The following is a 58753-nucleotide window of genomic DNA, read 5'->3' as shown; positions in this document are numbered from 1 at the left end:
GACAATGTACAAGCAACAGCCTTACTGGATATACTGGGACATACACATTTTCTCTAGTACTAGAGAATCAGGGAGGAAAGTGTAACAAGATTGACAGATATTGTTAATTATTGAAGCTAGGTAAAGGGATACAGTTTCATTACTCAACTTGTACGTATGTTTGAAAATTTTGCAAAAGAAAATTTTAATACAAAAAAATTGGTGTTACAGAAATACAAAGGATTGTAAGAAATTACTATGAAGAACTGTATGCCAAGAAATTTGAAAACCTAGGTGAAATGGACAAATTTCTAGAAAAATATAATCTTCAAAACTCAATACAGAAGCAGAAAGCCTGAACAAACCAATAGCAGCAGATGAAATTGAAGCAGTAATTAAAAAACTCCCGACACACAAAAGTCTGGTTCTGGATGGTTTCACAGAAGAATTCTACAAAGCATTTAAGAAAGAACTAACCCCTACCCTTCACAGACTATTCCAAAAAATCCAGAATGATGGAAGACTCCCAAACTCTTTTTATGAAGCCAGCATCATCCTAATCCCAAAATCAGATAAGGACACAACAAAGAAAAAAAACTTCAGGCCAATATCACTGATGAACATAGATGCTAAAATCCTCAACAAAATCTTGGCAAACTGCATCCAACAGTACATTAAAAAGATCATACACCGTGACCAAGTGGGATTCATCCCAGGGATGGAAGGATGGTTCAATATTCACAAATCAGTAAATGTAATACATCATATAAACAAAAGCAAACACAAAAATCACATGACAATATCAATAGATGCAGAAAAAGCATTTGATAAGGTACAGCACCCATTTATGATAAAAAACACTGAGCATTCCTCAACGTAATAAAGGCCATATATGAGACACCTACAGCCAACATCATATTCAATGGGCAAAAACTAAAATCTTTTCCACCAAGATCAGGAACAAGACAAGGTTGTCTACTTTCACCACTTCTTTTCAATATAGTATTGGAAGTTTTAGCCACAGTTATCAGACAAAAAAAGGAAATAAATGGCATCCAAATCAGAAAGAAGGAAACAAAACTGTCATTGTTTGCAGATGACATGACAGTGTACAGACACTTCTCCAAGGAGGACATACAGAGGATCCAAAGACAGCATGAAAAGATGCTCAATATCACTAGCTATCAGAGAGATGCAAATTAAAACCACAATAAGATACTGCTTCACACCAGTCAGAATGGCCATTATAAACAAAGCAACAAACAACAAACGTTGGAGAGGTTGTGGAGAAAAGGGGACCCTAGTGCACTGCTGGTGGGACTGCAGACTGGTACAACCACTATGGAAAACAGTATAGAATTTCCTCAGAAAACTAAAAGTGGATCTGCCTTTTGACCCAGCAATTCCACTGCTAGGATTATATCCTAAGAATCCTAAAACACAAATCCAAAAGAACCTATGCACCCCAATGTTCATAGCAGCACAATTTACAATAGCTAAGTGTTGGAAGCAACCTAGGTGCCCATCAGTAAATGAATGGATCAAAAAACTGTGGTACATTTACACAATGGAATTCTATGCAGCAGAAAGAAGGAGCTCCTACCCTTTGTGAGAGCATGGATGGAACTGGAGAGCATTATGCTAAGTGAAATAAGCCAGGCAGTGAAAGACAAATGCCATATGATCTCACCTTTAACAGGAACCTAATCAACAAAACAAAGAAACAAGCAAAATATAACCAAAGATACTGAAATAGAAAACAGGCTGACAGTGTTCAGAGGGAAGAGGGGAGGGAATTTCAGGGGAAAAGGGGAAGGGTTTACAGGAACAAGTATAAAGGACACATGGATAAAAACTAGGGGCAGGTGAAAATGGGAGGGAGATGGGGAAGGCTGAGTGGCGGGGGGGCTGGGATGGGAGTAAAAGAGAAAATTGTACTTGAACAACAATTAAAATAAAATTAAAAATAAAAAATTTAAAAAAACCCCAAATTGGTGTTATTTCATCCTTAAATATTTGAAAAAAAACCTATGAAGTCATCTGACTCTGGAGTTTTCTTTGTGGGAAATTTTTTAATTGGATTAAATTTTTTTAGAAGATATATCAGTACTCACTGTGGGTGGTGTGGCTCAGTGGATTTGAGTGCTGGCCTGCAACCCAAAGGGTCACCAGTTTGATTCCCAGTCAGGGCATGTGCCTGGGTTTCAGACCAGTTTCCCAGTAGGAGGTACACAAGAGGCAACCACATATTGATGTTTCTCTCCCTCTCTTTCTCCCTCCCATCCCCCTCTCTAAATAAATAAATAAATCTTAAAAAAATAAAAGATATATCACTATTCAGATCTATTTTTTTCTCAAGTTCATTTTGGTTAGCTGTGTTTTTCTAGAGATTTGTCCATTTCATTAATATTATCTAAGTTCTCCTATACTCCTTAGGAAGAATGCTGTTCACTGATTTTGTGTGTGTGTGTGTGTGTGTGTGTGTGTGTGTGTGAAAAATTCCCTTGGAGCATTTCTGGTGAATCAAATTCTATACTTTTTACAAATTACAAGTGTGCATATGTATATAAATGTATAAATTGTGCTTTTTCTATTCAAATATGTATATATTTTCACATTTTAAAAACTCACAAATGAGGATGTGTCTTAAAGGACTGTCAAGGGTCATAATTGATTATCGTTACCTATGTGTAGGTAAATCTGGCCATAGCTGTCAGTATGAAAGTGAATGCAGCTGGGTTTCATCTGGTTACTGAGTATGTTCAACAGGATTGTTTACCACATGTCAAGCAATGCAGTTGGAGACAGGATAAACCGCTGATTCTTTCAGAACAGATAAAAAGAAATGTCAGGGCAACACACACCTATTACTAAACCTCTGTACCATAGCTTAATTTCAGTGTTTTTTTTTATTATTAGTGATATACAAAATAAAGATATGTTTTATAAATAATGGCTTCTTAAAATTAGTGAACTATGGTGGTGTATATATATATTCAGGGTAAAGACAGAAGAATTAGGCATCTATTGCCCACTTAACAGAGGGGATACCTAAAAACAGAAGGCCTCTGTGGGTCAGAATTGGAATTATTGGTTCTAGTTCTTCATGCCTCCTTATATGTATGCCTTTTGTCATGTGACTCTGTATTCCCTCCACTAGAGATAGTGAATATTTCCCACCCTCTGACTTTGTGACTTGTTTGGCCAGTGGGATTTATTGGGCATGGCCAGACCTGTACTTGAATGCCCGGGCTTATTCTCTTGTGTTTTTGCCATCACCATGAGAAGAGTTTCCCCTGCATGACTGCTGCCCATTTGGCCTGAGTGCAGAATGAGCATATGTTGGAGAGATCTGAGTTCAACCCACAGTAAGAAGTCAAGCTTGGCCAGGCTCACAGCTTGAAGCAAAACTACCTAGTCAAGCCTGGCCTAGGTAAACCAATCCACAACTGACTCATAGACACAACTGGCTGTTGTTGGGAACTTCCCTGCCTGGTTTCAGGAGCTGTAACCCCCCATGGCTAAAGCTGAGTGACTGACCTTCGGACCATAAGCCACTAAGGAGACAAAGCTTATCTCCCTGTCAGGGGTGCTGCCTCTGCTCCTTTTACTTCACCTTGCCTGGCCCCCAATGTTTGATTGGTTAGCCATTGGCAGGTAAGATTCCTCAAGGGAGGGACAACCTAAGACAGGCATGATCATGGAGGTCCCCAGGGAAGGACTTGGGGGCTACAGAAAAGGGGTACGGACCCTCGCCCCTAGGCTTTGACATAGCCTGAGTCCTCATTCTGTCTTCAAGAAGTCTCCTAATCTCCTGGCTGCCTTACTTCCCCTGCTTGACTTAAGCCTGAAACAATGCTGGAGGTGGGTGCAGCCTTGTGCTAGAAAGGGTGGGTTCCCTAGGGCGATCAGGCCTAAGAAAGAATATGTAAAATCCTGTGAAACCTGCTTTCTTTAGAATGTTCTCAATTAAATGATAAGGGTCCAAGCAGGAAGTGAGTTTGTTTCCCAAAGTTTTATGGCCCTTTAGCTACCTGACCCCGACTCAAAATAGGCCCTCAGAGTTCTTTGTATGTTATCTATTGTTTGATCCTTACTGCCTGATAATGATTAATGAGCTTTAAGTATACACCCTGTATTCCTATGCAAATTAAATCCAATAAAAGCTTCTCAAGGCAAGGGTCGGGACACTCTCCTCTTAAGAGAGTGGTTGAGGTGCTCCAAGGCTTGCTCTTCCCTTAAGAGAGAAGCCGCGCCGTTCCTTTTCCTCCACAGGACTCAGTAGTCCATGTGAATTTGTCTTGTATCTCATTCATAACTTTGTGGACACTGCTGGCCAGTGTCCGAGTCAGGCCATACAATTTTTCATTCCGGTCATCTACTTCATCTTACCCCTTCCTACCATCCAGACTTTCAGACCATCCATACCATGACCTCATCCAGACCTGGGATCATAAAGGCTTGAGCTAAGTGGGCAGCAGAATGGCAGAGTCAAGAGACTTTTTAAATGATTCAGTAGTAAAGGGACATTTTTGAAATAGAATGAATAAAACTTGATGACTGATTATAAATGAAGACCAGGGGTGACTGATTTTGTAGTTTGGCCAGTTGTTGCTTGAAGTCACTAAGGGGTGCAGCCCTGAAGGGATGAAGAGTAAAGTTCCGTATTGATACTGAAGTGCCCATGGGACTTTGGCCCAGAATGATATGATAATCAAGTCCAGAGCAAAAGATTTAGGATCACATTTGGGGCCAAGAAACAGTGGACTCTCTTGAGAGCATGTATATAATGATCATGGACCAAGGAAGGAATTTTGGGGGTCCCAACATTTAAGAGGCAGATAGAGGAGAAGGGGTAGCCGGAAGCAGAGAACTGGGAAGACAGTCGTATGGTGGTTGCTAAGGGAAGACTAAAGTTTAAGATGCTTGGAGGTGAGGCACTGCTGGCTTATGGTGATGGATGATGCAGAGATAAAGTGGAATGAAGGGTAGAAAGAGGCTATTTGGCTTAGTAGTTGGGAGAGGTTATACTTATCCATATACCTTACTACTTGTGGGTCTGAGCACACTGTAGGCTGAAGGACAGAAACCAGTGGAAGAAGCCACTGGAATAAATTCCTTTCTTACTTGATATTTAAGTTGTCCAAGAGTATGATTCTCACCTGGCTTTCTAGACTCAATCCTCAATATTTCCTATGATTAGGACAATCAAAACTCTTACACTTGCCACATAATGCCCCACTGTCTTTGGTTTTGTTTGCTTATGTTTTTTAGTCAGTATAGCCTTTGCCTGGAATATTTCCATAGGTCATCCTATTGATTCCACATCCTATTGATCCTTCAGGACTCCAAAACCATCTCAAAGTCTTTTTCTGATTTCTCAAAAGAGTCTGATTTCCTGACTTTAAAATTCCCAAAGCACCTTGTATCTCTCTTATCATCTCTAATCACATTATGCCTTTGAATAAGTTATTTGGGTTCTAGTCTCAATACTCCTTCTTTTTGTTGTAAGCTTCATGTCTGGGATTGTTATCTCTACAGCACTCACCCAGCACAAGGCTTTACACATAGGAAGTGCTCAGCAAATACTAGTTTAATTCACAATGAAGAGAACAGCAACATTTTTAATGGAGATTGAGGTACAATGGTCAGAAAGTTTGCAGGAAATTGCTCTTCTAGCCATAAATGTCCTCTCAGTGGATACTGGTGGCTCTGTTCGTTGAATGTTAGGTTAGGGAGCTAAGGAAAAGGAGCTAGCTGCACTCAGAGTCCCAGTCTGAGGGAAACCTCACGCTCATCATGTAGTTTTCTTTCCCGACCAGGATATAATTATTCATCTGTGCAAAGAAAATGAAGGAAATGCTGCTACATACCATATGTTCAAAAGTCCAACACAAAAGAGTACGTAAGATGATTCCATTTACAGAAGTTAAAAACAGGCAAAACTAATCCATGGTGTCAAAAGTGACCTTGGTGAAGAGGGAAGAAGTCAGGTGGCCGAGAGGAGCACCAGCCTTCTTGGTACTGGTGTTCTGCTTCATGGTCTGGCTGGTGCTGCATGGGCTCACTTTGTGATAATTCGCAGAGCCGTTGACTGATGATTTGTACACTTTTCTTTAAGTATGTTACATTTTATTCGAAAATGTTTGTTGTGCACATGTGCATTTAAAATTGATTATCCAGTTAAGCTGTTCTAGTAACAAGACATTAAAAGGCAGCAGCAAGGGGATCACACACATCAAAACAAGCAAGCCACCTTCTCTAAGTGCAGTTCTTGGCCATCTTGATCTGCAGGGGCGAGCTTATGTTGCTACAGGGTGGACTGAGTTTTATAGCACAATTCTGTTTGAAAAAACTTCTATAATTACTTGCTGTATCAAGAAAAAAACAGCCAACAGGAAGGAAATGGAATTGTTCTCAGCTGCATAGAACAATGCTTCGGGTTGCTTCCTCTTTGTAATATGATAGGTGGGGGCGGGGTAAACAAACATGAGCATCCTGATGGATCTTATTTTAAGCAGGGTTAACCTTAACTGTGATAAACACAAGACATTTAAAAGATAAATGAAATGCTTATTTGATATTGTCCCAGATGTGAAGGCTCTGAGCAAGGAAGTATTCTTTTGTTCCTTTCCTTTCTACTCTGACAGTTGGATTTATAAACTCCTAGAGGGCAATATTCCCAACTTTGGAAATCATTTTTGATGGTAAAAAGGAAACACAGGGGCCAAGTGATGGCAGCTATAAAACCCCTGCTAGCCGGTTAAGTGCTGTCAGTTTTCTCTTTTGCCTCCCCCGTCTCTGCTTCAAGATCTCTCTCAGAGCCCTGCAGCACCAGTGTTTTGCCTCTGGGGCACACAGCATTCCACTTTGTTGCTGCCTTACTCCCACCAGGCTGGAAGCTTTCAGGTGGCAGAGACTGTAGCTCTTGGGGAAGAAGCTGGATCTCCTTCTGCACCATGTTTCTTCTTGTGTCAGCAGAGCTGGTTGCTTGCTCCTTCACCAGGCTGTGAGCGGTTTGGGGGCAGGGACTAGGCATAGTAGGGACTCAGTAAGTGTTGGCTGAATGAAGAAAGAAGGGATGGTGGACCAAGTGGCCCAGTTTCAAGATTCTTCAGATGACCTGCCTCCTGAGTGCTGCAGAAAAGTGTAATAACTGCCTTCTGAACAATCAGTCCATGGGATCTCAGTCCATCTTATGGATCTCAGTGGCTTTCTTTCTGCCCTTACCAATCACCATGTTGCTCTCAATATATATAAGGTGGGGTAAAGAATGTGAGGTAGCAATGGTCCTGAAAACTTGAGCTTGTTTTCCAGGAGCTAGTTCCTGTGCTATAGGGAAATTACATTTGTAATTGTGCCTTGACATGGACAGAGACTTTAAAACAAACATTCCACGCTCCCCTCCTATACTGTTACTTAGTATGTCACTTTGGTTAGAATCAGAGGGAAGCACTAGACATCTTCAGAGTCCTTGCAATATGCTGTTTTAGGAAATAAAATTTGCAATCCATCCTTTGGAAAGAGACTAAGTGGGGGGCAGTAGAATGGAAGGTGAGGTAGAGAAAGTCTAGAGGAATGTGAGAAGTGGAGAACTTTGAGGCTTTTTTAAATTAAAGGCCAGTGAGAAAAAAGTTACTAAGAATGAGTTTCAATTTTGTAAATCTTGCAGACTATATGCAGCTGGAGAGTAAAGATGGGGATGTGATGTCTTCCTTTGTGCAGCATCCAACAGCTCTTTACAGTGGTGAGGTGTGACAGGCATTGTGTAGCCTCCCTATGTAAGTGCAGACTAGTTTCTACATACTGTATTTTTTGGACTATAAGATGCACCCCCCCCCACCAAATTTGGGAGGAATAATGGTTGTTAATGCTGCTGTTGAGTTCTGTTTACATTTACATTGGTGAAATATTATGTTATTTATGTTATTAAATATTTTACATTTTTTGCTTCAAAAATTTTTTCCTGTTTTCCTCCTCTAAAACCTCTTATGGTATGAAAAATATGGTACTTAAAGCTATTTTCCTCAGCTGTAGACTAATTTGCTTGTCAGTAATCTTTATTTTTTCTTTGCAGGGCAAAGGGCCACAACTGTAAGAGGTGAAGATGTATATTTAAAGATATCAGAAAGTTAATCATAAAATCTTCTTCTTCTAACCCCTCATATTGATCATCAAACACAATGTAATGTGAAATCTCTGTAACACGCATTGGCATATTCTTAGTCTGGGGTTAACATCAATCTACATTTAAAAGTTTGAAGTTGATGAGCAGAAAAACAATTTAATATCACAAGCTGGTCAATGTTTTGTTCTTTAGGAAAATGTTAATTCTGTGTATCACAGAACATGCTCTTTTTCCAGATCATCAGTTTTTGCATATTTGAAGTGCAAGGTATGTATGGTATGATCCCATTTATTTAATACCTTTCCCCACCTCAGTGAATGCACAGACACAGTCACACACAGAAGGGCTTAGAAGGCTATGTACGAGGTCTGTCCAGAAAAAGTCCAGCCATTGTTAACGTAATGAGAACAGTCTGTGTGACATTGATGTGACCTGGCAGCCAAGGAGAGTGGACTGGAATGTGCATGTGTGAACAATGATGACTTCACTGTACTAGTCAGTGGGGCCATTGAGTGAACATGTGTAGTGTGTGGCTGTCGCATTCAAAATGACTGAGCAAGTACAGTGAAGGATCTATATCAAATTTTGCATTAAGTTTGAACATTCCTCCATGGAAACTATTTGGATGATTCAGAAGGATGCAGCTGTTGGAAACTGGTGATTGGAAGCTTCATCATGTCTCCTGCAGGGTTTTCTGGTGAAACACCAAATCACCCAGGTGACTCAGCTCCATTACAGCCAGATTTGGCATCCTGCAACTTCTGGCTTTCCCCAAAACTAAAATCACCATTGAAAGGAAGAGACTTCAGACCATCTCTAAGATTCAGGAAAATACAATGGGGACAGCTGATGGTGATTGGGAGAACTGTGTGAGGTCCCAAAGTGCCTATGTTGAAGGGGATTGAGGTGTCATTGTCTTACGTACAATGTGCCTTGTATCTTTATCTTCTTCAATATATGACTATTTTTCATAGTACATGCTGGATACTTTATGGACAGATCCTAACTCACAGGAATTCAAAGATGGCATTAATGCCTTCTCTCTCCTGGTTCTGCTTTTTTTTCATGTTGGTTTTCTTTCCAGACAGGATCTGTCCATGTGGAATCAACATAGATATCAACATCTCCAGGCCCACATGGACCTTAGAATTCAAGATCCTGAGAAAGTGAGACGACTTGGGTCGGTGTGGATTGGGTCATGTGCTCTTTCTCAGGGCCAGTTGCCCTAATATGGAATGAGGACTTCTACAGAAGGGAAAGGGACACTACCTAAAGGAAGAAATTCTAGGCACACTATGTCCTGCACCTGTATCCCTCTCCAGACTCATCTCTTTCTCTCTCTCCACCCCCACCCTTACCACTCTTTTTTTGTTTTGTGGTTCTGCAAAGATGTGTACTGGTTGTTCTCTTCCAGAGCAGGGCACATGCCCACACAACTGTGGTCAGGTGTTGCTCAGTGCATACTTGAGCAGCTTCTTGATCAGGTCACATGGGCCAGCAGCTGGCAGTAGCTGCAGTAGTGCTTCAGGGCTGGCATGTCCAGGGTATTCCCCTTGGTAGATTAGGCCTGCCGCAGTCCCATTTATTGCTGACGATCTTGCCATAGATGAAGGAGGGCACAAGTATGATCACAGTGGCAGGACAGTAGTCAGCCAGCTGTCTGATCACCGGCCATGCTCCATGATTCTCCAGACTCATCTCTTTTCTAGCTGCACCTGAACTATTTTCAGTTCCAGGAACATGCCAGATTCACTCCATTGTCTCTCATTTTGCATATCTTGCTGCATTGGCCCCAAATAGCCTTCTTTACCTAGGACAACTTAGCCTTCAAGGTCTAATTTGTGACACGTCTGTGGGATGTCTTTCCTGACCCTCCCTACTGGGTGGGGGTTATTCATTTATGTGATCTCATAAGCATGTCATAAATATTGTTGACATCACACTACACTCTGTTGCACCTGTTTGTGTTAAGTCCCTGTCTCTCCCTCACTAAGCTAGATCCTTGGGTTCAGTGATTACATAATACTTGGCACACAGTAATAGCCCTTAAATGCTTGAATTACTGAAAAAAAAACTCAGTATGGATAAGATCTTGACCTGCTTTCTCCATTTATAAAGTGCACACAGAAAATTCTGCATTTTCATTTAGGAGTAAGATATAATCTATTTTAAAATAAAACCTTATAGGACACATGTAACTTGCTTATGAAGTAGATATAAGATGTGAATATTAATTACTAAAGTGTGCTAAATTAAGTATAATTGGCCTTTGAATATATTATAGTTCCACTTGAAATACTGGTGGATCTGACTAGCTAAGTCAGAGGTTCTTAACCTGGATTTCACAGACCTCCACGGAACTCAGGGGTAGAATTTAGAGGATATGTGAACATTATTTTTCACTAGGCTATAACTGAAATTTAGTATTTCTTTTCATTACGAATGCAGGCAACAACTCGAGTTTATTAGGCAGCAACTGTGGATTTGTCAATAATAGAAACCAGGTATTTTCATCACATTACAGCTGTTTGGGAGATCTCAATATATTTACGCTACTTCAATGTCACAGCAGTTTTTAAATTCCCTCCTAGATCTGGTTATTAAATGAACTTATTAAATGAACTATTACTGTATCACACACTTACATAGTTTTGATAATTTATACTTTAATGTAGTTTTCTCTGTAAGTCCCTGCATTTTATTTTCTGCACTTAAAAACACTTTTCTAAGCAAGGGTCCATGGCACATAACCATTGAAGTGCTCTAGGCATTCACTTCAAAGGAAATGAAACCCAAGTGTGATGGTCTGACTGAGGAGAAACTCACCCCACCTGCCCACCCCAATGCCATGCTAAGACTAGAGATTATAGGCCTTTTGGACAATCTTAAAACTACAAAGCTATGAAAAGATGTTCTCTTTGACAATTTTATCTGGATGGAAAAGCCATGCAATTTAAGTTCAAAGGGTCTCTGGACTAGGTCGGAAAAGTGGACCTACTCAGAAATTTGCAACTAAATGCTGCAGACATTGGTTTATTAAGAGCTTACCAAAGAAGAAGAATTTCTTTGTGTAGTTATCTACGTGGATATGCACTAGAGCAGGATTTCAGCTATTGGAACCCGTAGGACATGCTCAGTGAGGTTGCAAGATCCTTTCTAATAAATTTTGGTAATAAAGTCTGTCAAAGAGGTAAACTCCTCATTGGAAATTCTGTTCTTTTTAGTTTACTAGTCTTGGTTCCAATAGGAAGCAGACAGTTCTTAAGATACTTTGAGGAGATATTATACAAAGATGTGTGGGGTAGGGGACCCACAGGAGGAAGCACAGTAGCTTTAGCAACTCCATGCTAGTAGCAGAGCTGGCATCATCCCTGGCCAGAAGGGAAGAGAACAGGGAATGGGAACTTGAAGTAAAGCAGTGAAAGGGAGTTTGGAGGTGGTGACCTCTGACTGCTGACACAGCCCCACTGGGTAAGAGGCAGAACAGACACCCTGACCACCCTCAGATCTCCAGCTAGGGCATTCCATGGTCAGACCCACCCAGAAGTCACAAGGCACAGAGCCCACTGCTATGGTTCATTCATCAGGCTCACGAGGCAGAACATAGAGTTGGAGAGTTAGAGATAGCCAGCATGTCTAGCAAATCCCTACCATAGCACTTACCACACTATTTAATGGTCCAAGAAGGCAGAACTCTATTTTTTATTCATGGCTGTGCCTAGCAAAATTCTGGCACATGGTAAGAGATCAGTATTACTGAATAAATGAGCAAAGAACTGAACTATTGCTGAAACAAACAGTAAAAGCAAATTATCTACTGAACACTACTAGGAACTAAGTATTTACTTTCAGAGTGGACATTTAAAATGTTACAGAAATAGTGGAGTATGATTCAGCAATAAACTCCATTCTGTGGACATGTCACAGCACTCTAGTATAGTTAAGTACAGTCGATCCTCATTATTCGTGGATTCCATGTTTGTGAATTTGCCCACTCTTTAAAATGTTTTGTGTGTTTTCATGGTCATGTGTCCAGTGGTGAAAAATCTGACTTGCTCAATGTATGTGTTCCCAAGTTGAGGTTCACAAGGTGACATATCAACTTGTTTCAGCTCTTATATTAACGAGTGTCCTTTGCCCTATTAGTGTTTGTGCATTTGTGTTTTTTTTTTGACAACTTTGCTGCTTAAAATGACCCTCAAACACAGTGCTGAAGTGCTGTCTAGTACTTCTAAGTGAAAGAAGACTGTGACATGCCTTATGCAGGAAATACATGAATTAGATAACTTTCATTCAGGCAAGAGTGTATAGCTCTGTTGACTATGAGTTCAATGTTAGTAAATCAACGAAACAGAAAGACACCTCAAACAAAATTATATATTGTTGGTTGATGAAAATGTGACTAGAAACTCACAGAATAGCCTGGGTATTTGTTAATTCCATTTTGGTGGTGAATTTATGGAACCTAACTACCATAAATAATGACAATCAACTGTACTTGTTGTTTCCCAGTCCCTCATAAAGATTAAAAAAAATTCAATTTACAACAGATAGATGATTTTACTATAGTCAGCAATTAGTTGGTACTTAAAATGTAAAATCAGAATGGGGGAAAAGCAATAAAACTCATCAGCACTGCATATTTTCAATGTGCTATATTCAAATTTATTACTTTCTGAATGATATTTGACTAAATCCAAATTATTTCAATTAAAATTGCCTAGAAGGCCCTACCATATGAAAACTAAAAAAAATCAATGGAGGGGAAAAGAAAAACAATCTTTTTAATCCATTGATTTTTAAGAACAATCACAAATGCATTATTCTTATTATCTACACTCAGTTGGTAAATTTAATACTGCTTAGTTAGACCTATTTAAACTCACTCCATAATAAATCCTTTATGATCCCCAAAACCTCATGCGTCTATTTTCAGTAGCATGGCAAATTTTAAGTTCTTTAAAAAAATTCACTGTTTCATTGGCTAGTGTAAACAATTCATGCTCTGGCATAAAAATATTTAATATTAGCCAACAAAGACAGCCATCAACTGTTAAGGGATATAATATGGGCAGCCTTTTGGTTTTTTCTATTTGTTTAAAGTGCACAACCTTGAATAGTAAAAGACACTGAGATGAAATTTCTAATTCACTTTGTAACCATAGTAAGAATGACATTTTCCTCCAGGGATCACCAGATATTTATAAAAATCTGTACTAACATTTTATAATGCATAAACATCAATAAGAAACTGACTTTCCTGTCAAGCACCACATGTCTTTAGGATGAGACATAGTACATATGTTATAAAGAGCTTTAGGATAAATATTGAGTGCCTGGGTATTATCATAGCAGTAAAGTTTGTAAATTTTATTTCTGAAAAACACTTCTGGTACCATTACCATACCCCAAAACAGGTACTAATGGTGCTGGGGGTTAAGACGCTCTGAAGCTATAATTATGCATCCCTTAATGTGGAAATAATGCAGGAGAGCTCTGAAAATGTGAGGGAAAATGCCCATGTTTAAATCAATAAATATTTATTAGGAGAAAACTTTTAAAGATTTCACTTATTTACTTTTAGAGAAAGGAAGGGGAAAAGAGAGGGAGAGAAACATGATGTGTGAGAGAAACATTGATCGGTTGCTTCTCATACAGACCCTGACCAGGGATCAAACCTGCAACCCAGGCATGTGCCATGATGGGGAATCAAACCAGTGACCTTTCACTTTGTGAGATGATGCCCCACCAACTAAGCCACACCAGTCAGGGAGCTAGGAGAAAACTCTTTTAAAAAACGATTGCAGCCTTGATAGAATTGCATTAATACCAAATAGCCACATTTCTGTCCACTTATAAGAACTACTATAAGGAAGCAACAAAGCTAGGTATAATAAAATGTGTCAGTGTACAGAATTAGAAAAATTTAACATCTTTAGTCAAGCACTTAAATAAGAAATAACTTAAAGAAAAATACTCACACATGCCACCTATTTCAACTACAAAGCAAAATGCTCTCACTGTGGCTGAAAGAAAATAATTTAATACCCATCAGTTTATAAGAGTATAACTCCAAAGAATGATTATGCTCATAAATAAATGCAAGATTTTTCCAAAGACTTATCACTAAGATGTGCAACATATAAAATCAAACTGCAAAACTAGCTCAAAGCAATTAGAGTCCAATGGTTCTTTTAAGTTTTCTTTTATGCTCTTTATTTTAAATTGATATTTTAGAACAGTAAATTATCTTTCATAGCAGTGCCTCCTGGTCTGATAATACAGTACCCCACTTCTGAATGCAGAGATTTAAGATAAATCAAAATGAACATTAAGGCGTACAAACAGCTACTTTAAGTCTGTTCTTATTTAATAAGGATCGTTTTAATTCATTCAAATACATGGAATGTTGGCACAAAACTTGAAGCTGCTATAGAAAGATCACAGCAGCAGATGTTCTGTGGGTTATTGAAACTTCAATTTCTCTAAAAACACACCCTTAAATGGTCTTAATTTTACAAATTTAAGTGTTAAGAAAATGTCTAAATAATAAGTAACAATTAAAATAGAATGTTTATTTGTAAATTATATACAGAATACATTTTACTTTATGACAAGGAAATGGGGAGAAGAGCCGTCGCCATCCAACCACTCCTGCCTGCTGTGTCTGCTGCAGATGCCATCTTTCTCTGAATCAGATGTACACACCAGTTTGGATTTCCTAAGTTGGAACAGGAGGATTTGTAGCTAAACTAAAAGTGCTGTTGCAGTTATTCCTAGTTGGCTTGTTTCCACAAAATGCTTTTGTACCCTGTTAACTTAGAATCTTAGAAATTTCCCGGGATAATTTTATAATCAATAAAAGTTAACTATCAAAAACAGTGAGTTTAAGCATTTCATCTCAAAGAAATTGTGAAATGGCTACATAACTATACGTAATCTGAAATGTTGGTGTTTCTTTTTTTATCCCTTTTAGTTATTTTGATTAGCCTAACAGTAAAAAGCCATATGACTATAAAAAAATGCCATTAATCTAAATGTCATTCTGGAAAGTGCATCTTTGACAACTATCAAAATGAATGAGACCTACTTACTGTAAAATTATCAAGTAGATAAAACTTATAAATGGCTTTTGACTGTACCAATAATAGTATTCTATGAAATGAAGGACTGAATAGTCCTTAGATGTCAAATACATTTCAGTAAATGGATTTAAAGAATGCTACAAATGTCATGTGTACATTATGATGATCAGCCAACATAGAAAATCCAACTTCTTGCACTTTTTTAGTCCCAAAATTAGGCAGATTATGATTTTTCATGTGATGATTTAGTTGTTTCTCCATCATTGTCATCTTCTTCCTCCTCTTCACAATCCCCATCTGTTTGTTGTTCCAGTTCCTCTTTTGTGATCATTTCAAAATCATTCCCATTCCCACTACTGTGTTGGGATCGGTCATCTTCCCTCCTGTCACTGTCTGTGTCAGAATGCCGTTCTCCGCCGGAGCCTTCTGTTCCATGATTTCCTGGTCCTACTTTCCCTTCCTCATCTTCCTTTTTCTCACTGTCTGACTTTTCCTCACTGTCGGACTTCTGCTGCTTTTTGGTTTCAGATTTCTCATCTTTCTTTAAGTCTGCTTTTGGTCCTTTATATTCATGTGTGTACAGGGGTCTGAAGGAGTCGATGAAGCCCACGTCAGCAGTCAGATTTGGCAAGAACCAAAAGTGGTGCCTTCCTCCAGTTATGAGCCAAATGATGAGAAACAGAATGCAACGAGCTGTGGGGAAAAAAATTCTCTAATTGAGTAACTAATTGATTCTGATAGCGGGGGATATTTGTTGATCCAAAAACTGGGAAAACATTCAGTGTTATTATTTATCATATGCACTTTATACAATTAAATCCTGATTAGTTTAGCAGCTATCACAGTATTCTAGGCAAAGAGCATTCTGCTCTGAACTTCAGGGCATAATGCCACTCAAAAAATTACTTTTATGATTTTTTCAGCTGGGTGTTATTTCAGAGATATACATTAGGATTTATGCATTTTGCTATGTTATAGTTCAATAAGCATAGCCATCAAATGGACATTTAAGTGTGCATAAGACCATCATATAAGACAAATGAAATAAATGTGAGTAAGGAATGAAGGTATCTTAAGAAGCCTCTACAAAGGAAAAAGCAGGGCTCCATGATGATTTGCCTAAACTCTAAACACTTTAGCCATTGTAAGGCAATTCCTCCATAAAAAACACATTACAAATTATACTTTTATGGCCCTGGCTAGGTATCTTATTTGGTTAGAGTGTCATCCCCATATGCCAAGTCTGTAGGTTTGATCTCTGTATCAGGGTACATACAAGAAGCAACCAATGAATGAAAGCATGGGTGAGTGGAAAAAACAAATCGATGTCTCTCTCTCTCTCTCTAAAATCAATACAACACAAATTTTTAAAATTATCTTTTATTACCCTATTGGTATAAATACAAATATAATCCTGCATAGGGTTCATTCGTCTATGCACGTATACCTATTATTACTTCTGATTTTAAAAGGAATGAAAATGAAAATAACTTCCATGGGTCCAAGGCCATGTGCCTACTCTGCCTGAAACATGAGTCTTCTAAGTAAAAACTTTTGAACAATAAAAGAACATTTTCCTAGACACTCTAATTTTTATTGTTTTTTTGGGGGGGGGTTAGAGAGAGGAAGCGAGAGAGAGAATGGATTGAAGAGAAAGAGAGACAGATTTGTTGTTTCACTTATGTATGCATTCACTGGTTGATTCTTGTATGTGCCCTGACTGGCTTTCAAAGCCGCAGCCTTGCTGTATTGGGATGACGCTCTGATCAACTGAGCCACCCAGTCAGGACTTCTAGAAGTTACAATTTTTTAAATCAAGTAATTAAATAATGTCTTCTTTTTAAAGTACCAACCCTCTCCTAATATTAGGAAACAATACAATGGTAATGAAAGCCAGGTCACTTAAACAAAAAGGGTTTGTGGTTACTTTTAGAGCAATATATGACAAAACTGTGGTTAGTAAATGCAAGAACTAGAAAATTTTAAAGTTTATCATAATGATTTATCACAAACACAAAACCCAATATTTCACATAGTTTTCTATTAATTTACCAATTACACAGAGTTCAGTGATTTTCCTATTTTTTAAGTCATAATAATTATGTGAATGTTATCAACTAGTCAATTTTGACAGGGTCGCCCCCCCCAATTACAAACAATTATATCACTGTTTTCATGTAAGGCTTAAAAGAAGCTCATGTATGCTTCTTCCGTTATTTTGCTTTGGATAAATAAAAGGAAATGGTTTTAGCTGCTTTGACTTTTATAAGGTAGTAATTTCTATTTTCACAAAAGAACATAAATATTCTGAAAGACTCTCTATACATTAGTATGTTGTGGTATAAACATGTTTGAAATTGTATTTTAAGAATTCCACTAATAAAAAAGTAATGAATGCCTTTTTAGGAGGCTGTGTAACTTTTTCCCCAAATATAATTATGATGCTATGATATAGGCTTTTTAGGGTTGGAAGACAGATGATTCATAATACGAAATACTGCCTCAAATTTGTGCCTCATAATATAGAAATGGCACAAATAAAATATAAATTCTCACCATATCTAAACTGGTATAGCAGAATTCTAACATGTTTTACAGTTTTCCTCTATGTGACATTAGATTACCTATGTGGTGTCAATTACCAGGGGCAAAAGGGGAAGAATCATGAGAAACCACTGTGACATATATTGATTGTCATACAGTTTCTATACTAAAAGTGACAAATTTAGAAAACTGCCTAAGGACTTACTTTAAATGGCAATATTAGTAATACATATTCAAAGTACTACCAAATACAATTTTGACCAATATATGTAATACTTCATAGGAGAACATAAATATTCAGTTTACAATTGGGCTATAGATCAAAATGATTGGAAAGTATGTTTGGAATTGCATTTTCTAACAAAAACAACAAAATGTGGGGTTTATTTTTCTGGCTTAATTTTAATATTATTTAATGCACAATACTATTTAAACCCACAGTATATTTAAAATTAAGAAATTACAGAAAACACAACTGAAGAAATAGTATTTTAAAGAGCAAAACAAGATAATAAATAACCATAAACTATTGTGAACAGTGGTTTAAATAAAAGATAAGCATGTAGATTAATTTTATTCCGTGGAATTAAACCTTTGCTGAAATTTTCAAGGGTTTGGGAATTGGTGCCAGAAGACACCAACTTATATCTAACGTCAGACTGAAGTTTATGGCTTCTCACTCTTGATACTCTATCACAAGTTACCAGCTTCACAGTCTCAGATACTATTTCTTGGCCTACAAACTGTGCTCTGTTACATACAGAAGCCTCAGGGGATTTTTCTCAAGATTACTAAGCTAGAGGAAGGGAAAAAATGAAAGATAGGTAGGTGAGAGTCAGAAATTTGAGGAAAAAAAAGAGGCCCATAAACATGATGACTTGAATAAAAACACTAGATGAGGATGAGCTCCTGGGCCCATGGATGGTGGCACCAACTCAGGATAAACCATGATGTCCAGGATGAAGGGATGTACAGAGGGAAATCACTTAGGGCTGTAAGAGTAATACTTTATAAACGTAACAGCTTATTTATTTATTTATTTATTTATAAGGATTTTATTTATTTTTAGAGATGGGAAGGGAGGGAGAAAGAGAGAGAGAGAAACATCAGTGTGTGGTTGCCTCTCATGTGGCCCCCACTGGGGACCTGGCCCACAACTCACGCATGTGCCCTGAATGGGATCGAACTAGCAACCCTTTGGTTTGTAGCCCATGCTCAATCCACTGAGCTACACCAGCCAGGGCTAAACGTAAGAGTTTATTATTACAGAACCTCAGAATAACATGCACTCACTTCAGATACTCTTGGTGAAATTATGTCCTCTAATGTGGGTGTTGTTTTTAATTTTTATACAGACTAGGATTTCAAGTAAAATTATATTTATTGGAGTATTTCATGGTAAGTAACATGCTCACTGTAAAAAATACAAACAAGTGTAAAAAATAACATTAAAATTATTCATAACTACTACCACTATTTATATTTAGGTGCATTTCCTTCTGGTCAAACCCTCCTTGGAATTATTCCATTAAAAAAAAATCTTCCTAATAGGCAAAATCCATTTCATTATCTTAATTTTATTGTTTGATTACTAGTGATGAGCATTTTTCATGCTATTTTAATCACTTATTTATAATCTCCTCTTTTGAATTGGGTTTTTATAACGTCTTATTGTTCATTAAGAAAGGCATCCATTACTTATGTTTTCTTGTTTGATTTTTAAAAAACATTTTAGAACTCCTTAAAGAATCTAGAATTTATTTTGGTACATGGGTACAAATTGATTTTTCCTAATGGCAAATTGATTGTTTAAAGTCATTTATTAAACATATACATAGAATTTAAATAGTTAATACAAGTTTCATTTGCCTAAAGCCAAAATATAAAAATATTATATCTAATAAATAAACCACTGTAAAAATATTAACATCCTTGTGGTAGCTAAATTTTAAAGCATATCAATGTGCAGATTAAGTCATAATTAAATCATTTTTCTTCAGAATAGACCAAATCTAATCAAGTAGATATACTACTACTGAAAGCCTGAGTCAGATTTGGGATAAAACCCAAAAAGTAGGACTACACACTGCTTGATTTGCCTACATTAATTTTGCTATAAAGTTTTACTGAAGCTCCAGACTACAGTTTTAAATGCTCAGTATCTACCTTACTGAAGTCTTTACTAATAATAATACTTACCAACAGCAAGGAGAAGAATGCTGGCTACAAAACAGCCTGCACCCACACTGAGGTAATAAACACCTACTCTCATTTCTGCAGGCCAAAGGGGGAAGAGGGTGGCTGCTATCACCGCAATCACTGGAACAAGAAATGACAAAGTTACACAGATAACTTTTAGATTAAAATTTTAAATGGTTTGGTTGAAATAACAGTGAATATATTCCTTGGGGGGAACTGAAACATAAACATATTGAAATATATTAAAAATTGTCATTTATATAGGTAAAAAGATGGTCAATTATCAGCTATTTCCCACAATTCAACATTTTAACTACTGTTCTTAAATCAGGTTAGGATTTTTCTAGTAAGAATTACATATAGTTAAGTGGAAAGTGCAGTAAAAAAATGTGAAATAGTTAGCTCCTTAAAAGATGCACTGCTACTGGTTTCCAGCAATGTCTACTTTATTTTTTGACTATAAGGTATCTGTCTACTGAATAGGGGAACTTAAAGAAACAACAACCTAACAATAAAACTTAACAACAAAAAAAATGACTCCACAGATCCTCCTTGGAGATTCTGATTCTGGAGTGGATCTTGGACAGCTACAGACTGAAAAAGGTCAGTCACCAGGTTGTGACCTTTTTGGGATAGGCTCAGAAAAATTCCTATTTCTTTCCCAAAGTAAAAAATTGAATTAGACCTGTCCACAACTATACAGAAAAATCTTCAATGACTAGGGTTTCAAGTAAAATAACATTTGTTGGATTTTTTTCATGGTAAGTAACATGTTCATTATAAAAAATACAGATAAGTATAAAAAATAACATTTAAATCCTTCATAACCACCACATGATTTATATTTAGGTGCATTTAGGTGGTGATACAGATGGTTTTTGGTAGTTCAGGAAAGGGTATACAAGCATCTTCAGGTTTTTTTTTTTTAAGTACAGTGGAACAACATTGAACAATCATAAGAAATGAGAATTCTGATTATTAGGTTTTTAGAGCAAAAGAGATCAGAATTCCAATTCTAGATAATGTATTTTGCTGTGTATAATGAGTACTTTTTTGCCCAAATTTTTGAGGGAAAAATAAGGATGTGCATTATACATGGGTAGTACTAATTTTGTATCTGTATAAATGTTTGTAATTCTTTCATTTATGCTTATGCATTAAAAGTGTAACTCTAGAAAGCAGTAACGATATCTGTATGCAAACTAATACCCTGGAGTACAATAATTGGTTTTGTTGAACTTACTGCAAACTTGAAATGAAAGCAGTTTCTAAAACAATAATCTAAATCTAAAAAAATACATAAATAAATAAATAACTGAATTAAAAATTAAAATGAAAGTTTTTTTTCCTGAAAGTTTGGGTCAAAATGTGGGCACATACTATACACGGCAAAATACAGTACATCATTTATGAGCTAAGTAACCCTGGGCAAGCTATCTAATCCCTTCAAGGCTAGGTTACTTTATATTTAATATGTGTCTGTTCCCATTTTTTAAAAGGCTGTTGTAAGGATGAAATGAGACAATGCATATAAAATATTTAGTGAAGTTATTAGTACATAGTAAGTGATCAACAGTTATTGGACATTTGGGTTGAAACTGTTGAGTTTCAATCTTAAGAATTATTTTGAATAACATCCTATGATACCTTATTGATCAAGCTTATTTAACTGCTTTTTTTTACTCATTAAACCATTCCCCCAACCCCCAAGAATAACACATACTCATCGTTAAAAAAAAAACCAAACCAAATAAAAATAAAGTAAAAGCTATAAAGTCAAGTTTTTATCCAATTCTTGGTCTACTCTCCAGAGGTTAATTAGTGTTATGTTTATTCGTACTCCCAGAGACTGCATATATAAAATTAAAACTAGCTACATAGATTTTTTTCTATATTAATAAACTTATAATATTCTTATCCTTTTACAATTTTTTTTCCATTTAATTGATTCTAGATATCTTTCTATCAGTACATCCTATCTAAATCTTTAAGAACTGGATTGTATTCTAGTGGGGAGTTTCACCATTTTCCTATTGGAGGACTTGAATTATTTCCATTTTTATCCTATTAAGAGACAACAGTGCACCAAATACCAAAGTACATGTACATCAGTGCAACTGAGCATGTACAGCAGAAGATAAATTGAGGTATAATTATTAGGTCAAAAAAGACAGGCATTTAAAATTGAAAGATACTTGCTTATTACCCTCCTAAATATAATCTGAGAAATTTGGATTAGAATAGATTACTGTCAATGCACACTTCTGAATAGATCCTTTGTGCAACTGTATTATGAACAGCCAAGGGATAAATTCCTAGAAGTAGAATAACTGGGTCAGTGTATATACATTTAAAATCTGAAAAGGTATTGCCAAACTGTCTCCCAAGAAAACGAAAACAATGGACATACCATCGATTATTGGACAGGGTTGGCTTTTCCCAAGTGTTGGGCCTTCACTAAGACGAGGCACTATCAAACTGTAATTCTTTTCATCACTGTTGCTTTAATTTGTATTTATGAGTGTGATTAAGTAGCATTCATAATTACTGGTCAGTGTATTTCTTTATCTGTGACTATCATTACTATTTTCCTATCAGGTTGTTAATTTCTTAATTATCTTTGCTTTAATGTGTTGCAAATATTTTCCTCATTTTAACATTTATCTTCTGACTTTAAAGCATACTTAAATACACTATTTTATGTTAAGTATTTTTCTTTATGGCTTCTGCATTTTAATTTCCTTTCTAAATTTTAGAGGCTATACTTACCAAGAATTAATCCCATGACAAAGGTTTTAAAGTGAACTGGGTCATAGATCCACACAAATACCTAGAAGAATCAAGAAACCACAGTGCTTTCGGTTTTAAGGTCACATTAGAAAATTAAGCTTAATTCTGTATTTTAGATCTTCTACAGGAATAACTTCCAACCTCTTAACATGAGATTTCTTTTTGAGGCAAATAAATTCCAAAGACCTTTCCTTCAGTAGTCATGTTTCTTTTGGTATCCATTCGGTTAGAAAATTGTTTAAAACAACTATAAATTGGCACTTAAATTTCTACATACTTACATGCTTTTAACAATTTGTTCATGTGTATAAACCATTACTCATTCAACCCGAGGACCAAGAGTTGTACAACCTTTTTGTCCTTTTATGGACACTGGCATGAGCAGAACCAGTCTGGGCTAAGAGCACAGTTAAATAGATTCCAGCCAGGCCTATTACAGATCCAGCAGCTCTCAACTCCACCCTGTTCTCTGTCACTGATGAGATACAAAAAACCATTATTAAAGATCATGCTTAGTGAACATAAAGATTCTGTGACTCCTTGCAATAACTTCATTGCCTACTTCTCCATGGAGGGTCTGTAGCACATAAGTTGAGAACCACTGCTTTAAAGCTAAATTTACTTTATAAAACAGAAATTGACTTCATTCAGGAAAATCAGAACTCTGCTTAATCATCATCCATAAAACTTCTAGATTTATCTCTTAATTTCTATAAAAAACAGTATTCTTCAATTTCATGGTTCCATTTTGGACAGAACTCTTTGTTGTCTTTTGACTTGGTTCCACTTCCAACATTGAGGGTTACATTCTTTTTTTAAACTCTGCATATTTTCCGTGGAAATCAGATCCACAGAGATCACTTCTGCAAGTCAGCATTCTAAAAAAATAAGTTATTAAAGACATTCCTCACCTTTGCAAGTTTGAAAGCATGCTTCTTTCTACAGAATAAAATCTAGCCTTTTCAGGAATGCAAGTACCCATGGTGTTGCTCAGACTACTTCCTTTGCCTAACAGATCTATAATTCCTTCCCAGTGCTCGGCAATGTGCCAGTCATCCTTCGAGGCTCAGCTCAAGTGTTCAGGATCTGCAGAACCTCCTTACCCTTTCTTGAGTAAATTAGCTATCCTTAATTGCTGTTCTCACACTGTAACACTGTCCCATGTTTAAAAGTTGGTATGCTTGCTAGACTATAGAGCTTCTAAGAAGAGAATTTTATCTATCATGTTATTCCTAGGATCTATAAAAATGTCTTGGCATATAGCTGATGCTTTATGTCTAAAACTGAAGGTATTTGAGCTTTCGTGTTCAGAAGATGTGCAGTCTTCAATTATGTGGTTCTTAAGCATGGGCTCACATCAGAATAACCCTGGGGCATGTTATACAACACACACACACACACACACACACACACACACACACACACACACACACACACACACACACACACCAGACAGTCTCATGCAAGTGTGTCTGGAATGAGCCTAGGGCATATGTTTTCTGAAAAGCTTCCCTAGAATTTCAAGCTCATAACTCCCAGAATTGCTACTTTAAATACTCATATACTACTGTTGTATTAGATATAGAAAGAAAAAATAATCTTGCAATTCACAACAATTCAATGGCCAGTATATAATTAATGTTTTTGTACTGGTTTAATGACTGAATTAAACAGTCTTCATGGAAGGTTATTGCCACACATATTTCCCATTACAAAAAAACAAAACAAGACTATCTCCTTGAGTAAAGCATCAACTAATGTTGAAAATCTTAGCCCCTAAAGTAGTGTGTCTAATTATAAGAGGCAAAAACCAGTAGGTGTCCCCATTAACCATTCATTTTCATTTTCCTTTGATAGAAATGTATTTTGGCTGGGCAAATAAACTGCCCAGTATAAAAAGCACATTTCTAAGATTTTATTGCAGATAGGCATGACCATGTGATTAGGTTCTAGAGAATGGAATCTAAGCAGAAGTGAAACTGCCAGCTTCCTGGAAAGTGTCCTTAAAGAGGAGTCTTGTCCCTCATTTTCCTTCCTTCCTTTGGATGCAGATAACCGGCTTGGCTGTCATGCTGGACCATTAGTAATAAAGGTAATCTTTACGAATTCCCTCACACAGGTGGGAGCGCACAGATGCACCATGGAGCTGCCACTATCTGCAGTGCTTACTCCTTAAATTTCATTGCTGAGAGAGAAATAAGCACCTATTTTGTTTTAAGCCACCTTTATTTCAGGTTTCCTATCACTCATATACAGCTGAACCTAATTCTGACTAATCTTTTGTAAATTTTAAAAATCTAAATAAAGACTAGATGTTATATCTACATGGTTAGATTTATCTAAATTATTTTCTTCGTGAAGGCATCTAAGATAATTCTGAAAACTCCTATCAAAAACTGGATTTCTACCTTTCAGTTACTCTTACCTCATTTCCATCCAGAAAAACTTGATCATCATGTGGTTCAAGTTTAAATTTTTTCTTAGTTTCCTTCTTTTTGGGAGTTCCTGGAGTTTCCTCCTATTAAAACACAAGTTAAATAGAAGAAAAAAACACAAACAAGCAAAAAGCACTTTAACATTCATACAGTCAAAGGTTTTACTCTTTGAGACACAAAAATCAAAATTCTCAACTGTGGTATTTATAAAAACCCTAATGTAGTTATCTTAAATGACTTTTAATTTTTACTTAATCTTAACTGAAATCACCTTTTTGGATTCTTCTTTTTCACCATCTTTTTTTTTTTCTTTTTCCTTTTTGGTCTTTTCATCCTTTAGACTTTCTTTCTTGCCCTTTTTATCTTCTTCTTTTACAATTTCAGCTTTTCCTTTTTCTTTTTCTTTTTTAATGTCTTTATCATACTTCATTTTCATTACTTTTAGTGCCCGGTGAAAAAATTGTTTCTTTAAAAGCCTTTAACAAAAAGGTGTGACAATTATAAGATACAGACTAAAAAGCAAAAATACCAAGCAAGATCTGAATAAAATGAGCAAAGACATACACTGGCAACTCATAAGAGCAATTACAATTAGTAAGCTCACGGGTGGGCAGGGGGGGAGTTAACCCCACCTGTAATCAAAAGAACTGTACACCCAATCTGATATAAAAGGTGTCAACCTAACTTTCATTTTTAACTATATAATTTAGATATGAGATTGTAGATTTGAAATTATCCTTATGAAAGTTTTCTTTATGTTCATTAACAGTAATCAAGACTCTGCTTTCTTTAATGTTAAGTCTCAAATTCAAGAGCACACATAAGGGTTCAATGAATATAAGGTTAAGAAATGTTAACAGATGAAAAACATGCCCATGATTTTACTGATCCAAATCATGTTTTCTGCCATCTTTCTCTGTTTTTTTTTCCTCCGTGTACTTCACCATTTATCATGCTACTATAATGAAATATCTTCAACTAAGTAATGAATAATTAAATATGTTAAGGTAAGATTTCTGGACTATGAAAACAACTCTCACAGTATCAAAATGAAAACTATACAATATATTTGGCAAAACAACACTATGTACTCCTTATTTCACTAATTCATTGTTCTTTTCTTATTTTCACAGTTATTTTTTTACATTCCAACCTCAGAGTTTTTACGCTGGCTGTCCCTCCTACCTGGAATGTTCTTCCCCCAAATAAGCATGTCTCACTTTTTCAAGACTTCCCTCAAAGGTTACCTTCTCATCTAAGCCTACCCTATTAAAAACAGTAAACCTACCCTGCATCCTTCCTCATTTTCTGTTATCCCATCTATAACATTTATCTTCTAATTTGTTGTATAATTTTGTTATGTCTATTTGCCCCTTTTTCTAGACTGTAAACTACTTACGAGATCCCTGCTTTATTCATTTCTTTAGCTACTGAATTTAGCAGGAAGCTCAGCTGACGCAAAATTAAGTCAATCTTGGTGGTAGTTGCTAAACTTATGAATCCTACTAGAAAACTGAGTTGTCCTTATACTTGTCACCTAAGCGCCATCTGTAAAAATCTTCTGTTCCAGTTTCAGAGTTCCTGATTTGTGCTTCATTTCTGCCTGAGTACAACCACCAAAGAAGAACTCACTGCCACCAACTGTCTGTTAATGGTGATTATGCATCTTTCTACCCCCGCAGGTGCCTGCTCAAGCACATCATACCACCTGTTAACTGGATGCCTCCCTCCTGCCCAATGACCACTTATTTCTGGTCATCATGTTGTGCCCTCTGGAGCACCTATATTTTTACCTGCCTGGCTGGGCTTCTTTCTGCCACCCAGTTAGTACCTCCATGAATATCTCCACAAAGCTAACTTCTAGGTTTCTTCACCTGGCCCTCTACTTGTTCAGAAGATCTATATAGCAAATAATTGTCCAACTGTCTGAAAGGCCCCATTAATATCTGCCACACATGTACATTTGTGTGTAAACAAACAAAAAACTGAAATAAGTCCCTTAATAATGAACAACTTATGAGTAGAAAGTGGGATTTAAGAGTAGTGGTGGGTATATGAAGGGGAATTTTATTTATTTTTATTATTTTTAAGAAGGTTTTTAAAAAATTCTCACCTACATTGATTGATTTTAGAGAAATGTGGGGGGCGGGGTGGAGAGAGGTAGGGATAGGGAGAAGGATGGAGACAGAGAGAGAGAAAGTGGGACAACTGTAATAGCATAAATATATATATGTATATATATATATATAAAGGTTGTGGGTTTTATACTCAGTTGGAGCACATGCAGGAGGTAACCAATCAATGTTTCTAAGGATGATGTTTCTCTCTTCTTGCCTCTCCTTAAAAAAAAAAGAATCAGTGAACTTATCCTCATAGGAGAATTAAAAAATATAAAAATAAAAATAAAATATGGAACTTTAAGAGAGAAAAAAAAAACACCTTTCTCTCACTGAGTAGATAGAAAAGGGCACAGAACCAGTAGGAAAATCAGCTTCTACCACCCCTCCTGCACAGCTGCTCCATTCCCATGAAAGAAAAGTAGACTATAAACCAGGCAAATTGATGTTGAAAAGTTCACATTCAGGGAGATGGTTTAAAATACCACCTCTACCCCTCACCTAGCTGTTGTAGTGTTGGGTATGTTACTTAACTTTAGTTTATTTATAAAATGTGGTATCTATCTCATAGGTATATCTAGGACTAAATGAGAAGCATACGGACTGTTTAGCACAGTGCCTGACATATATGCACTCAATGTTAGCCATTACTGGTATAACAAAATCTTAAATTTCATTTAACAACTATGGAACACATACACAAACACATTTGGTTTCATAAATCATTAATTATAGCTTCATTCCATTGTCTAATAAGTAGGTGTAGCAGTAATAAGTAGAATCATTGACATTCTTGACAGGTCTTCAGAGGATGTCTACTTCAACTCACTTATGCCTCAAAAGTGAGATGACATTTACTATTGTAATAATTATCAGTGCCTCCATTAAGCTTTAAATACATCATATAGTACAAATCATACAAAGCTCTGACATTTTCACAGCACTATTCATACTTCCCTATCTTAGTATGTTTGTGCCCTTTGCCAGAATCAAATGAAAAGATATTTTTTCTATGAAGTGATTCTTTAAGTTTCCCTATCTCTTCCTTACAGAACACACTTCAGTGTAGTAGTCTTGAATTTCCTTTAGCAGACTAGAATAGGGGCTTCAGAGGCAGGAACCAAGTCAGTCATCTTTGTATTTCTGGGGACTGGCATATAATATATATTTGTTAAATAAACAAATGGATTAAAAGCAGCAAGTTATTAAATTGCTTTCCTCACCTCTTAATTTTTTTTTCAGGTTTAATAAACGTTTATTGATGCCAGATATGTGTTTAGGACTGTTCACCTATGTGACAATGGTGAGGTTTCATTAAATATCCACATTGTGCTATGGAGTTACAATAAAGTATAAATTAGTCCTACAACTGCCTTCATATTCAGCTGCTAAGAAATCTAAACATGTGCAACAATTCTAAAACACTTAAGGGCTAAACTACATGAAGCCAGCTTTATAAATTCTGTACAACTTTAGATACAAAGATTAATGTGAACTGGAGGACGTGCGGACCACCACATGGTACAGATGGAGCTTGAGAGATACGTATATTGAAAAGCAGTCAAGACAGAGGGAGAACCATGAGGCAAAAGTGGCAGATTATGATCAAGTGAAGACCAGAAGAGAGAATGAGTGTGGTATATGAAAAGGAGTTAGAAGGACATTATTGGCCTGCAGGCGAGGGGGCTGGTGATGGAAAGTCACTGGGAGAGTTAGGATGGTGCTAGATTAAAGGCTGAAGAGTCTGTACTTCAAACAGGCCATAAAGAGGCATTAAAGCATATTAGATACACTTATTTTGTGTATTATCCTATACTTTGTTTTGTTTTTCCTCAGGTTCCCTTAAGCCACTCAGTAGCTTCAGAAAATGAGACTTGGAAGTGTTCTTTTATAGTTTTGGCTATAGCCAAGCAGGAAACCATGAGGGTCTTCATAGTTGTATTAGAAGGGGCATTCAAGAATCTAGGTATTATGCTTCCCTACTTTAGTGCAGAAAGGACACAACCTGACATGAATGGAAATGACACATATGATGACACTTGAGTGTATCTCTAGGACATTCTTTGTACTCAGGTCCTTTGGGCTTTTCATATAACAAGGTGTCAAGGCTCCTAAAAGGCCAAGAAATGTGGATTAATGCTGGCTGCTCTCCTCAGAGATTTGGGCTTACGGATTTCATATTCAAACAGTACTGTCTTCCTGCTATCTGAAAATACAGTTTTCCTATGAAAACTTTTGTAAGCTGAAAGGGTGCATAATGAAGAGTACTATCCCCCACTCTTCAAAAATTTGCATTACATTGCTTTACTTCCACGAAAGACCTACATTAGCGCTGCTTTTGCCTACCTAAAGAAATCTGAAGAGGATTTTCACTTTTACAAATAAAGTACTGTAGACAGCTAATGCAGATCTACTAATGGAGATCTTTCATGAACTTTTAGAAAGTGGAGTATTGACAGGTGAATCCTTTATGTTAATTTTTGCTTCATTAAATGCTTCATTTTGTTGGAAGAGTTAGCACAGCACACAGTGGTTAAGAGCATGCTGGAGCACTATGGAACCAAACTATTGGATTTAGAATTCTGGCTCTGACACTTAGAACTAGCTGTGACCTTGGGTAATTTACTTCACATTCTGTTTTTGTGTTTATTCCATTTAATTTTTATATCATATATAAAAAATATATCTATTTTGAGGCAAGGTGGGGAAATTTGCACTTTGGGGTTCTAAACACACAAATGGCTGTAAAGAAAAATACCAACTACACAGCACTGTTTGCTTATCTCTGTTCCAACAATGAAATTTTCATTGTTTCGAAAAGGTCCATTAGTGACTCTAGTTTTTTTTAAATTGTTTTTCAATTATTTGTTCCTGTCCCATCCCCTCTTTGTTCTCTCCTACCCTGCCCACCCCCCTCCATCAGTCAATCCCCACACCCTGGTGTCCATGTTGATGGAGCCTTTATAAATGTTCCTTGACTCCACTTTTTGACAACTACAAATTTTAAGGAATTTTAAATAATTCTTTAACTTTACAGCTCTAGAAACAAGGTTGTGAAGTAGTGATTTTTAAGAGGTCTCATGCAGCTGATACTTTAAATGCCATTAAACAATATATTAGCAAACTGCTATGTGTACCTCCCTACCAAACATAATCTAAAACGTCAAATTTCTGTTATAGTGTCACAAACACAAAATTTGGTTTATCTACATCTTAATAAATATGCTTAATTTTCTTCTGGTTTATTGATTTTAGAGAGAGAGAAATATCAATTTGTTGTTCCTCCTATCTATGCATTCATTGGCTGATCCTTGCATGTGCTGACCAGGGATTGAACCTACAACCTTGGTGTTTGGGATCGATGCTCCAACCAACTAATCTACCCAGCCAAGAGCATAATATGCCTATTTAAACCAAGGGAAAAAAAATGTAAAGAAAAACCAGCATACTTATTTCCAAGAGGAAAGTGATTTTTGTACACTGCTCACCATCAAAAGCTTTTTCCCAAAGGAGAAGTACTTATAAAAAACATGAATATATTACTGAACTGTTTACTCTTCATTTTGGAGTCAAGAAAAAGTAGATGGTGCAGCTGCCTTGATTTCACAAGAAATACATTAGCAATCACTAAACAAAACAGGGAAAGATGCTGGCTAATAGCTTAGTGTGTAGGCACTAATAGAACAAACAAACAAAACCCCAGGAACAACAGGTCTATTAGGAATTCCTGACAATGTTTTAGAAAAGACTCCCCAAACATTTGCTCTAGAACACAAAGACTTTTTTGTTCATTGTAGCCACTGGTATATGATTTTTATTGCTGATCCTTTAGTGTACTTAGCCTGGTTAATGTACAAATGTTAGTAGAACACAAATAAAAATTACAAAAATACGATAGTCTTAACACCAAATAAACATATTTCCTGAGATAGTGAAGAAAGCCAGTTTGTGTGTAAGAGCTGTTTGAGGTATGTTGTAATATCACTATGTTTAATGGTGAAAATGGGTAAGAAGCTTCAGAACCATAGAGAATATCACTAAATTACTATTTAGTTATCCTTCACTAAGAAATAAACACTACCTCCTGGCTGGCGTAGCTCAGTGGATTCAGCGCAGGCTGTGAACCAAAGCATTGCAGGTTCGATTCCCAGTCAGGGCACATGCCTGGGTTGCAGGCCACAGCCCCCAGCAACTGCACATTGATGTTTTTCTCTCTCTCTCTTTCTCCCCCTCACTTCCCTCTCTAAAAATAAATAAATAAAATCTTAAAAAAAAAAAAAAACAAGAAATAAACACTACCTGTTGCAGTAGTCAACCACAGACTCCCTTGTTGTAAATAAAGCTTCCTCTCCTTTCTTGGCCTTTGCCCACTTTGAATCCAAAAGGCAATCCACTGCTTTTGAAGCTAAAGAAGAAATTTATTATTTTAAATTTAGTATACACAGAAATTTTTTTCTATCTAAATATTTTATAAGGCAATTTTCAGTACTCTGGCATCAAAAAAAAAACCAAGTTCTATAGAAAATTTAAGTCTGACATGATCATGATAAACAGTTCTTTAAAACTTCAATTTGTGAAGCATATCAATAAGCATCTTTTTAAAGTAATACTGGGAAATAAATAACATTCAAAAATATTAACTAAGGCAAGATAAATTAATAGGGAAATGTTCTAAACCAAAAATTTAAAATAAATGTAAATATCATTTATCAAATAATCACAATTACCCATATTTTGCCAGGTATAATGTTTACTTTTTGCCCAAATTTTTGAGGGAAAAATAAGGATGTGCATTTTACATGGGTGTAATGATTACATATCATGAGTATAACAATGAGTATAATAATCCCATGCATAATGCACACAAAAATGTGGGTGTGCATTATACATGGCAAAATATGGTAAATATAGGGTAAGTAAACCAAAAATCTTCCTCTCCCACAGTAACATAAATTGCCATTGTACTTTACTGTAACCCACTAAGGAATAAGCTCTGAACAGCCCACTGCTGCCACTAGAAGAAGCCAAATATATTAATTCTGAAGGGAATAGCATGTCTATTTTTCTAAACTCTTAATGAATATCAAAATCATTAATCATAATGGCAGTTCAGTCTTAATGAATCAAAGAGGTGAACTCAACCACTATTTATAAGCTCTGGGGCTATGTTATAGATATCAGCTTATAATGAGGGTGTTTGGATTATCTGAAGAGCCAAGTCTTCTAAATTAGTTCTAACAGACTTGCTTCACACTGAATTATACTCTGGAGTTTTACAAAAGGATTATCTTTAAGTATACATATTATCTGAACAAAAGGTAGTATTAATACAGAAAATAAATCTACTTTAAATTCCTTTTATCTTTTCATTATTAATAGTTTCAATCAAGGAACTTTGAAAATAGAATTTATTTTCAATTTTAATCATAAAAGGAAAGGGCAGGATGATCAACTGTCATATGCTTATCACCCAGCTTCACTAATCATACCTGGAAAACACTTTTAAAACATCTACATATCCCAAATTTAGGTATCTTCATAAGATATATACACTAATATAATTTTACTGATGTAATCCTACCAATAAAATAATCAACCCGGTGACCCATCATGTTGGTGGACTTTGTTGGACAATTGAATCGAAGGTACTTGGCTACAGCCTTCTCTTCTTTAGATGGTTCACCAACTTCCTGGAAAGTTAAGTAATCATTTAGTTGAGAAATTCACATACTAAAGAATAATTTACAGATTTGTTCCAAAATCTTTTTAAGTGGAGCACAGGCCTTTCTTTCATGCTTTCACTGGAGTAGACCTGGTAATCTATGCAAAAGACAGCATAAAGAATTTTTAAAATTACATGTCTTTCAAATACAATGGAAGTTGATAGAACCTAAACCTGTCTGTCTCTTGGCCTCGGCTATGAGGCATTTATTTTCAGTTGTTTTTCCAGTATGGTAACTACATTGTACTGGGTTACCTTCACTCTTGCCTGTCTCTTTTTACAAGCCACAACACAATAATTCAAAAGATTAAGCAGCTGCTAATAATGAGTGTCCAAATGTCAAAGAAAGTAGAAGCAGATTAAACAAAGTTAGCTGTCCCAGAGTGGTAGCCATAAGAACTATCTCAGTTCTCAGATGCTTAAGATTTGTATTTCCTTCCCTTTCCCCTGTGGTTGCAAACCCTAGATACTGTTTGGGACTGCTTTCTCACCTTGTCTTTCTCTTTTTCTTCCCTTGTAAGGGCATAGCAAAAATAAAAATGCAATAGACAGCTACATTACACTTTTTTATTTTTTTAATATATTTTATTGATTATGCTATTACATTTGTCCCATTTCCCCCCTTCTCTCCCCTCCACCCTGTACCCCCTCTCCCACCCACATTCCCCCCCTTTAGTTCATGTCCATGTGTCATACTTATAAGTTCTTTAGCTTCTACATTTCCCCTACTATTCTTGCCCTCCCCCTATCTATTTTCAACCTACATTCTATGCTACTTATTCTCTATACCTTTTCCCCCCTCTCCTCCTCCCACCCCCCCCTGCTGCTAGCCCTCCATGTGCCCTTCATTTCTGTGGTTCTGTTCCTGTTCTAGTTGTTTACTTAGTTTCTTTTGGTTTTGCTTTAGGTGTGGTTGTTAATAATTGTGAGTTTGCTGTCCTTTTACTATACATGTCTTTTCTTTATCTTCTCTTAGATAAGTCCCTTTAGCATTTCATAAAATAAGGGCTTGGTGATGATGAACTCCTTTAATTTGACCTTATCTGAAAAGCACTTTATCTTCCCTTCCATTCTAAATGAGAGCTTTGCTGGATAGAGCAATCTGGGATGTAGGTCCTTGTCTTTCATGACTTGGAATATTTCTTTCCAGCTCCTTCTTGCCTGTAAGGTCTCTTTGGAGAAATCAGCTGACAGTCTGATGGGAACTCCTTTGTAGGTTACTGTCCCCTTATCTCTTGCTGCTTCTAGGATTCTCTCCTTCATTTTTTACCTTGGCTAATGTAATTATGATGTGCCTTGGTGTGTTTCTTCTTGGGTCCAACTTCTTTGGGGCTCTCTGAGCTTCTTGGATTTCTTGGAAGACTGTTCCCTTTGCCAGATTGGGGAAGTTCTCCTTTATTATTTGCTCAAATATGTGCTCAATTTGTTGCTTCCCCCTTCCCATTCTGGTACCCCTATAATTCGGACGTTGGAACGTTTAAAGGTGTCCTGGATGCTCTTAAGCTTTTCCTCGATTTTTTGAATTCTTATTTCATCATGCTCTCCTGCTTGGTTGATTCTATCTTCCTTCTGGTCCACTGTATTGTTTTGAGACTCAGATTCCTTCCTTTCACTACTGGCTCTCCTCCGCGTATCTTCCTGCATCTCTTTTATGGTAATCTGCATTCTTTCATCTAAATTGCGCCCAAAATCAACCAATTCCGTGAGCTTTCTGATCACCAGTGTTTTGAACTGTGCATCTGATAGATTGACTATTTCTTGGTCGCTCAAAAGGATGAGTCCTGGGGGACTGATCTGTTCTGTTGGAAACATGTCTTATGTCTTTCCCTGTCTCTCCTTTTTTTTTTTTTTTGGTCTGGTCGCTCTTGTTATGGTGGGGGGTGGAGCCTTAGGTGTTCACCGGGGCTGGGCACCCCAGTTGCTAGATTGTGACGTTGTATGTGGGGGCTGGCGCGGGAGCGGGGACGGGAGAGAACAATGGCGGTACTTCCATTCTCCTGGGCTCAGACTCTTCTCTGGGATCCTGGGCTGCGAGCTCTGCCCTGGTCCACAATCGCCGCCTCACTGGGTCCCCCAGACGCAGCTTGAGTACTCAGGGATCACCGCTGCGTTCTTGCGCCCCGGATGGCTATCGCGCCGATTTCACGCCAAATTTTCCCCGACCTCCGCGTGCCAGCCCCACGCCCACCCGGCTCGTCTCCTACCAGTCTGGATGTCCGGGTCTACTTCAACTTCTTGGCTGTCCGATTTCCATTCAGATAAATGCTCTATCAGTTCTTAGTGTTATTTTGTCTGTAAATTATTGTTTTTCTAATCTTGGTTGTGCGAGGAGGTACGGTGCACGTCCACCTATTCCTCCATCTTGCCGCAAGTCGATTGACGTCTTTAAAGTTGAAATGTACACTTTTAAGTGTTGATTATTGGTGTTCAAAGAACGAATTAAGGAAACGATTACAACTGTTACATGGCTGTAACTAAGACTTGTTGATGAGACAAGAGTGTTAACACAATAATGCCCATTACACTCTTTTTAAAGATTTGTTTATGAAAGTGAACAGAGTTTTAGAAAGACTGCTTTAATTTTTCCTTTTTCTTTCTTCTATTTCTTCTCTAAATTTTCTATTACTTTCTTCATTGTTTATCATTCTCTATCTTCCTTTTATTTCCTTACATTCTGAACTACTTTAATTTGATAATCCTCCTTTGTACTTACTCTCCCCATCCATATACTGAAGAAAATGAAGGCAGTCTACTTTTGTAGCTTATATATATATCTACATTAGAAGTTATTTTATTGCTGTAAGCTGTGGAAGCAAAAGTATTGTCTTTAATTACATGTTTAAGTATGATACATAGACTATACAAACAATATTTATAATAATATATAATCTAAAAGTGATCAATTTCAGGAAAGTCTGTTTCTAAATGAAGAAAGCCAAATAATAGTAAGGAATTACTTGCCAAGAATCTAGGATGTTGAAAACAATTAATGCTAAAGAGAGCTATGTTTCAGGCAAGACATTCTACTAACATGAAATAGAAAAAAAACAAACTATCTAGGCCATCTGTTTTTAAGTCAGTTTTCCCACAAATTTCACATATGACTGAACTCAGCTACATTTGATGAAACTAAGGAACAATTAACAACCAAGGTTTCAGCTTTAATTTTATCCTGAAAGGGGGTAATTTGTTAAATGAAGTAAAAGCCTATGGTTTGGTTGTTGGGTCACCTGGCAGCTACTTCTCATATTTCTTCCTTTGTATTTCCCAACTCCTCTACTTGTTGTAGCTCAACTGACAACATACGATTCTTATACTGTGGTACTACCCCATTTGTGGGCTATTATTTGTGTCAATAAAAATTAAAAGCCTGAACCATTCAATACAAATAAAGACTACAGTAAAAACCAAATATTTATATGAATACAAAGTCTTTAGCTTTATACATTAAAATGCATATCACAGAAAAATAAAATCTTAAAATATTTCAAATTCAAAATCTAACATTCCAAGCTCACTAACATCTACAAGGTGTATAATGATTTAATTTGGAGCCTAGTTATAAAATACTTCTGATGTGCTAAAAGGTGAAAATTCTGTATTTTAATTTTTGAAACTGCACTAAAATTATTAATGTGTTAGCTTCATATGTTAAATAATAGTACTTAATTGTGCTTGTGTAAAATGCTGAATTTCCAGGCCTCATCTATTAAAATAATATTTAATTGAGATATTTAATATTTAATTAAGATTTAACATTTAATTGAGATGAGATAGAATATTATCTCATCTATTAAATAATATTCTATATATCAATATCTGTTATACAGCTGAAAAGGTAATACTATAAATAGTTGAAAATAATGAGGTACTATAATTGGCTTATAGAAACAAATTCTATTTTATAGTCATATCCATGTATGTTCATTTCTCCCTAATTTCCATCTCATTAACTGATAACTTGTTACTAGGATATGCTTGATTAAATCTGATTGTTGTAAGAAGTCTCAATAAATGTAAATCATTCAAATACATACTTACTGAGTGTTTACCCTATAATATCCTTGGGTGCTACAGTTAATACCAAAAATCTACAAGGCATGATACCTATATTTGTTAAAACTATCCAAAATAGCAACAGATATTTTCCAAAATGAGTGGCAGAAAAAAAATATTTTAGGAACAGGCTTATCAATGTGAATGAGAACAGCTAAGAAAGACCTCTTGGAAGAGAGAGCTGGATTTTGAAAGAAAAGTACGTTTGTGGTAAATTAAATGGACAGCATAAACATTGTGGCTGAGAGTGAGTGCAAAATTTGACTCCACCAGAGACAAGTTAGGAAATAGTGTGAGGCTAAGTAAGTATGAGTAGAAAGGGCTAAACAGTCTTCAAGACAGTCTGAGAAATTTCAACTTTATCCTGTAAGTAGCAGAAATATCATTAATAGCTTTTGAATAGAAAACATAATTAGAAAAAATGACTTAGACACATTATTTTTGGTATCACTGTGTATAATGAATTGGGAAGAAAATGCACAAAGCAGGCCAACTAGTTAGCATTCAAGTAAAATGTGATGTGATACTAGAGCAGGAAGGGAAGGATTGCTGATATTTGAAACATTTCAAATGTAGAACAGATAGGACTCAATGATAAAGGATGAATAAAATGGCTGAGTAAAAGATGTCAAACCTCTAATTTGATCAACTGAAAGGATAGTTTCTCAATAACAGATATTTGCAAGGAAGGTGACTCTGGGGGGAAAAACAATCACATCAACTTTAGGCATGACAAGTCTACATTCCTGCAAACAAACAATTTACTGAACACAAGCATAATGCATTAATCTACTGATTGTTGATAGAGGCATCACATGTAAAATCTGATATTAAGATACACAAGAACCTGAAAAGTCCATTCTATTATTATACAATAGGGAATAGTACATGAATTCACAACATTTTTAAACTTCATTTTAACAATTACTTCAGGTTCACCAAATTCATTTCCACACTGCAAAATAGACTCAAGTAGAGCTGACCCTTGAACAATGCTGGAGTTAGGAGAGCTGACCTTACTCAGTTGAAAATCCATATATAACTTTTGATTACCCCAAAACTTTACAATTGTCCCGTGGGATCTATGAGGGACTGGTTCCAGGACACCCAACACATGCCAAAATCCTTGAATACTCAAGTTCTGTTTATAAAATGGCATAGACCAATAAATGCATAGTCAAAACTTCAGATTCACTGGCTCAATCCACAGATGTGAAACCCAGGGACACCAAGAGCAACATATTTATTGAAAAAAATTCACATATAAATGCACCCGCACAAATCAAACCCATGTTGTTCAAAGGTCAACTGTAATTTATTTTCATTCCTTTCACCTCCTTGCTAAAAACACTACTAAGTGACAATGGACAAAACATACCTAGAAAACATGGGCTTGGATAATCTCCCCCAACTAGACACAGCTACTTATCCATTGATACTTTTTAAAAGTATCAATATCTTCCTCTGAAATTGTAACTAAAAAAGTAGTGAATTCTATCAAGATACTGGTTTAACAGAACTAACACCTTCCTTGCTTCCTGAAGTTCAAATCCTAAAAAAGTTTCTATTTTCCTTTGTGGAATATTATGAAATAAATGTTCATTAAACCACATCAAAGTTATATATACTACTGGCCATCTTCAATGAAAAGTATTGAGTCTGTGCCATCTGCTGGGGCTTTGAAGCCAGAAAGGCTGCCACAGAAGAGTACTAAGAGAACCTGACCATGGGAAGCTGGTCATACAGAAGATCCTGCCATGGAATCTTCATTCTCACTGCTCCCCTGAGGAGTATAAACAGTCTTACCCTCTTCCTGTTTATATAATTGGCTACAGATCTCCTCTCTTTCGTTCCCTTTTGATGTGAACAAATTTCCAGAATATTTTCTAGAAAACTTCTAACAAAATGTGAAGGCCTTTTGGGAATAGCATGACCCACTAATGAAGAGAAGCCAGCTCATCAACCTTGGAATGAAAAGAACTTTATATAGCTCAATGAATGAGCTCAAATGTCTTAGAATAGCCCTGGCTGGTGTGGCTCAGTGGAATGAGTGCAGGCCTGCAAACTAAAGGGTCGCTGGTTCAACTCCTGGTCAGGGATCACTCCTGGGTTGCGGGCCAGGGACCTGGTTGGGGGCACATGAGAGGCAAACACACACTGATGTTTCTCTCCCCTCTTTCTCCCTCCCTTCCCCCCTCTCTACAAATAAATAAATAAAGTATTTTTTTAAAAAGTCTTAGAATGAAGAAGTAAAGAACCAAACTTCTGAGGCTGGGCTCCCATCTTTACACCCAAATACCAAGATGCTAGCTGCCACAACTCACAATACAAAATTATATAAATTGAAAGTTTGGTCAGAACACTCAAGTTATTTAATGAATAATATTTTTACTTTAGAATACATCAACACTCAAATACTATAATAAAATAGGAATTAACGTTTCTAACTATATATATATGTATGTATTTAGCTAGTACTTAAGACAATCTTTTTGAGGAAAAAAATAGATCAAGAGTCAGCAAGCCACAGGTTTCACTCAGTCTCACAAAATTTTTGATTTAGAAGAATTTTAAAAACTGCTATAGTCTATAGAAGTAAAACTTCATTGATTTGTCAAGTGAACTCAGCAAAAAAGAAAAAAGTTCACAAACAGAATTTATGTCTCATACAAGCATTATAAAAATATTGGTGAAAATGTAAATAAGAGTTAACAGAATAAAATCTGAAATAAAAGCGTAATCTGAAATAAAAGAGTTATCAGAATAAAAGCTGGAGGGGACCTTAGATAAATCATGTGCTTAAAGTCACACAGCGCATTACTAATATAGTTTTACAAGTCTCTGCATCTTAACTCTGACAGTGCCCTTCTGTAACATCCCCTTGTTTCACTCCTATTGTAAGCCCTGCATTCAACTGCTGGGGGCAGTTTTCACTTAGGACCTGCTTCCTGCCTTCTTTCTTCAGAAGGTCCCAGAGAGTCAGACTGTATAGTTCTCAACTTTCTCTTTTCTTCCCTTTTTTGAAATTAAGCATCTTGGCCCATGATCTATCAGAATTTTATTGCCAGGGGGACAGGTGGGTGCAACAAAATTAACTGAGATGCAGGTTATAAAAGTTATAAGAATTAGTAAGCCATTTAATGTCCCAAAACTCAACTACCTGTATTTTGCTGTGTATAATGCGCACCACGTTTTTGGCCCAAAACTTTCAGGAAAAAAATCTTTCCTTTTAATTTTTTAATTCAACTTTTAATTTATTTATATTTAGATACTTTTTTGTATTATAAAGCAATTTTAGCATTTTTAAACATATTATGGTACTAGAAATTTTATGTAACAAGTAATTACAAAATACAAGAAGAGATACAAGGTATTTCAGGTACTACCTATATAATGTGCATCCTTATTTTTTCCTCAAAAATTTGGGCAACAGTGTTCATTACACATGGCCAAATTTGGTAGATGCTTTCCATAAGCAAAGCCCTAATTGGGATGATTCTCTCTTTAGCAAGGACAAGTCATGCTAAATATGTTATACAACTTAATATAAATAATTCAGGATTAGAGTATTTTAGAACAATTTATTCTTATTTTATCAATACTGAAGTGGAAAGAATAATCAACTGGGAATTAAAAGACTTCGTCTAAATCTGCTTTTACTATCTTGATGAATGACCCTGGGTCAAGTCATATAACCTCAGTGAACCTCAGTTTAACTGTAAAATGAGGGTGATGGTTTAGAACGATAAGTTTTACACAAATACTTTTCCATCAGGGTCTGAAAAGTGGCTAACAGGACAATGGGGTGTAAGGGTAATGGCAGTGGAGCACTGAGGTGAAAGAGCTTTGGGTCTTACCACTTTGCCTTTACATAAGAACCACACTGTGCAAAAAGATTCCAAACAAACCTTACTATCTGGAAATCCTTCTGAACTCTAAAACTTCATGATACTAAAATTTTAAATCAATCTTTCTAGTAAGCAACACTTTGTTAACCTATATGTACTTACTATATGCTCTTAAAAACTTACAAAATTGCATTTCTAAATAAAGTCATTTTAAAATGTTTCATTAATTTAGAGGGAGATCACTTTCATTTGAATTAATCTCAATCACTAAAATTTTCCAATATCATGTCAGTGAATTTGTAGCTCACTTCTGGTTTTCATTGACTAGTAAAGTGAGCCCAAGAAGGAAATGTGACAATAGTCCTATTTCTTCCAACTTTGATGGGATATCAGAATCTAAATTATGTTACACTAGAAAAAGCAAATGAATTACTTACTTTTTAAAAACCTGAACTTGTCTGTATCATATGGTTTTCCGAATGTACAAATTTCAATTCAGGGTCACCAAATCTACTAAACATAAAAATCTTTTCTAAACAGAAAACATCAAGTAACAAACAACAGGGAAGTTGGTGGATATGACAGAACTTTTTGCCCAAGTCTTACAAAAGAATCTTTCCTGTAACTTAAACTCTAAACTCTGCCATTACATTTGATCTTTTTGTCTAAAGTGATGCCAATATTATAGTTTCTGAGTCTGTGGGAGAAATAAACAAGGAACTTTATAAGATATTGTATATTTAAATTAGTTTGTGAAGACTATATAGTAGTACTCCAAGACGCACTCCCAAGACTTTCACATTCTAGCACAGCTATGTAGAAAACTTTGAGAATGAAAAAATATATAGTATTTGGTTTGATTTAGCAGTATGCGAAGCTGATTCTTTTTTTTGGTTAACTTTTTAAAAAAAGATTTTATTTATTTATTTATTTTTAGAGAGGGAAGGGAGGGAGAAAGAGAAACATCAATGTGGGGTTGCTGGGGGCCGTGGCCTGCAACCCAGGTATGTGCCCTGACTGGGAATCGAACCTTCGACGCTTTGGTTTGCAGCCCGCACTCAATCCACTGAGCTACTACACCAGCCAGGGCTCCCCAAGCTGATTCTTAACAATCAGATCCTCACATACTTATCTGATCTTCAAATAACAATACTAAGTAAATAGCTATACTTTATACTCACAACCTAATGGTTTATTTACTGAATAGGTAGGGGTTAATCTTTCTTTAGCATATCCAATTGCTTAACAAAACCCAAAACAAACCATCATAAATCCTTCATCCTTTGAGCTGGGGGAAAAGGAAGGAGTTATGTGTTAAGCACTTTTTAAATGTACTTTTTCACAACCTTATGAGGTTCCTTTTTTTTATATAAGGAAAATACTCCTTTTCACAGATTTGGAAATTGAGGTAAAAAGTTAAGTAACTTGCTCAAAGTTACACAGCTAACAGTGAGTGAAACTGGGGTACAAAACGCACAGTCTGGCTCAAGTTTTAGCTCCTAGCACTACCACAACTTCTTAATTTACTTTTCTATTTAATATAGAAATCACAATTGAAATACAGCAGCTATTCAAAAAGTGAATTAGTATTTATAACAAAATTAAATCATAGTTGAAATAGTAAAAAGTGTTTATTAAAGGGCATAAAATGTACCATATGTGTAAATATAAGGAGTCTAGTAAGTATATACTTGAGCAATTCAATACAACTTCTGATAAAAATCATATATTCATACCTGACCAATAACACTAAATTCTGAAGGACTACAAGTAGTATAATTAGACATTTCTTCCATAATAAACTTAAGCCTTGGTTTTTATGACCTGTCTGAACTTGGGGAAATTTGTTTCTTTATGATCTCCTTCTGCACCCTGTTAAGAACTACTTTCTTATTTCCGCCCAACTCCAAAATTCCAAAGTTTTCAGGAACATTTTAACTTGCATAGTTCAAATCACCTGTGGTGTAGGCCAATGAAGTGGTAAAAGTTGTTTTTTTTTTAAGTGGAGAAATAAAACATTGGACAGAAAAAGTCATTCTAAGCAATGAAACAGTAAGGAACAGAAAGAATATGTTAATTTGTGACTGGCATATTAACAATTTACAACATGCTATCAGTTTGTGGTGATATATGAAGGTTTCTAGGCACACAGGCTGATGAGACAACGGACACCCTGAATCTAAAGGGTCCATATATTTAATCCATATGGTAAAGAGCGAGAACAACGGTGGGGGGAGGGAATCGCTGGGATGAAATGCCCAGCTGACTCGCAAGTGGAATGAGGGAGGGATGTTATGTAGGTTACGAGGATGACACACTGAAAGGTTTCTGGGCGCGACCAACTCGTTGCAGTACCAACAGGGCTGTGTTTATTTACACTGTGTCGGCCGAAAGAAAGCCGGGGAACTACAACTGGACCACTACGTTAATACCACCGAGGAGAAAGGAGGGTAGACGCCACTGAACATCTGGATAGGCAGGCAGCTCGCCGCCCGGGCCCCGGGGCAGCTGACCAAACCCACATTACTCCCCCTTCCACAGTCCTCCTGCTCGCGCACAAAGAACAGGCGGCTTTGGGACCGTCCCCCGCCTACTTCTACCCTAATTATCTCGGCCTTAATTTCGAGATAAGGGAGAGGATGGGGCCGAGAGGGCAAGGCTGGTGCCCGGGTGGGAAGCCGACTTCCCGGCGCAGGCCCCGGCCAGCGCGGTCACCGGAACCCCGAGCTGCCCATTCCAGCGCGGCGCCTCCTGCCTTCCGCCGCTGCCCCAGCCCCTCAGCCTCGGTCTCCGCCGTCGCCAACAGCGCCTTCACTCAGGCCCCTCACCAGGCAGCCCGCAGCCTGCGACCAAGCGACAGAACCCCGCCCCACCCCGCGGTCGGTTTCGCTCGCCCTTCCAGGGCGCTTCCCCCGCTTCTTCTACTTCCGAGCTCCCTGAAGCCCCCTACCCCCAAACTCGGCTTTGCTACCTGAATCCGCTTCTTGTGTCTCCTGCGTTCCGCCATGTTGGCCGCTCCGCCCGATTCTCTCTGACGTGGAGCGAGGAGGGGACGGTGGAAGCCTCGCGAGAGCGCTCCGCTGGGCCCGTTATGCAACCCGGGGGCTGGCGCCGGGCGAGGGGGCTGGCGGGGAAGGCCGGGAGCCCGGCGGCCCCGTGGGCTTCGGTGGCTCCTTTCGTTGCGGGAGCTGGAAGTCGTCGAGATCTGAAGGAAGTTGAGAAGTGGACCAGACTACGAGACGGCTGGAAAGAGTCCTTGGTTGTCAAACCTGACTGAGCATCTGAATCACCTGGGAAGCTACTGACTGGCAGATTTCCGGGCCCCGCCCCCTGGGAGTCGAGACGTGCGGAGTGGAGCCTTGCCCGGAGCTACGTCCTGAGACCTACGGGATTCTACACGTCTCCAGCTGTGGCGCGGCCCGTCTTCCCAGCGAGCCCTGCCCCACGCACGCCCCACGCGTAAATTCTCCTACCTCTGTTGTAAAGATGGGAAAACAGAGACAACTGAGGTTCAGCGGTATTAACCGTTGTATCTAGTGCTCCACAACTCGTAGATGGTGGAGCGGAGACCCTAGCCTGTTAGTTATCTTTCTCCACACAGTAAACGGGGTTGTTGGGCTCATCTAAAGCAAACTTCGGATTCTCCATTCTGTTTTCCATGTTGCTTCTTAAAACTCACCTCGAGAATCCAAGAATCAGAACCTAGGGAAGTACAAGCAACTAGTAGGATGAGTAGGGAAAAAAGATTTTAAGACGTTGGGAATGAAGGAGACTGAGGGAACTTCACGTCTGGTGAATTGCCATTATAAATATTATTTTAGAGACACTTAGACCAAAGAGAATGGCCTTTAATTGCTAGTGTTTAGAAATTCCCATGATTCTGTGAAGATTTTAAGGCATTTTTAATTGTAGAAAATTGGGAAAATGCAGAAGAGATGAAGAAAATAAAAATACCTCATTCTGCTCAGAGATATTATTTTAGTTTATTTTCTTTTAGTATTTATTCCTACTTTGTGTATTTGTATTTATATATTTTCATTTTCTCCCTAAATTGAGATCATACTGTATGTGCAATACAGTAGCTTTTTTCACTTAATGTTATGCTGCAAACATTTATATCATTAAAAAATTCAAGTTTCCCATATTGAATATGCAACCTAATACAAATTAAATGAGTGACTAAGACAAATAGTGGCACCTTTTTTAAGGAAAAGTAGTTAAAGTTCTTTTTTTGACTGTGCAATGCTACACTGGGGTCTGGATCCGCTGGCCGTTTAGTTCCCTTCCCCTCTATCATCTACGATAAGGGTGTGTGTGTGGTCAGGGAGCAGGAGAAAAAGTGATGATTCTCACCCCTTCACCCAAAACTACCTTCAGTCCCTCTTCCCTTTCAAAATGATGGATCTGTTTTGTACTGTTTTGTTTGTTGAACACTGGATTCTTTTCATTGGAGAGCTGGTTTGTAAATAAAAATGTTGCATTCAATGGACATCGAAAGCGTACTAGATGAAAAATGCTAGGCTAGGCCTATGATGGGCATCAAAAATCGTTTGGGGATAATGACTCCCTCTCAAGCTATTTCTCTACCGCTTTTTCTTTGGAAGAGGTTTAATTTACTATCCCCATGCTCTCGTTGACATTCACGTCTTAGACTGCAGCAATTTGGTTTCTACCCCCACCACCCATTAATAATTCCATCAAATCCAATAGCTTCTTCGAAGCTAGCATCTTATCAAGCATTTGATAATATTGACCATTCACTTCTTGACTTCTTCTCTCTCGTCATTTATGACATCAGATTCTGTTTTCTGATTTTTTTGGCTCCTCTATCTTTACACAGCTCTTACATGTTCCTGGCCAGGGTGCTTACATCCTCAGCTTCTTCCCTTCTCTTTTCTCTATGCATTCTGGGAATTCTCATTCATGCTTACAGCTTAACTCCCAAATACTGCATAAATGTTTATTTCCAACTGTATTCTGGATATCTCCTGAATGTTCAACTAGAGATCACCATTTCCCCCACAAAACCTGCCCCTTTTACTTTATTTTAAAATCTTGGTAACTGCATCATTGTTCACTCAGTCACTCATGACTAGAAACCTTGGAGGTATCTCAACCATGCTTCTTGGTCAATGAGTCACCAATCCTATTGTCTCCACAACTAAGATGTTTGGCATTCTTCCTTTCCTTGTCATTCCTAGTGCCATTGCTTTGATCAGGTGTCTATCATTACCTACCTGAACTATTGTTCCAAGAGCATCCTCATCGTTCTCCCCAATTCTACCCTTTCTGCACTCTATATTACCTTCCATTCCCTTGTTTAATCACTGCCCCCACCCACCATTACTCCATTACTGTACAATTGTGTACAACAGCATTAAGAATGGCTAATGTTCTCATCCAAATGTCAAATTTCTGGATCCTCCTTCCATTTAATATTTATATGAACATAGCTCAAACACTCTTTCCAACACCACATTTTTATCTTTGATGATAGTAGTGGAGAGTTTCTCCTAGGCACTTCTTGCTCTGATCCCTTTGAATTTAAATCTCACTCCTGTCATCTGGCTTTTATTTCTTTCCTGAAAGAGGAGTATTGTCTCTCTTTGTTTCTTTTGCCAAAGCAAAACCAAGGCTTCTAGACCTGGACCTCACATGGACATTGGGAGAAAAATCTTTATATTTTTCCTTCTTATATTAATCTAAGCTAATTTTCAAATAGCAAGTGCTAGTTCAATAATGCTTATTTCTCTGAAATGAAACAAACAACAGATCAGTAGATCTTAATGGAGTGAATATTTTAACTTCTAGGTAATTAAATCATTTGGTAGAGGCTGTGATAATCATGGCTCTTCCCTTGAATTAAAGCTATTATTCAATTATTTTTTCTTGTATATCTACTTAAGAAATTACTAAAATTTAACATTATATATTCCTGTATGACAGGTGAGGTATTCTGCTTCCCATGGCTCCAGCTGTTGTTTTGTTTTCTTACAGGTTTCTTCTAAGTTATGCAGGATTTCTCCCTTGCCCCTGGAAGTGAACTCACTGCATTTGAAGTGATATATATTTCAGGCCAAACACAAAAAGTACTAGATTCATTTCCTACGCAATACTTCCTAAGGAAAGCGATTTGGGGGTTTTGATGTTTCATTTGCCAAATGAAAAACTATCCTCTTCCATCCACATTCCACCCAGGCACTGATGATCTGAAACGTCAGTCAGTGTATTTAGTGTTTGATTGCCATAATAAGACAGTTTCCAGCAGAGGTTTATTCATATCGTTATGGAACAGACCAGAATTACCTAAATATTTTCACATACAATTGGTATTCTGACCTTCAGCTTTTGGCAATAAAATAAATGCTGAGAGCTTAGAATGTGCTTTTAAAAAAATGTTTAAATAATCCTGCACATGACTAATCAAAGGCAGAGTTTTCTTGTCTAATTTCAGGAATGAAGATATTCCTTATCATTAATATGTATTTTTACTCTGCCCACAAGCCAATATTATAATAAGTAAATTTTGCTCAGTCATAGTTTTTAAAATTGATTTTTAATTTTTCAACTATTAATTTAGACACACTTTCAGTTATGAGAGAGTTGCAGCAAAAGACAGTATGAAGAGTTCCTATATATTTTCGCCCAGCTTCTACAAGTGTTAACATCTTATATAACCGCAGTGCCTTTTTCAAAACAGGAAATTAACTTGACAGAGTAATACTAAGCAACCTTATTCAAATGTTATCATGTCCTACTGCTGTACTTTTTCTGCTTAGGATCCACTCAAGATCCTACATTGTATTTAATTTGTATGGTTTATTATTCTTTAACCTGGGACCAGTCCTCAGTTTTTCTTTGTCTTTTTTTTTTTTTTGACTTTTTGAAGTACTGGACAGATTTTTTTTGTTGTTTTACAGAATGTTTCTCAATTTGGGTTTGTCTGATATTTCCTCATGATTACATTCAGGTTACATATTCTTGGTAAGAATATAATAGAAGTGACACTGTGCATTTGTCAGTGCTTCGTGTAATGAGGAACGCAGTCGATGTGTCTCATCACAGGTGATGCTTACTTTGATCCCTTAGTTAAAGTGGCATCTGCCAGGTTTCACCACTGTAAAGTGACTGTGCTTCTCTTTAAAGTCAGTAAGCATCTAATCAGGGCATCCTTTGAAACTATGTAAATATTCTGCTTTTCATCATACTTTTGCCCACTTGTATTAGTATTCATTAATTACCTCTGCCTAAAATAATTGTTACTGCTGTGTCTGCCAAATAATGATCTTCTATTTTCATCATTCCTTCTACATTTATTAATTGCAATACTACGGTAGGGAAGAGGGTTTTTAAAATTCATTTATTTTTTTTACATATTAAATTATCAAATTGGCTTGACTGTCTAGAGGCCATCACTTACGAATGTTTGTGAATGAGTTAACATGACAAACTTCAGGTGCTGTACTCTGCATCCCACCCCAAAAGAACTGCTTCCTTTTATGATATCTGTGCAGCTGAATTTCTTGAGATGGGGGTATGCCTGGAAAAGAGCTCATGTGGTTTTTTTTGAGAAACCTAGGGAATATCTCTCACTACTAATCTGTTTGCATATGCTGATCTATAACAGGGCCCAACATCTTTCCAAGAAAAAGACTCTGAACTCTATAAAGGCATGTACAACATGTGTGATGAACTGGTGTTGTCCTCATAAAGGCCAGAATCTTGAAAAGAACAATGTGGGGCAAGAGAGCAAAGGGAGCTCCTTATAAGAGAAGTCTGGTGCAGCAAGTCAGACCCAGAAACAGAGCACAAGCTTCAGAGGGATTGTTGATTTTAGGTCACCGCTGTGGAATTTACCTCTACACAGACCTCTGGCAGTAGGTATGAGTCTTGGTCAAAGTTGCATAGTGTATTATTATTGAAAAGAACTGTGAGACTAAACTACTAACACTTTGGGTCCACACAGCCACATTGTGGGACTGTATACTACTGCAACTGAATGTAGCCCAGAGGGAGTATTCTCCTAACTTTGTAAGATCAATGTTCTGACCTCTAACCTCTTGGGCCACATTGGAGTTCCAGCTCCACCAGACCAGCTCGCTGCGTGGCTCTAGCTCAGAGACACTTGATTTAGCTCTAACTATCATTGAGTTCCTGCTCCACTAGTACTCAGGAGACAACCATGGATACATAAACAGTTTCAGTTCTGTGTGGTACTTCTATGGGACCATCAGCCCCTGAGGCTGTAGAACCCTAATTCATCTTACCAGAATAGCAAATAATGACCACAATTGACTCATGGGCACATATAAGATCCCTGAGGATTCTAGCAAATTTCCAGAAATAGGGACACTGTTAAAAATTAGGCCTCTTAATATAGTTGAGCAAGTGGAATTGAGGACTATTGAGGTTTAGATATTAATATCAATGGAGCTTCAATTGTACCCATTGTCTGAAAATAGACAGTAGGATTCTGGAGTTAAAACAGTAATTTTCCTTTGCCTACTTGGTCTCCTACTTAGCTATTTTCATCCGTAAGACAAGATCCTCACGAAACATCATCTGCCATTTGGAAATGAATAATAATAATTGCCTCTTCTTTATTCAGATCTTTTTCTTTCATATGAGTCTGTGCCAATCCAAGATCCAGACGATCAGCTTTAAAAGCTTTACAGGTAACCCAGAAGCAATATGGCTACTGTGCTGCTGAGTGTCCATCCACCACAAAAATCTTACATAATGGGAAGCATGGACAGTCATTACTGCAAACTGTAGATCCATTAGCCTTTGTCTTCTTGGAGCCTGGAAAATTCAAGAGGCAAAGTAACGAGTCTGAGGGAACGAGTTCCAAAGGAACTTGGGATTTGTCATTTTGTACATATGTTGGATGTCTTCCGTTAGCTTGTCCAGCTCCCCTCTCTGCCCTTCTCCATTACTTTGTGACTCAGTGGCTACATCAGTGGTTTCTCTCCCCTTCTGGTTTCTGGTGACGTCAAGAGCACAAGCAGGAGATGGAGGTAGGAGGAGAAATCAAGTTGTTTAGTCTGCTGGTTCACTTTCTGCTGAGAGGCAGTGGTCTGGCTGTGATGTTCATGTGAAATGAATAGAAAATGAACAGGTGTTCGTTTTTACTTGTTACATGAGGGCAGTTAGTGGGTGGAGGACAGGGTTGGAAATAGAGGTTTATCACTGCTTATCCTCTGGAGCCATAAGACCATAAGCACTAATTTTTTTTAACTGTAAAACTTAGATTTAAAAAAGGAAACGAAGTAGGAGGAGCAGTAGGAGCGACTGTGACTAAAGGCAGAGGAATGCTTTATTAGCAAGGAGAGCAGCCATGGCTTCCACCACTGCAGGAGCAGGAGGGCCTGGCTATTAGCACATCCCATTTGGTGAGCACAGCAACAATAGCTGGGTCAACAAGACCTGGCCTAGACCCCGGGAATCAATGGCAACACTTCCAGGCAGGCCTTGGGGCCACAGCACTGTAAGTGTAAGGGCACAATGTCCCAAGCTAGAGGAAATGAGTACAAACATTGAGTGCATTTCACCCATCTTGGGAATGAACAAAGCTGCTCTGATTGATGATTTAGAAAAAGCAGACAATTGAGAGGTGGTGAGTTCCAAAGCCACGGTGCACATGAATGGACCAACTTCCAGGAGCAAGGTTTTCCAAATGTGGTTCTCACTGGTCCCTTCCACCAAGCTTAACCTACACTCTGCTTAGGCAGGATGAAAAGGCACATGCAGGAAGGAGACCACAGCATAACCCAGATCATGCTGGAAACATCCTCAATGCTCTCAAGGAATTGGTATGGTGTTTTGAAACGGCTCTGAGCTAGATGGGAAGGAATGGGTAGGCGATAACAATTCATAATGCTTTCCACCCAGACACTTGAGTTACTAATCATTTTCCTGTCTCAACCTGTTTTGATGTTACGATTTCTGTTGCTTCAGATGTTAAACTCTTCAGAGAGCCAAGTGAGCTGTGCTCAGGTGTTCTTGAGCCACAGGCCAAAGTGTCCTTGGTGGTCTCTAGTTTTCCCCAGCACTGTGGCTTTCAGAAAGCTCTGGCTCCGTGAGGGCATGGGGGAGGGGCTTGCTCCTGTATTTGTGTGGCCTATCTTTCCCCATCTACTGTCTCTTGAGCAACAAGTGCTTTGTGCCAATTGTTATGGTCACATTGCTCTCTTGCTTGTTATACCTGTCTGTGCTAAATAAGAGACAAATTGCAGTCATTGGTGTAGCCTGGAACAATAGAGACACACTCACTGGTGACCTAAAGAAGAGATTAATGAGCAAGTCAAAAACATAAATTTTTTTTTCTAACTTAGAAAGTATAAAAGATACATTTTTTAAAAGAGAAGGTCAGTTGTTTTAAATCTCATACAAGTATTTCAGTTAAATGGAGACAATTGTCCATTGTTCGCAGGGAAAAACAAAGTACTTGACACGAGAAACTTTTTAAGCACATGTCACACTGTCTTGTTCTTTAACTTTGACATTACAGTGTTATTACAAACATTGTGCCCATAGTGAAAGTCTTTTCTAGAACAGTTCTGAACTATTATCAATCAAATCTTACCAATGTTTTTTGTAAATACGTGAAATTTCTGCTTTTTAAGTGAAAGAAAACTGCAGCAGAGTTCTAGTGTCAAAGCAAAGTACAGGGCTGCATTTGACATAAGTAGCAAATATTTTGCTTCCTTCACAGAACTGGTTGGATTAGTTACACAAGTGCAAAATGACAGGTTGACAGTTTAGCAAATTGTCTGCCTGGTCCATATAGAAAGCACTGAAATTTCTAGTTTCCAAAGAATAGTTTGCAGTGTTAGAGAGCAGTTGAATGGCACTTCTGGTCTGTTATTCAAGGTTGCTAGGGGCACAGCCTACATTAGGAAGCAACAGGCTTCTAACATATCACATACACCTAAACTTTGCCTTACAGATACTGCATAATGTGTCTAGTTAAATTCATTAAATATTCTACAACAGAAGGAACAAAGACGTAGAAGTGCTTAAAACAGAATTTACAGACCCAGAGATGAGGGGGGACCCCAAAACACCTGGGATTTATTTATAAAAAATCGTGCATTTATTCTTTCATGTTGAAACTTCAGTTATGTCATCTTCATTTGTACTCTCTTAGTACTCTCCATCTGATGCAATACGCCTAACGAGATGTTTTTTCCACTGCTCAAACAGTTTTGAACTCGTCAATTTTGATGCCTTTTAGTGCTTCTGTCATTTTTTGTTTCACTCCTTTCACATCAGCAAAACGTTTCGCTTTGAGAACTTTTTTCATCCAGGAAAACAAAGAAAGTCTCTCAGGGTGACATCACATGAATAAGGAGAGTGGGAAACAAGGGTCATGCCATTTGGGTGAAAAACTGCTGAATATGCAGCTCAGTGTGGGTAGGTGTGCTGGTAAATCACCCATCATGAAATAGGCAAATGCGTTGAGTCTTCAAAAAAAATTCACCGAAGCTGAACACAGCCTCTCACAAGAACACCAGCTGGTACACTGATGCAGATGGATTCCTAGAGCACTCACCTAGCGGGGGAAGCCTCTACTACAAAGGGTTTGCCCTCCAGAAGGTAATTCTGTTTTTTTTTGCGGGGTTCTCCATTGTAAGTTAGAGAGAAGCAGCAGAATGGATTGTAGACACAGAAGAAATGTTATTTCAGTTTCATGTATAAATACAACTCATCAACTGCATCCTTGTGTGTGTGTGTGTCTGAAAAGGCCTGTGCCCTTGAGAAAAAGCAAAGTTATCACCTGATTTCCCAGGGGTCATTTGCATAATTTCCCAGGACCTTGGGGCAGTGAGTGGGCAACTGGTTGAGATGACCACTATAGGAGAATCGAACAATTTAGAAGAAAGAATGGATGTCTTACTGTTATGGGAAGTGCTTAGGAAGTGAGGTAGTATGAATTTAGAATGGCTGGGTTGGTGGCCTAAGGAATTTAGAGTCAAGAGTCAGAACAAAAGGTGTAGCTACATCCACTGTCAAGTTGGTCTCTGAGACAGGGAGAAGCATCTCTCCAGAGTGAGATGGGGGAGACTTCCAGGAATTGAAAGGTTCTCACAGTAGGTAGAACTCTTTGGGTTTGCATATCTGGGAAAGGCAGGACAGGAGCTCAGAGCCCTAATTTAGAGGTCTGTGAGATGATTTCAATAAGAGGAACTGGTTGGAAAATAAGGAGGGCCATGAACAAAAGATGGATGACCAGGTGCCCTCCTGGGGGCATTCATCTTCCCTGGCAGTGTGACTAGAAAGAGTGAGTCCAAAGCACTGTTTGTGATGTACCTTCTCCTCTACCTGGAACACAATAAAAAAAACCTTCCCTCTTTTCCTATGAGCTAAGGCAGAGGGTCTGGTCAAGAATGAACTACACAACTAAGGGTCATTTTTCCCTTTGGTGGTTGAGAAATTAGCTTAAAAGATGGGTGCCTAGGGTGTTGGGTAACAGTTTTCCTGGTTTTGTTAATTATGTACTTGATAACCTTAAGAGATGAGGCAATATCTCCTTACTCTTCCACACTCTACCTCCACTTCTGGACAAAGAGCAGGATTGTTTACTGCCTGCTGTAAAATAAGTGGGTTCCCCAAGCTCATTGTTCCTCAGCTGTGAAGTAGCCCACTGCATGTGCAGACATCCTTTAGGCCCATCTGTGTTGTCCCCTTAACACTTGAGGACAAGGGGAACCAACACAAATATGCTGATGTTCATGGTGTATTGTGTCACAAGTAATAAAGTCTTTTGTCTCTAACCCAAGACTCTTGAGTATTCTGCCAACTTCCATAAAATAATAAGTGGCAAATTTATTTGGTTGTAGGTAAGGTAAAATCAAATCCGCGGTCCAGCATATATTATTTTATCTATTTTAGTATACACCCTAAGAGATAAGAACTCTTCAAAAAAACTGAGGTAAGATGAGTAAGTTCTAAAGAACTGCTATTGTACAACATTGTTCCTATGGTTAATGGTACTTTGTTGTGCACTTAAAAACCTGGTGAGAGTAAAGATTTCATGTTAAAGTCCTTACCAAAAAAACCCGTCCAAAATACTATTATTACATTTTTAAACAGACAATAATTCTTTAATAGCATTGACTATTTCCAATTGTGTTCAAATTTCTCCAGCTGTTCCTTTTTTTACAGTATATTTAATAGGCATTCAAATCTTTATATTGGGTGATTTGAATCTTTAAACATTTTTATTGTAATAAATATCTATTTACATATATATCATAAATTTTGTGATTTTAACCATCATTAAGTGTACAATTCAGTGGATTAATTATATTCACAATGTTGTGCAACTATTACTACTACCTATTTCCAAAACTTTTATATCTGGGTGGTCTGCATCTTTAGCATCTTTTAATCGTTGGTTTTCCTTTTCCCTTTCTCTGTTTTTCCTTGTGATTTATTTGTTGAAAAATATCAGGTAATTTCTACTATACAGTTTCCCACAGTTTGGATTTTGCTATTTTCATAACTGTTTCATGGACTTTCATCAGGAGGCAGATAATTTCTGGTTGTTTCTCTTTTGGTGATGTCAGCAACTATTTATGATCTGTCTCTAAAGTCTTTATTTTTTAGAGGTGCCAAATGGTGATATTTGAATTCTATTATTGCTTTTTAACAGCTCTAATACTTCTATGGAGGAAACAGTTGCAGTATTCCATTACATATGTTTTTTCTATCTATCCTAAGTCAGAAGACCCTATTTAGCAAACACAGTTTTATTTATTGTGATTGGTTTTTAAACATAAGGGAGGTTTTTGTTGTTGCTGCTGTTTAATTCTCACAAAGGGCACAGAGTATGCTCAACACTAAAGTAGCATTTGCGGAAAAGTTAAAAACTACTTCTATGGGAGTAAAATGTTCACTTCTAAAATCAGTTCTGTTACTAAATTGGGTCTTTTGTTAAAAGGTACCCTAGAGTTATCTGGAAAGAAAGCAATCTTAGTATGAACAAGCAGTTTGTCTCCTTTTCTTTTAAAGAAGAGTGGTGAGAGCTGAGGAGAGCCTCATTTTCACGTGTCCTCTGGTTCTTTTTTTATGCATGGATCTAAAATTAATCACAGTACATGCCAGGATGGCATATCAGAATATTTTCTTAGAGCAACATTGAGACACATCTGTTCAAGTGAATCAGTTACCAGCTCCATTGACTCACTTAGCAGAGGTAAGACATTCAAAAACCATCATATGGATTAAACCTCGTGATTTCCTTGCCTCTAAAAATATTAATTAAGCTTCTCTTTTTACCCACCCCAAAGCATCTGTTAACTTACATTTGGCATCCTGTGAAACTGCTGTATGCTGGGAATTATAGCAGTTGAAAGGCCATGTGACAAAACTTAAAATTTTTAAATTTGAAGGGATTCTATCTGCATGTGTGCACACATGTGTGTCTCCAAAGAGAGTAAACTAGCAAGTCATATGAATATTTGATAGTACAATGTCAACAACCCTGTTGTTTTCATATGTAAAATAAAAGAAAAGCTCATCTAATTAAAATAATCTGTTAGGGGATGACTTCAAAAGCCCACTCTACAAATTAGAGAAGAAAGCCCACTTTCTGCAGAAGTCCACTTTCTTCCAAATGAAGAAGTGAATGTGCATAGCACACTATGTGTGTTTATCGGTGCAATGTGTTTGTTTTAGTTATCTACTGCTGTGAAACAAATTACCCCACAACTGAGTGGTTGAAAGCAGCACATATATTGTCTCGCAGTTTCTATGTGTCAGGAATCCAGGAGCATCTTAGTTGGAGGCCTCTGGCTCAGGGCTGCCATTCAAGCTGTGGGCGGGAGCTACACAGTCATCTCAAGGCCTGACCCCTTCAAGTTCCCTCACGCGGCTGCTGGCAGCTCTCAGATGATCCATTTCCAAATCCATCACATGGGCCTCTCTACGGGGCTGCCTAGAGGCTTCTTCAAGGGCAAGGATTCCAAAGAGACTGGGAGAGAGCCCCCGAGGCAGAAACCGCAGAGTGACGTCCATCATGTCTTTCATATTTTCTTTATTAGGAAAATGTCCAGCCCAGTCAAAAGGGCAGGGGTTTACATCAGGGTAGGAATGTTAGAAAGCAGAGATCACTGGGGGCCGTCCTAGTGGCTGCTTACTACAGTTTCTTTATTTTAAATTTAAATTTAAAAAATAGACAACACATTCCCATGCTTAGAAATTCAAAACGTGTAAGAGGGTGTATAGTAAGTCCCCCCCCCCCACCCGCCCCCCAGCACACTTGTTATCAGTTTCACGTGTACTCTTTGGAGGCTCGCTGCTGGGTGGGAACTCCACTGCAGCCCGGGGAAACCACTTTAATCTTCTCCCCTCATCTTGCTAATTCAAACCTGCTTTGTAGAGATAACTCGACTCTACCCCTTGGGTGAAATCTGAGGTGGGTATTATGACTTTTCATGTCCCTCTCAGATAATGAGGAGCCTGCCAGTTATTTGTAGTCATAACAGAGTGTCATGACAGAAAGAAAATGCTGACTAATAAGACTCTGAACTTGAAGGTTAAAATGTCTGCCCCTTCCTACCTTCAGGCAGATGCTTTAGGCCCCGAAGGCAGGAAGGCCGCACTGAGAAAGGGAGGAGGAGGAGGAGCTTCTCTGTTTCTCTGTTTTTTTGGGGGTTTTTTTTTGTGCTTCACCTTCTCTTCTGCCTCCTTCTGACTTCACTGGGCTGCCTTTGTCTCTTTCCTGGGAGTGGGAAATGAGTGAGGGAAGGTTAAAGGGCTCTTTTTTTTTTTCTTTCAATATCAGCTGTTTTGGCTTCTGAGTTTTCCTTATGGAAACCCCCATCTGCAACTTTTTCTAATGTTTGCACAGTCTTTCCTTTATTTAGCTTGTGCTTCCAAGGGTTCACCTTCAGCCACTTTGTGCTAAGGCCACTTGGGGAAGCCTCTGGGGCCAGGCCTCCTCCGCGAAACTTCAGGAGGCTGGCTTTCTCTCCCTCTCAGCCTCCATCTGGCCCTGGGAAACCCTCGCACACCCTTCAGGATATCCCAGACTCTTTGGAAAACTGACTAAGACAGTTCTTGTTTCTTGCGAGTTTTAATTTCTCATACTGTCTCGCTCATTTCCTTTAGGAATTATTATATCCTGGGAACAGGTATTGTCCATTGTTTCACCCCAGGGATTAAAATCCAGAGGAGGGGACGCATCTGCTGGTTGATCGAATGCTTGTTTTGTATGGGTAGGAAGTGAAAACCTTTTCTTGTAGAGCATACTTTCCACATGTTGAGACACCTTTGAAGACAAAATAATTATAGTAATTATTAATTAGTAAGCAATTAGTAAGTCGACTAATTATTTCAATAACCCAGTGTTCTCTGCTTAGCCACAGATGGCGTCTCTTCCCGATTCTGTATCCAGCGAGGTTACATTGAGAGTCTGTCAGCCATGGTGGGAGTATTTACACTACAGAAATTGACAGGTGCTACAACTCTGGGTTCACTTTGTTTCTGAAGAGAGCTGGGTGTTAAACGTTTACCAGCACACCACTGCTTTGTGCCTTCCCAGCTTTACCTAGGAAGGTGTGCTATTTCCCCAGCCGATGTTTTCAGGTTCCCTCACTTCTATTGTGTCTCCACCCACAGAGAGGAAAAGCTAATAAAGAGATTAAATAGGTATTATGAACATCATAACAGGATAAAAGTAACGTGTTTCTGTTGAGTGTCATCCCATTAATACATATTTAGCTAGGAAAAGTCCCCATACCTGCAATTGGATCTTGAGTGCCGGCCCTAGCTTTAATCCCATGGTGCTTCGAAGATGCTCCTCTGTGAGCAAGGGCAAAGTTTCTCCATCAATTGCATGATCTCTAAATACCTTAGAAAACATGAAAGATGTTCATGTTAGCTTTACCTCAATGTCTTTTTTTTTAAAAGCTCCTTATGTTATATACAGATGTGTTCATTTTGGAGGAAATATTAGGACTTCTGGGGTATGGCACAAAATTTTATGGAATTTCTTATTTCAGTTACTCTCTCTTTTGTGCTCAGTAGTGCATTGTTTGTACTCCTTAATAATGCTGGAATACATTGTAATTCTCTGCTGATAGAACTCAATTCCAGCCTAGAATAGCTAATATTTGAGGGTAGGCTCATGCCTTATTTACCCATGTACCTGTCATGCAGTGACTGGAACATAGTAGACGACGGGCAATAAATGTTGCTGGACAAATTAATGAGTGAACAAATAGTCTGAATAAAGAGATGTGAGTAAAAACCTTCACAGACAAATCTCATCTCTCACATTTACAGGTGCCCTGCTTTCCGTGCACCACCTCAGCTAAGTGGTAGCGGGAGGAGAGGAGATTATAGGTGGAGCTGTCCCGCTGGACCTTTCCAACAGGGCCTGTTTGTCCTGACCGTGTAATGGGTGTAACCACGCCTTCCTTTCTTCCAGAAACTAGGAAGGCTGCTGGTGGGCCAAGGTTCCAGGCAGATAAAGGGATGGATAGAAAAAAACTGAGCAGATTGGTAGTACCATAATCTCATGATCTTCAACTTCAATCTGTCTGCCAATTCTATATTTACTGATGTACTTTCTCTTCTTTCTCTTTCATGCTTCCTTCACAATCCTCAAACTTCAGATGTTACAGAATCCTCCCTTATTTTCAACAGATCGTATAACTTGCTAATTAAAAAAAAAAGAAACCAGTAAATAAGAACTTCCTCTAATTCTGCCTAACAAACCTAAAACCTTGTGTTTTCTCCCTCTGCCCTGATATGTGGAGGAGGGGTCCCCACCATTGAAAGACAACCAGTCTCTCCATGTATGCTGTGGGTTCCCACCCTCCCACCTTGGGGTCTCACTCA

At 37.7% G+C, this 58753-nt stretch overlaps 2 protein-coding genes across 3 annotated transcripts in view; both read right to left on the bottom strand.

Moving 5' to 3' along the window:
* Positions 1-14299: 14299 nt before the first annotated feature.
* SEC62 (SEC62 homolog, preprotein translocation factor) lies at positions 14300-44549 on the bottom strand. The gene is made up of 8 exons (XM_045851658.1): positions 43875-44549; positions 32859-32967; positions 31577-31682; positions 25432-25636; positions 25151-25243; positions 22705-22765; positions 19936-20055; positions 14300-15885 (listed from the first exon to the last, which is right to left on the bottom strand). Exons 1-8 carry the CDS (start codon positions 43908-43910, stop codon positions 15416-15418), a joined length of 1200 nt encoding a protein of 399 aa, XP_045707614.1. The 5' UTR covers positions 43911-44549; the 3' UTR covers positions 14300-15415.
* A 12029-nt stretch (positions 44550-56578) lies between these two features.
* SAMD7 (sterile alpha motif domain containing 7) overlaps positions 56579-58753 on the bottom strand; it is a 22811-nt gene continuing 20636 nt past the window's right edge. For both annotated transcript variants that reach the window (XM_045852081.1, XM_045852083.1), the window contains 2 exons: positions 57651-57761; positions 56579-57179 (listed from right to left, as the gene is read on the bottom strand). In XM_045852081.1, the coding sequence (XP_045708037.1) occupies positions 56985-57179; positions 57651-57761 (306 nt within the window). In that variant the 3' untranslated portion in view covers positions 56579-56984. The remainder of the gene's footprint in view (positions 57180-57650; positions 57762-58753) is intronic.

Source organism: Phyllostomus hastatus, unplaced genomic scaffold (genome assembly GCF_019186645.2).
Source record: "Phyllostomus hastatus isolate PE091 unplaced genomic scaffold, TTU_PhHast_1.1 phas_contig_86, whole genome shotgun sequence".
In the NCBI taxonomy this organism is placed as follows: Eukaryota; Metazoa; Chordata; class Mammalia; order Chiroptera; family Phyllostomidae; genus Phyllostomus; species Phyllostomus hastatus.
The sequence above is the reverse complement of the archived record's forward strand: the minus strand, read 5'-3'. Positions and strand labels throughout refer to the sequence as shown.

Bases quoted from the DNA above. Each gene is read 5' to 3' on its own strand.
- SEC62 (XM_045851658.1), bottom strand. From the start codon at position 43,910: ATGGCGGAACGCAGGAGACACAAGAAGCGGATTCAG. The intron at 31,683-32,858 runs GTAGGATTACAT...TTTCTTCTTTAG, and splicing joins CCGGGTTGATTATTTTATTG to CTTCAAAAGCAGTGGATTGC. The intron at 25,637-31,576 runs GTAGTGTTTATT...TTTTTGTTAAAG, and splicing joins GTGGTTGACTACTGCAACAG to GCTTTTAAAGAAACAATTTT.